General features: G+C 47.3%; 1 protein-coding gene, 1 long non-coding RNA gene and 2 pseudogenes across 2 annotated transcripts; 1 reads left to right on the plus strand and 3 right to left on the minus strand.

Annotated features, from left to right (window-relative positions):
• Window positions 1–5,795: 5,795 nt before the first annotated feature.
• Window positions 5,796–9,200, minus strand: LOC120221877 (annotated as a pseudogene).
• Window positions 9,201–9,484: 284 nt separating this feature from the next.
• LOC120221880 lies at window positions 9,485–12,794 on the plus strand. Its single transcript, XR_005525918.1, has 3 exons — window positions 9,485–9,500; window positions 11,893–12,037; window positions 12,668–12,794. It is a non-coding gene; the product is annotated as an uncharacterized LOC120221880 (long non-coding RNA).
• Window positions 12,795–30,963: 18,169 nt separating this feature from the next.
• On the minus strand, window positions 30,964–48,063 carry LOC120221908 (annotated as a pseudogene).
• A 13,739-nt stretch (window positions 48,064–61,802) lies between these two features.
• Window positions 61,803–65,258, minus strand: LOC120221878 (DLA class I histocompatibility antigen, A9/A9 alpha chain-like). Its single transcript, XM_039219501.1, has 8 exons — window positions 65,147–65,258; window positions 64,612–64,881; window positions 64,118–64,393; window positions 63,247–63,522; window positions 63,016–63,129; window positions 62,542–62,574; window positions 62,351–62,398; window positions 61,803–62,222 (listed from the first exon to the last, which is right to left on the minus strand). The coding sequence occupies exons 1-8, from the start codon at window positions 65,217–65,219 to the stop codon at window positions 62,218–62,220; spliced, it is 1,095 nt and encodes a 364-aa protein (XP_039075432.1). The 5' UTR covers window positions 65,220–65,258; the 3' UTR covers window positions 61,803–62,217.
• Window positions 65,259–71,195: the final 5,937 nt, after the last annotated feature.

The following is a 71,195-nucleotide window of genomic DNA, read 5'->3' on the forward strand; positions in this document are numbered from 1 at the left end:
ACATGGTCAAGGAGTATCTGCTCATCTCCTTTTGCATATGATCCATAAGGAAACTCCAGGAAGCATGGGAGCAGGTGAACGGAACCAGGAAGGGGTACAGGAAGGAGTGGCCCAGAGGAACAACTCAGGACACAGGTCCTGGAGGAGCAGTTGCAGGGGCTGCATAGTGGACAGAGGTGACAGACGCAGAGGGATGGGGTGGGGGGACAAGGAGGCAGAGTGGCTTTGAGTGGATTGTGACCACAAAGGTGTTTATGGTGGCCCAGTTTCCTGGGGAGGGGGAGGGAAAAGAAGAGGGAGAGGGGTAGGGGGAGGTGCGGAGATTTAATGTATGGACCTCATATCCTACAATATTGCTGAACTTATTTATTTGTTCTAATAGTTGATGCCCTAGGATTTTCTGGGTACAAGGTCATGTCATCTGTGTGGGAACAGAAATAATTTTACTTCTTTTTTTCCCAATCAGGAAGCTCTTTATCTTATTTTCTTGCTCTAGAATCTCCAGTACAGTTTGAGGAAACATGGTGAGAGTGGAAATCCTTTTTGTGTTGCTGATCCAGTCTTTCACCATTACATATGTAAGATGTTAGCTTAAGTGTTTTCATATATGCTTTTAATCAGATTGAGGAAATTCCCTTCTGTTACCAGTTTGTTGGGTTTTTATCATGTATGGGTGTCAGATTTTGTCAAATGCTTCTTGTCCGTCTGTTGAGATAAGCATGTGGCTTTTGTTTTTTATTATAGTAATATGATATATTACATTGTAGATATGGATGCTAAACCAATATTGCATTCCTAGAATAAATTTCACTTGGTCATGGGGTATAGTTTTTTTTTCTTTTGTTGCTGGATTTGATTTGCTACATTCTGTTGTTTTTCCAGGTCTACATTCATAAGACATACTAGTCTGAGTTTTCTTTTCCTGTGATATCTTTGTCTGGTTTTGGTCTCTGAATAATACTAGCTTCTAACAGGGAGTTGGGTTCCCTCCTCTCATTTTTGGAAGGTTTTGTAAAGAGCTGCTATTATTTCTTTAAGCATTTGATACAATTCACAAGTGAAGAATTTGGAACTGGGTTTTTTTGGTTTTTTGGAGTGGTTTTGACCATTGATTCAACCTTCTACCTCATTATAGGTATATTCAGGTTGTCCATTTTCTGAGACAACGTTTGTAGTTTGTGTCTTTCTATGAATTTTCCTATTTTATCTAAGTAGGTTAATTTTTTGGCATAATTGTTCATCATAATCTCATATAATTCTCTTTATATCTGTATGGTCAGTCATAAAATTCTCTCTTTCATTGTTGATCCTAGTAATTTGAGTTCTCTCTCTTTTTGGTGAGTCTAGTTGAAAATTTTTCAGTTTTTTGATCTTTCAAAGGATCACATTTGATTTAGTTTTATATACTGTTATTTTATTCTCTTTTCTGTATTTCATTAATTTCCACTCTAATCTTTTCTTTTTCCTTCCATTTACTTCCTTTTGCTTTAGTTTGCTCCTCTTTTCTCTTTGACTTAATATGGAAGTTTAGGTAATTGATTTCAGATATTTCTTTTTTAAAAAGATTATTTATTTATTTTAAGGGGGGAGTAGAAAGAGAGGGAGAGACAGAATCCCAAGCAGGCCTCATGCTCAGTGTGGAGCCCAACACAGGGCTTGATCCCATGACCTGAACCAAAATCAAGGGTAGGACACTCAACCGACTGAGCCACCCAGGCCCCCCACTCTGTCTTCATTTTTATTAATCTTAAAGTATTCTGTGAATCCCATTGTGACATCTTTCACCCTTTGATTATGTAGAAGTGTGTTGTTTAATTCTGCATATTGTGAGTTTCCCACATTTCTTGCAGTTATTGATTTTTTTCTGTTACCATGCCATTGTGATAAGAGAACATATTTTGCATTATTTATATCCTTTTAAATTCGTTGACTTTTGTTTTATGGCCTAGCATATGGTTTCTTCTCAAGAAATCTCCATGTGCATTTGAAAAGAATGTATATTCTGTTGATGGCTGGAGTGTTCAATAAATGTCAGATTTCTACTGCTGATTTATAGTATGGTTCAAGTCTTTATGTTTATTGATCTCTGCATAGATGTCCTATCCATTATTGAAAGTGATATATTGCAGTTTCTCACTATTATTGTCGTGTTGTCTGTTTCTCCACTTCTGTCTGTTTTGTTTTCATGTATTTAGCGTTGAGTTATTAGGTGAATACATATTCAGAATTGTTTCATCCTTCTGATAATTTGACCCTTTTATCATTATAAAATGTTGTTGTTTATCTTTACTAGCACTTTTAAAAAAAATTTTTTTTTTTTGAGAGAGAGAGGGAAAAAGTGTGAGCAGGGGAGGGGCAGAGAGAGAGGGGGACAGAGGATCCGAAATGGGCTCCTTTGCTGACAGCAGAGAGCCCAGTGTGGGTTTCAAACCCACGAACTGTGAGATCATGACCCGAGCTGAAGTTGGATGCTTAACTGACTGAGCCACGCAGGCACCCCTTTACTGGCATTTTATAGGTAGATAGATAGGTAGATAGAAACATATATATATAGACAGAGAGGGAGAAAGAGAGAATTATAAGTAAGTTCCATAGTGAGATCATGACCTGAGCTAAAACAGAAACCAAGAGTCTGGACACTTAACCAGCTGAGCCACCCAGGTGCCTCCTTTACTAGCATTTTAATAGTCCCTTTGTCAGGAAAGAATATCCAATGAAAAAAGAAAGCCTCTTTAACAGTTGGTGTTGGGAGAACTGGACAGCAACATGCAGAAGAATGAAACTAGATCAATTTCTCACACCATACACAAAAATAAACTCAAAATGGATAAAGGACCTGAATGTGAGACAGGAAACCATCAAAACCCTAGAGGAGAAAGCAGGAAACAACCTCTTTGACCTCCACTGCAGCAACCTCTTACTTGGCACATCCCCCAAAACAAGGGAATGAAGAGCAAAAATAAATGATTGGGACCTCATCAAGATTAAAAGCTTCTACACGGAAAAGGAAACAACCCACAAAACTAATAGGCAACCAATGGAATGGGAAAAGATAGTTGCAAATGACATATCAGATAAAGGGTTAATATCCAAAATCTATGAAGAACTCACCAAACTCCCCACCTGAGAAACAAACAACCCAGTAAAGAAATGGGCAGAAGATATGAACAGACACTTCTCCAAAGAGGACATCCAGATGGCCAACAAACACATGAAACGATGCTCAGCATCCCTCCTCATCAGGGAAATACAAATCAAAACCACACAGATACCACCTCACGCCAGTCAGAGTGGCTAAAATGAGCAAATCAGAGAAATCTAGATGCTGGCGAGGATGTGGAGAAACGGGCATCCCCTTACACTGTTGGTGGGAATGTAAACTGGTGCAGCCCCTTTGGAAAACAGTGTGGAGGTTCCTCAAAAAGTTAACACTAGAACTCTCCTATGACCCAGACTAGCACTGCTAGGAATTTACCCAAGGGATACAGGAGTGCTGATGCATAGGGGCACATGACCCCAATGTTCATAGCAGCACTCTCAACAATAGCCAAAACATGGAAAGAGCCTAAGTGTCCATCAACGGACGAATGGATCAAGAAGATGTGGTTTATCTATACCATGGAATACTACATGGCAATGAGAAACAATGAAATCTGGCCATGTGTAGCTACATGGATGGACCTAGAGGGTGTTATGCTGAGCGAAATAAGTCAGGCCGAGAAGGACAAATATATGTTTGCACGTATAGGAGGATTAGGAGGAACTTAACGAAGGACCATAGGGGAGAAGAAGAGGGGAGTGGTGGGGGAATGGGGGAGAGGCAAACCATGAGAGACTCTTGAATGCTGACAAAAACTGAGGACTGATGGGTGGGGGGGAGGGGGAGTTGGATATGGAGGGGGGCACTTGTGGGGATGAGCACTGGGTGTTATATGGAAAGCAACTTGACAATAAACAATTTGTAAAAAATAAAAAAATAAAAAATAAAAGTCCCTTTGCCTAGCGAATGAATGTATCCATTTCACCTTTTTTATGGTTATTTGCCTGAGATAACCTTTTCTATTTCTTCAAACTATTTGTAATTGAATCTCAAGTGTGTCTACTCTGGACAGTATAGTTGGATCTTATATCTTTTCAGTCCAACCATCTGCACCGATTGGCTTATTTAAGCCATTTACATGTAATGTTAATGTTGACACAGGTGGGTTTATGATGCCATTTTACTTTTTGGTGTTTGTTTTCCATGTTTCCACTCATTCCTCATTCCATTTATTGAGTATTTCATATTGTTAATTATATAATAGTTTATCTCCTTATTTTGTAGTTACTTTCTTAAGGGTGCTTTTGCTTTTGCCATTTTTTCCTACATTTTCAGTTTTGTGATTTTTTTCTTTATGTCATATACATAATGTTTATTCAAATAATATATATTTATATATTTATATCATATCCGGGTCATGTTATATTTTATGTCTTATCGGTGCAACATTGAAGTTTTATGACGTTATTTCTACTACCTATTCTTTCTAATGTTACTCAGTCACAGTCTTTTTCCCATTTGTACTTTACATCTCATGCCATGAGGTGCTGGTTTTCTTTGTGCAATTACTTGGGTTAATTTTTTTAATATAACTTACTGGACTTCTGACTGCACAATGGGATCATTGCCTTCAATCCCGACATTGTTTCAGGGTCAGGTGGAGTCTTGCCCTCACCTCTAGGACATACTCTCCACAAGACCAGCAGGTTTGTTTCTTAGAGTCACTGAGGTGTCCTTGATAAAAAAAATAGCACGTCCTGTACATGGCACACGACATTATCCGTGGAACTAGTGACCACCGGAAAGGATCTCTCTTCTGGATGAGCTTCAGGCACAGCTGGTCCATGGAAGCTCCCACACAAAGTACCCCCACCTCACCACTAGTGCCGTCTCTAGTTCCCCCTAGGCCTGCTCCCACCACTTCTTAGCTCAGCTCCCCCCCTCCACCCCACAGAGGTTCCCCTGCACAGCACAGCACACGGTTACATCCTGTCATCAGAAACACTGTACTTGGGCTCTATGGGACCCTTTTTCCAACCAAATAGAAATCTACATGAGACCCTGCTTCATAAATCCATGAATTTGTAGTCAGCACCAGCATCGCAAGAACTAGGGCAGGGAAGGGGGCAGAGAGACAGGAAAGGTAGAAACTAACTAAAGTTGAAAAAGGATGAGAAACTCTCTAGATTCCTCTTTGTCTACATCCAGAATCTAAAGAATAATCCAGAAGACAGCTCTAGAGGGAGGGGAAGAGATGGGTGACTCTGAAAATTCATCTCTCCAAACCACAGAGACTCCCATGTGCAGGGCCAACATGGGCTTGTGGGAGCAACAGCCCAAAGGACTCCTGGTGCTGTAACTGCAGGGGCACCTGGGGAGAATGGGATGGGAACTCGTACACAGGTGCAAGAACTGGCCTGATGCTCCACAGAAACAAAGAAAAAAATACACCCAAAAGATGGGGCTGATGGTACGACACAGGTAGAGCCTGGGTTGACCCAGTCACAGGAAGCTCTTGCTGCACAAGGTCTGGTGACAGATGATGTCCAAGTCCCTGTGATCACAGGTCCTGGGGAGACAAGTTTCCATAGAAGGGACAAGGACAAGGAGCAGGGACAGGACCCAGCTGAGGAGTGAGGACGTTACACCAATGATGCACTGAGCACTGACTGGGCACAGGCCCCGTCCATGCTCGGCTCCTCATAGCCTTCGCCTGTCCCCACCTGTAACAGACTTAGCACAGCAAACACGTGGGTTCTGGAAGGTTCTCAGTGCTTTCATTTATTTTCTGTCACAATTTTACAAATCTTCTCTTTCATTATTTCATCATCACCACATACCCAGAATTACAAAACACAGATTCATATCTGGATTCTCATTTTCAATAGGGAAGTAACACGTCAGGACTCTGTCCAACATGAAATAAAGACGGGGATGGAGATGGTCCAGCCCTGTCTCTGCAGGAACAGGAAGCAGATCAGAAAGGGAACAGGAATCAGTATGGGGAGGGGTCACGGTGGGCAGGGTGGGCCAGTCTCCTGCGTCTCACACTATGCTAATAGGAACACAGACACATTCTGACACCATCTACAGAAAGAAAAGTCAGGGGCTCTGCATGTCACCAAGTGGGAGTGGGAACAAATCTTGTATCGCTCAGTTCCCAGGGGCGGCTGGTGTCACACTGTGAAAAAATTAATCATGAATACATTTAGGTCAGTCACATAAGTGCCTCATCCTGAACAGTCCCCTGCATGTCAAAGTGTCCCTAGTGTCCACACTCCTCCCCACCTCAGACCCTCCGGATCTTACCTTTAGGAGCCATTAGGGATGAATCAGAGCCCTGGGTGCTGTCATCGCCTGGGGTAGAACAAACAGGACGTGATCAGAGCCACAGGAGATGTCACTGAAGGAGGGACTATGGGGGAGGTGTGATTTCCCATGGGGTCTTGTCTACACTACCCAGGGTTTCAGGGATCACCCCTCCATACTTACGTGCAGCGTGAGAGTAGCTCGGTCCTTTTCCTCCTGTGGGAAGAAAATATCATGCTAGAGACCTGGGACAGCTGGGCTATGAGGTCCTAGAGCAACACTTAGTCCTGGTCCACAATGAAGTTTCCAGAATTCTGACTGAAGACCCAGGACAGGATGGGGAAACATGAAGAGGTATGGGGTCTCTGGCCCACCTGACTTGCTGGAGGTCTGACCTCAGCAGGGACCTTCCTCTCTGTCCTGTCACTGCTGGGAATCAGGTCCCCATCACCAGAATTACCAAATGAAAATCTGTTCTTCATTTTCAGAAGTTATTTGCTACAGAGTGAACATCAGTAACGGCTCCAGAGTGGGCAGGTGCATGGTGTGGATGGGACTTCCCAGGAACAAGGCAGCACCATGTGCTACCTAGGAACCCCCCAGCGGGACAAGAGAACTCAGATCCCCCCAATCTGTTCCTACCTGAGTGCTTCTTCCTCCAGATCACAGCTCCAAGCACCACAGTGACCACAAGGACAGTGACAGCCACACCAGCAATGATGCCCGGGATGGGGATGGAGGGCTGAGGAGGCGGCTCTGGAAAGGGAAGGAAGGTGAGGGGCCCACACCTCCGGCTTCAGTCCTGACTTTGTGAACTTCTCCAGAAGGGCCCTGCTCTCCCTGACACCAGGCTCTACCCCACACCCTCCTTACCCCATCTCAGAGTGATGGGCTTGGGCAGCCCCTCGTGCTGCACGTGGCACGTGTATCTCTGCTCCTGTCCAGAAGGCACCACCACAGCCGCCCACTTCTGGAAGGTCCCATCTCCCGCAGGCCTGGTGTCCACAAGCTCCGTGTCCTGGGTGTGGTCCTCCCCATCCCGCTGCCAGGTCAGGGTGATCTCCGCAGGGTAGAAGCCCAGGGCCCAGCACCTCAGGGTCACCTCATGGTCAGAGATGGGGTGGCGGGTCACGTGTGTGCTGGGAGATTCTGAGGAAGAAGAAGCAGAAAATCCACTCTGGGGTTTACCTTTAGGGGCCACTGAGACTGCATCCATGTGAGCATCCTGAGGTGGACAGGGCTATGGGTTTGGTTGGAAGAAGCGCAAAACCCAGACACCAGTCTAGCCTATGGGATCTCCGGATCCTTGTTAGGTTCTGGAATCAGGGAGAGAGCCTGGGGAGGAGGCTGCAGGTCTAAGGTGGGGACCACATCCCTGACTGAGGTGGAGGGTGAATGACTCACAAAACCCAAAGTCAGATCTCCAAAGATGTTCTTAGATGGAGAACAGGCCTTGAGAGGGAAGGTCATGGTTCACAAGGTCAAAGGGAACTGCTGATGGGTTATTTCAGGGAAGGTCTCAGCCTGCGACCCAGGGGGAGACTGCATCCCTCACTGTCCTTTAGAGAAAAGCGCCCTCTAGGTGAGTCACCCTCTAGTAGGAATATGAACACCGAGGCGGGTCTTCCTCTTCCCACCCAGCGAGGGGCGCTTTTCTGCCGCTGAGTCCACTTTCCCTTCTTCGTGGGCAGCCAGCCCCAGGGGAGGGGAGAGCGGGGCGTCCCCGCGGCCCCTGTACCTGCGCGCAGCAGCGCCTCCTTCCCGTTCTCCAGGTACTTGCGGAGCCCCTCCAAGCACATGCCCTCTGCGTAGTTCCTGAAGTCTTCCGCCACACCGGCCACCTCCCACTTGCGGCGGGTGATCTGCGCCGCCGTGTCCGCCGCGGTCCAGGAGCGCAGGTCGTCGTTCAGGGCGATGTAGTCCGCGCCGTCGTAGGCTTCACGAAGGTCCCGTGGAAGAAGTGCCCGTCAGGCCCCAGGTTGCAGCCTATCATCCTTTGGAAGGTGTGAGACCCTGGCCCCGCCCGCCCCCAGCGCAGCAGTGATGACGGCGAAACCGAAAGTAAGACCGCCTAAAAGCTCCCGCGGGCTCTTCCCGGGTCGGGGCGGGGGTCCCGCGGCCTCGCGGCTGCGCTCACCCGGAGACCCGGGGCGACCCTGGCCGGTCCGTGGGGATGGGGGTCGTGACCCGGACCCGGGCCCGCGTCGCTCACCGGACTCGTTCTGGTTGTAGTAGCCGCGCAGGGTGTTCAGGCCCACTCGGAAATTCTGTGCGTGGCTCCCGGCGACCCGCGTCTCCCGGTCCCAATACTCCGGCCCCACCTGCTCCATCCACCGCGCCCGCGGCTCCATCCTCTGACTCGGGGCGTCGGTGTCGAACCGCACGAACTGCGTGTCGTCCACGTAGCCCACGATGATGAAGCGGGGCTCCCCGAGGCCGGGCCGGGACACCACGGTGTAGAAATACCTCATGGAGTGGGAGCCTGTGGGCGCGGAGGGGTGAGACCCCGCCCGACCCTCCTCCGGGCGCGGGGCCCGGGTCCCAGGTGGAGGCGGCCGGGAGGGCAGGAGAGGGGGGTTCTCGTGGGGGAGAGGAGGGCGGAGTCGGGGAGCGTCTGGGAATGGCCGGACTGGGCGGGTGGAGGTCTGGTCAGGGCGGCGGACAGATACCGTCCCCGCCGGGCGGTCCCCGCGCTCCTGCCCCGCAGAGTCCCTTTCCTCCCGACCCCGCACTCACCCGCCCAGGTCTGGGTCACGGCCAGGGCCCCCGCCAGCAGCAGGAGGAGGGTTCTGGACATCACGACCCGCATCCTCGGGATCTGGGGAGAATGTGAGTTACAGGGCGGGTGCGGAAAGTTTATACCCGGAACCGCGGTGCCGCTGATTGGCTTCTCAGGAAACCGGGCACTAATAGGAGTGTGAACCGAGGCTGGGTCATCAGTATCCAGGCAGAAGGACCTGACACAGGTTGTGACAGGGAGAAGTGAAACCAGGGAGGATGGGGACTCCCCAGCGCTGGGCTTCCCCGCCCCCGACACCGCCCTGAGACCCCGAGAGGCCAGCCGGGGACCTGGGACTTTGCCCGACGCCTCACCTACTGCACGGAGCGCCCTTTGTCACACTGTGTCCCTGAGTCGTGGCCCAGGAGCTGTGTGAGTCAGTGATGCTCCAACAGTTTGTTCTCAGGACAACTGTGCAGTCTTACAAATTAGTGAGGATCCCGGGGATAACTCTGTGTGTGTGAGACTATCTATCCACACTTACCGTACTAGGAATAAAACAGGTTTAAATATTTATTAATTCATTTACAGTCATATGAAAAAAGATATTGTTTTTATGAAAAATAACGATTTTCCCAAAGAAACAAGGCAGTGAGAAGAGTGGATTTTATTCATTTTCCATTTTGCAGGTCTCTTCTTGGCTGTCTCATTAGTAGACCACTGGATGTTCAGATTTGCTTCTGCATCTCTTGTGTTGTTTTGATGGAAGTATTTGAAAAAATTTATGTCCTTGACCAAGTATAGGAGAACAGTATGTGTCATATCCTTTTCAGATAAGTATGAATATGCCTCTTTGATAGTATATTAAAACTACACAAGTTGTACTTTCTCTGGGGTTCTTTGCAAACTGGATCCTGAAACAGCATCACTGACTGTCTCCTGTGTTACATTAGACCCATAGGCCCATCTGCACGTTGAATGGATGTGCTAATGCATGATTGTTTTTAAGTAACGTGCTGTGTGTTGTACTAAGTAACACCGGTGTTCTGGCATTGATTAGAGTGTAATTGAATCAAAAATCATTTGTTTTGGGGCACCTTGGTGGCTCAGTTTTTAAGCTTCTGGCTTTGGTTCAAGTCATGAGCTCATGGGTTGTGAGTTCAAGCCCTCCATGGAGCTCTGTGCTAACAGCTCAGAGCCTGGAGCCTGCTTAGGAGTCTGTGTCTCTCTTTCTCTCTGCCTTACCCTTTCTTTCACTCAGTTTCTCTCTTTCTCTGAAAAATGAATAAACTTAAAAAAATTTTTTTAAGTCATTTGTTTTAATATACCGCAAATCCCAAAAGAAAAGGTGGTCAGTGCTGAGAAGCTATGAAGCTTATGGGAGAATCACAGGGTATATGGGATGGGCTACATGGGTGATGGGTACTGAGGAGGGCACTTGTGATGAACACTGGGTGTTATATGTAAGTGATGATTCACTCAGTTCTACTCCTGAAACTAATATTACACTGTATGTTAACATACTGGAATTTAAATAAAAACTTAAGAAAAAGTAATGGTAAAGAAGCAGCCATTGCTCACATTAAGCAGCAAAGGGAGATGTTTTGTATTCTGTGGGTCATACAGTGGCTTGTTTTTGTCTGTAATTGGACAAAGTAATGTCATGGTCTCAGAGTGTCCTTGTGTGATGTTGATGTCCTGTGAGATGACTGGTCATGTCCCACAATAACAATTGGCCCAGTGGTGGCGTCAGCCAGCTTCTGACCACACTGAGGCCCAGCTGTCAGAGTCAGACCAGTTCCCAATGTGGGGGCTGCTGTATCTTCTGTCTTCAATTCCATATTTTAAAATAGCTACAACCCACGAAGAATAATTAAAGAATTTGTGTTTTAGGGAGCCTGGGAAGTTCAGTTGGTTAAGGGTCAGACTCCTGATATCATGGTTTGTGAGACAGAACCCGTGTCAGGCTCTGCACTGACAGTCTGGAGCCTGCTTGCATTTGTCTTTCTCTCTCTCTCTCTCTCTCTGTCCCTCCTCTGCTCATACTCACTCTTGTCTCTCTCTGTCTCAATATAAACTAATAAAATTTTTAAAAATCTGGAAGGACTTTTAAATTCTTAAATATCCCAATATACACTGGCCCTGTTAAGGTTCTTAAGTGCTTATTTCTTCTTGCATCCCTCCCTGAGGAGAAGCGTTCCCTCAGCTCATGCATTGTGTAACGTATTCACACAATAAATGCTCGCAGAATTAGGAAAGGTCTCAGGTTTAACGTTTCATAAGCGGGAATATTGGTCTGTTCATTCCAGAACCTAGTTCCAGTATTTAGCCCTTTTTCATGGAGTACCTCATTCCTGTCTCCTAACATGTTTGCCAGATTTGTACTGCTCTCTGTATCTTCTCAGAGGCCAATCTGCTCAGGAAAATCAGAAGCAAAGGAGAGAAAGAACAAATAAGTTCTATTGGGAGCAAAAAAGGAATCACGTAGCAGGGAAGAAGAGGGATTTAGTGGGGTTCATGCAGAGAGTGTACTTCCTGAAATCTCCCACTCTGGCACATTGTCTCTCCCCTCCACACACACACTGTGGGCCCACATCTCCCTACTCTCCACACACAGGCAGAGATCTTTGTGAAGTCTGTGCAGCGTTGCATTGCCCTGGCCCAGCTGCTGGTGGAGCAGAACTTTCCAGCCATTGCCATCCACCGTGGACACCGGGGGCAGAGGGGAGTCAGAGGTGGAAAGATAAATTTTATGTCTTGGGAGGAAATGAGACCACTGAGAGAAGGGACTGTCAATATTTTTCTAATTTCCTTTCTGACAAAGACTTTCTTGGTATCAGTAGTTTAAAGATTTTTAACAATGAACTATTGTGGCCACCAACCTATGCGGCCAAGGCATGGATATTAGGCAGGTAAACACGGCCATGTACCACCACCTGCCAGAGGATCCCCACACCTACCTGTATCGGGTAAGCTGGACAGCCACACGGGCATCCCAGTGTCCCCTCCCATCCCCCGATTTTCTGTGTCTTCATACCTTACATCCTTGTCCCTCCTTTTGGGTGTTTTCCTACTTAGGGGTCTTCCAGTGCCACCCTCTGTCTCCTTCCAGGATGCCTGAGTAGGCCACTTCCTTCTCATGCTTGGCCGTCATATTTGTGTCAAGCGAAAACCATGCCAAGATGCTCAGTGAGGTTCAGGGTCACACTGAGGTCAGTGGTAGTGAGCTGCCCGATGAGATGGACATTTCCTCCTCCAGTGAGTATTGACCTCATGAAACTGGTTCCTCCAACTCTTCAGAGTCTCTTTGTTTCTTGAGGACTTTGTCTTAAATCATGTAGTGCAGGCAATGGTGCCTGATGCTTATTGGGAGCCTGACACGTTTATGTCTCCCAATCTTATAGCCATGTTGGGCTGTTTTGTTTATTTCTATGTGGGGTCCCTTTTTTCTCTCAATTCATTATTTCTCTTTTTGCATCCCAGTCTCTCCTCTGACCCGACTCCCCACACAAACTCCTGCATGTATAGGGGTGTGTGTTTCTGCCAATCTCACTTAGCCTTTCCATGCATAATTGTAACTGTGCATCTGTTGTCTGCAGTTGCAGCCATGGGAGAGGACGCAGCCATTCGCAGAGCCTGATGCAGGTCTCCCACCCATGAACCAGGTGATCATACATGAGCTGAGCTGAAATCAAAAGTGGGAGGCCCAACCGACTAGCCCACCCAGGCACCCCTACAGTTTATTCTTCCTAATTAATTTGTTTTAAAAAATATTTTAAATTTCAATATAGTTGACACAAGATTTCTTTAGTTTCAGGTGTACAACACACTGAATCAACTTCTGTATTCATTTTTTTCTTTGAGAGAGAGACAGTGAGAGCAGAGAAGAGAGGCAGAGAGAGAGTGAGAGAGAGAGAGAGTGAGAGAATCTCAGGTAGGCTCAATCCCTGCAGGGCTCGATCCCATGACCCTGGGATCATGACCTGAGAACCTACTAAAGCCCCCCCAGGGGCCCTTCACCTCCTATCTACACCATGCTGTGCTCACCACGGTGTAGCCGCCATCTGTCACCGCACAGTGATGTTACAGTGTCACTGACGATATCCCCTGTGCTGCACCTTTTATTCCTATGAGCTGTTCCTTCCATTACTGGAGCCTGTGTCTCCCACTCCCCTTGCCCATTGTGCCCATCCTCCCAACCCCCTCCCCACCTGCCAGCATCAGTGAGTTCACTGTATTTATAATTCTGATTCAGCTGTTTGTTTCTTTCTTTGTTTTGTTTTTTTAGATTCCACATATGAGTGAAATCATATGGTACTTTTCTTCCTCAGTTTGATTTATTTCACTTAGCAGACATACTGCCCTGTTTGTCCATCCATATTGTCACAAGTGTCAACACATATTTATATGTATGTGTATGTATCACACATCTTCCTTAGCCATTTGTGGATGGATACAAGTTGTATCATTGTAGCTCTTGAATAAAACCTTCACACTCTGAACATCATCTGGGATGAGGGCGCCCCCTGGTGTCCAAGCCCATGTCCAGGAACTGGGAGCTGAAGGAGACCCTAGGGAGGGCCTCCCTGAAGAGAAGAAAGACGCTGGGTCTTCTCTCCTTAGTCCTGTGGCCGCACGTGGGGTGAAAGGTCAGGGGACACCCCCACTGCTCTGCTCTCAGGTGGATTCTGGCTGAGGAGCCTGAGTGGGGCCTGGACTGGAAGTCAGGTAGAGATGTTTGAGCAGAAGCCTGGGCGTCAGTGGGCAGAGGAAGAAGTTTCTGAGCAGCGCTGGACTCCACAGGGGTCGGGCTCAGGGGTGAGGCAGGACTGCAGGAGAGGAGCGCTCAGGAGCCGGTGCGCCATCGCTGAGGTTTCTGTGTCCCTGTGCACCTCCTCCTCCAGCCCCTTGATGGTAATACAGGGAAAACCAAAAAGTAGAAACACTTTCTTGAACTCTTATTTCTATATGGTTCAAAATTCAGTTAAATGAAAATAATTTCTGGTTTGGAAATAGCATCTCAATGTCTACACAATGCTCCATAGTGTGGACGCGCACACTCACGTTTTGTGAGTTGAAGCCCTGCATCAGGCTCTGGGCTGACAGCACTGAGTCTGCTTGGCATTCTCTCTCTCTCTCCCTTTCCCCCTCTCTTTGCCCCTCCCCCTCTTGCTTACTCTCTCTCTGCCTCTCACTGTAAATTAGTTTTTAAAAATTGGTGTTTTCATTTTCTTTGGGTAAAAACCCAAGAGTTCAATTATTGGATGAAATCACAAATCAATATGTTACAAACCTGAAAGGAGTGGAACCATGTGTGTAAACTGCACTCAGATAATAAGAAAAGAAAAAGGAAAAAGATAATTTAGAAATATTAGAGAACACTTTGGACGTAAGACACGAAATGTCAGACACATATATTGGTCATGAATAAACATAAACAATAAATGAGAATGTGGAATAAAAAATGTGAATAAAACTTCGTATCTTCAACTTGGCAAAGATGAGAGTAGGTGATGAGAGTGTCCAACAGAGGTGGGAGTGAGGACGGGTGTAAAATGTGTAAAGGGTTCTTCTGAACTGTGTCTCCACAATTTAAATGTGCTTAAACTGTGACATAGACGTTCTCTTTTAGGAGTTTATCCTTTTAAAAAAAAGTGCTTATTTATTTATTTTGAGAAACGTGAGAGAGAGCGCACGCAGGAGCGGTGAGAGGGGCAGAGAGAGAGGAAAGAGAGAATCCCACACAGCCCGACACCAGGCTGGATCGCAGGAACCCAGAGATCAGGAATTGAGTTGAAATCACGAGGCTCATACTTAACCGACTGAGCCACCAGGTGCCCCTCCTTCAGGAGTTTATTTTAAGGAATTAATCATATATATTTTCAAAAATATTTTTTCAGGAGGATGCCTAGTGGCTCAGTTGGTTAAGTGTCCGACCACGGCTCAGATCATGATCTCAAGGATTGTGAGTTCAAGCCCTGTGTCAGGCTCTTTGCTGACAGCCCGGAACCCAAGTTAGATTTTGTTTTCCCCTCTCTTTCAGCCCCTCCCCTTTTTGTGCTCTCTTTGTCTCTCAAAAATAAATAGACCTTAAAAGCTTCAAAAGTATTTATTCAGGGATGTTTCTTGAATTGTGGTTTATAAAGTCAAAGAATAGAACCCTATCTAAGTGGTATAATCAATATGATAATGATAAGTATAAATAGTGGAATATGTGTCAGGTATTATCACCATGTGATGTACACAGAGGGTCAAAGTTAATCATGAAGGCAAAGCCATGAGGTGCCCCACAGGGAAAGGGAGACTCAGGGGGGATAAGAAGGGAGTGGAACCAGGGTTCAGCCCAGAACGTTTGCACTCAGAGCCTTGTTGACTTGTCTTTCTTTGGTCCCCTGTCCATCAGGATTCGGGTATGACTCTGCACTCCTCGCAAGTGAACTGTTGCAATCTTCTGGAATGTTCTGCGATGGGATGCTGGGAGGCTGAGAGCCTAGGAGGACATTAAGAGGCAGTGTGACTTACCTGCTCAAATCAAACTAAAACCCATGTACATCTCCGGTGGTTCAGGGTCAGCTGACTCCAGATGTAAAATGAAGAACAAGAGTGAGCCCCTGGTGACACAACACTGGCACTGTCCTGTGGGAGGTGAGCATTAGCAGAAGTGACAGAGACCATCGTAAGTCACTCCTGAGATGAGTATGTGTGGAGACAGTTGTGGAGAAAGGTCAGGATATCACGAAAGCGGATGACAGGAGACCTAACAGGTCCCCTACCACGGGAGTCCATCACATGTACAGTGTGTGAGAGGCATATGGCATATGGACCAGAATCTGAACCACACACAGTGGTGATAAATCATAGAACAAGAAAGTGCTCTCGGGAATTAAAACTATGACCCTAGAAATGGATAATTTAGTCCATAAAGTGGATGACTACAGTTGTACTTCCCCAAAGTGGTACCGTCAGGAGGTGAGGCAAGCAGGAGAGAAGACCTGTTTGGTTCCTAAAATTTGTTTCCATAAATGTCAAGACTATTTCTCAGAGGTGACAGGGAAAACACTTATGTTGAAATTCCTCCCCAAGTTCTTAATTAGAGTGGATTACAAGAGACCCACATGAAGACACATCATGATGAAATGTCAGGAAGAGGGGGGAGGAGCAGACACCTTGAAAACTCCAAGACGCAACAACACAGGCCTGGAGGCTGGAAGACATGACACATGGTCCCCAAATTGAGGACAACGGTGTCCAGCACAGTTTCCGTCCTGTCACCGCGTGAATCAGGGTGAGAGCAGCCTAAAGGCTCGTCAGAGGTTTACAGTGTCGGTGTCTACTTACCACACTCCCATCCACAGGTTACCACGAGGCAAAGGGGAAAATGATGGAGAAAACCACAGAGGGGAGCACGTGGGATCCAGGCAACAGGGAGCCAGAAGGAGAGAGGCAGAGGGCACCTGGGATGAGCTGAAGGGGGTCCAGGTCTCGTCCCTGCCCCAGGTGTACAGGCATACTGTCCACATGGGCCAGGCATCTGCACAGACACGAGGGTGGTGGAATCACGGATGGGTTCGATGCATTCATGAAGATTTACCCTGGGGGAGCTTGGGAAGCAGAAGAGAACAACAGAAACTAAGCAAACGGAGGAAGAGATATGTATTTACTAAGGAAAATAATAAGTTAAATTAAGAAAGGCAAAGTAATCACAGTCTACTAAATACTAGGTTGTGACCAGCATTTCATGGTCATAAAAATGCAAACAGTGCACTCTGAGATAATCAAAGTCATAAAATAATTTGGGGCAGTTGGGAGAGTGTGAAAGAAGATCCAGTTCAGTAAAGAGGATGCATAAACCTGAAAACCAGAGAATGAGTGACGGAAGCAGGTTATTTAGATGCATAGAAGTAATAATAAGAGGAATCAGCTAAAAGAACTAGTGCAGGGGATGTTTGAGATTCAGAAAAGGGGGATGGAAGACTGGGGACATCTGACTTGATATCAATACTGCAGAAGTATTTGAGTTTTAAAAACTCTGCCTCCATCCATTTGCTAAAGATAACATGGCGAGTGAGAAATGGAGTCAGGGATGTTCTGCACGGAGGCCACAGAGATGGGGTAGGAGTTGGCGGAGTTATGGGAACAGGTGTTGGATTTCGATGGGAGGATTTGTTGTGGTTTATTTAGTGTTATTTCACGTTGTTGCATGGGAGTCAGGACAGCATGTTTGTATGGGGACTGGCTGAGCGGGCAGAGAGGGGGAAATGGATGATGCAGGTGCCCAAATGGAGGGGCAGCCTGAGACAGGAGGGGCGCCTCCACCATGGCCGCTTAGAAGGTGAGGACACAGGTGCAGCTGTGGGGGAGGGGCAGGGAGGAGTGTGCACTTCTCACCTGAGTGCTTCTTTCTGAGTGAGAGACACAGGAGCTCATCACCTCAGAGGGGGGAGCTGGGAGGGGGTCCAGGAGACTGAGGCGGGGGGAGGAATTGAGAAGCTCTCTCAGGAGGGGGGACGGTGAGGTGACTGGGGAAATGGCATCTGGAGAGAGCAGGGCTGGGGCCCCTGAGCTCTGTGGTCATCGTCTTAGAGAGAGAGAGAGAGAGTTCCAGCAGTTGGAGCGCCTATAATAGACTAGGAGAAAATACAACAAAATAGCTCAGGTGTGAGAATAACCATCCTTTTTACTTTGTCATCATTTGCTTTTCTCATTTTATAACTTTTCTGCAGGGAACATACATTACATCATATACATTGTACAACATACATACACATCCTAACCAGTTTATACATGTTCCTTTACACTTTAAAAATGAAGGAGATGGTCGGAAAGTCAGCAGCTCAGGCCACAGAGCTGGAAGGGCTGGGCCTCTGTCTGTGCCCTGGGCAGGGGACTCACAGAGACTGTGCTGCATTTCTCAGGACCCTGTTCTCCGGGTGGTAGAGGGTGGGGGCAAGCAGGATAGTTCTCTTTCTCTGGGGTGTGCTCCTTTATTCATTTATTGCAGTCTTGTCAGGTTTTTTTTAAAATGCTTTTTTCATTTTTCAGAGAGAGAGAGACAGAACATGGGGAGAGGAGCAGAGAGAGAGAGAGAGAGAGAGACCTGACGCAGGCTTTAAACTCCAAGCTGTCAGTACAGAGCCTGAGGTGGGGCTCACACTCACAAACCATGAGATCATGACCTCAGCTGAGTCAGATGCTCAACCCACAAGGCCACCCAGGAGCCACATCTTGTCAGTTTTAATGCTTTCTAGATGACGGTTTTTGTATGTTACATGGCATTGTAAGGTACTCTCGTAGGAATACTTGTGTATACAATCTGGCCCACCTGCTTCAGAAATGGAAATTCAAAGGCAAAATAGTTCAGTGAAAAGATGACTGCTCCTAACATGGAAGAGCAGAACTGGAATCTGAATTAATAGCCTGAGATTGATTTGTCAAGTGTAGGGATTTTATAATAGTTTATTTTCTGAAAACATCACTCCGGCACATATGAGAAAATCCAGTAAATAATCACAAATATCCAAAAATAAAGAAGTCACATGGTAACCCATCTTCTCACAGTGACCCAATTGCTCTCCCCAAAATCTATCACAGTAGGCCATTTCTCCTTTCTCCTTCCCAAAATATACATCTGTGCATATGTGTCTATTGTTATATCCATAAAGCTCAGGCCAGAGACTGGGAGAAAATATTTGCAAATCACATGTCTGATAAAGGACTTGTTTTATAACATCCATAAAATCCTTAAATGACAATAAGAAAACAAATCATTAAAAAAATGAGCAAAAGTCTGAGCACACAGCTCACTCAGAAGATATACTCATGGGGAATAAGCACATGAGAAGGCGCTCAACAGCAGACGTCATTAGGGAAATGCAAAGGGAAACAACAGTGATCTCCCATCACACTCCTGTCAGAATGGCGGGAATCCAAACACCGATAATGTTAAGAGCTGACCAGGACATGGAGCAAATGAAAGCATCAGTCACTAGTGGCAGGAATACAAAATAGCACAGTCACTGAGGAAGTCAGTCAGCAGTTTCTTATAAAGCCAAACACAGACTAAGCATACAAGCTGCCGATCCCTCTCTGAGGTGTTTACACAACTCATCAGAGAACCCCTGTTTGCACAACAAGCTGCAGGCACATTTTCATAGTGGGACAGCCCTTAGCTGTGGGCTGCACACGGTGACTTCCTTCCAAAGACCTCTTTATAGAAAGGAACAAAGCATGAAAAGGAACTTCACAGGGAGAATCTGGGCAAGACGACCTTCGTCAGGCGGTGAAGGGTAACTTCATTAGTGATGACCAAGTGATCACTATGCTCTTGAAATGTTGTGTTGAGAATGGACCATCCAGTTGCAGTTCCCAAACCCCATAGCCTCAGTCAGCCTAATTCACAGTGAGAGATGGTCTACAATATACTGAGAGTTCTCCTCAAACATTTGGAAGGAAGGAAGGAAGGAAGGAAGGAAGGAAGGAAGGAAGGAAGGAAGGAAGGAAGGAAGGAAGGAAGGAAAGCCTGAGAAATGGTCACATGCAGAAGAGCCTGAAGGAGACATGATTGGGACTTAACCCAGTGTGGTATCTTGGATGGGATCGTGGAAGAGAAAACAAAACCTAGAGAAGCAAATCCCGAGTGGAGTTCAGTAGAATGTACGAGTGCTGTGTCACTGTCTGTGGTAAATGCATGAGGGTGAGGGCGGTGTTAACAACAGGGGCAACCAGTGTGGGGCACACAGGGACCCTGCACTCACTTTGTAATTCTCTGTAAATCTCACACTATTCTAGAATAAAAGAGTTTCTTTTTCAAAATAGCCCTCAGAGAAGTAATAGGTCCACAAATTAAAAATACCAACTTTTCACTTTTCCTGGGGTTGTTCAAGGGCCTGGAGACAGGGGGTGTGGGGAGGACAGATGGAAACTGCACACACAGGGCAGGGCTCCAGAGTCTCCTCCTCTCCGCTGATCCCTGCCCCACCCCTGCACCTGCCCCCAGGGCTGCTCAGAAGGCACCTTCATCCCCCTCCACGCTCAGCCTGCAGGTCAGCCATCTGGGCCTGACTCAGCTCAGCCCAGTCCTCTCCCCTGGCCGTGCAGAACCGGAGGGCGGCAGCGCCCCCGTGTGGCCATAGGGAGGACGACAGGAAACCTGAGTGCCCTTTGAGCTTCTCTCCAGGGGCCTAATGGAACCTTGACCCTGGAGTCTCTGTCAGGTGTTCCTGCTGCTGCTTCCAGGGCTACCGGGTCCTCCTCCAGGGAACCAAGTCTGGGTTCTCCACTCCTAACATGTGGGGGAAGAAGGGGAGGCGGAGGGGGCGGAGCTCCCCCGGGTGATGACCTGGACCCTGGGGAAGCTCCTGCAGAAGTGAACAGAGGTAGGAAATAGTGACCTTAGGGGATGGAGGCCAGCAGGAGTACAGGCGGAGGAACCAGGGACCAGGGGTCAGGGGAAGGGTCAGCACTGGGGACCCTTGTGGGGGAGGAGGGGCTCTTTGTGGAGGAGGCTCCGGGGCACCTGGCTGGGGCCCTAGTAGGTGTCTTTGTTTTGCACCTGATGGTCATTGACAGGGGTTAGCTCTGTAATTGGTCAGGAAATATACTTAAGTTTATGGGGGGAAGCGCCTGTGAGGTTGGTTGGGTGAGACCCCCACAGATGGAACCTGGAGAGTGGCTTGACTCCCACCTGGCGAGCCCAGGACCCTGGCGTGCTGCCTCTTCTAACCCTTGGTGCACCCTTGAAACAGGGACTGGCTGCCTGCGTCCCTCAGGCCTCATACTTATTGTCCTTGCAAACGGTGAAATCACAACTTCTGCTTGTGTTGCATCTACAGACCTCACATTGTCATTTCTGTACTTTGTCATCCAGGTACAGAGAATTCTGACATTCCTTGTGATTGCTTCTCTAAGGGATGATGACCCAGGGGTTTGACCTGTGGACTAATTTCCAAATATTTGGGATTTTCCAGAGATATTCATGTTATGATTTCTAAATTAGTGTCACCGTGGTTACAGAGTGTAGTCTATCATTTCACTGCCTTCACATTTATTTAGGGCCAGTCTATGGTCTTTTCTTTTCCCTTCTTCCACTTTATGTGTCACCTGTTTTAGAGCTCTGCACTGAGGGTCTTCTCCATTCATTACCTTGTCTGGCTGTGGTGCTGACCTTTTTTACCTTATAGAAAGTCCTTCTTTGTCTCTAGGATGCTCCTTGTGTGACAGCTGTCTTACTTCAGATGAATGCAGCGTTCCAGACTCCCTATGCCTCTCATTCCCATGGGACATTAATTACCTCACCCTTTAAGTTTTAACTTCTTTTTGCTTTTATAGTACAAGTGTTTCTATTCTACATAGTATATAGTCCATCTTGATATTTATAGAGGCTGATAAAGTCACCCTTTGAGTGGAATTTTAGTTGGTTTATATTGAATAGGATTCCTGACACGGTACAATTTGGGTCTATCATTTTGCTCTTTGTTGAAGTGTCTCATGTCTTTTCCATTCTTGTACCTCCATCTCTACCTTCCTTTCTTTCAAACAAATAGTTTTTGTTTGTGAGTTGATTCTTCTAGTGGCTCTTTAGCTGTATTTATTTCTGTTAATTTTTACGGAAGTTGTGGAATTGAAATCTGCATCTTTAACTTTTCACAATCTACTGAAGGTAACACTGAATTCCATCCATTAAATACAGGAATAGTTTCATTTAGCCCCCTCTGTGCTGGTATTGTTACACGTGTCACAGCATACATTGTAAGCCAGATTTTATCATGAACTACTTAGTGTTTGGAAGAGTCATATGTCTTTTAAAGAAGTGAAGAAAAAATGTATGCATACAGAATAACATCATTTCTGCTGCTAATTACTCCCTTCTCTATATGAGTTACCATCCAGTATCATTTCTTTTTGGCCTGAAGGACTTCCTTTAAAATTAGCTAAGGGTGGGGGAGCTCACAATGATTTCTCTTAGCTTATATTTATCTATAATACAGTTATCTAAAATTTACCTCCTCATCTTTCCTGTGCCATTTACTCCCTACTTTTGTTTTATTTCATAAGGTTTTCAGATGACATAAAATTCCCCAGCTGTGAATGCACAGGAAGAGGAATGTCAGTAATGGATTAGACGCATGGAACTAGTCAGACGAGGAGCATAGTAAACAGGTCCCTTATCCGAAAGTTTCCTGATGTCCCTTTGCATCTGGTCCTCTCCCAAGCCCTCAGCCCTGGGCGACCACTGGTCTCCTTTCCATCTGCACTCATGACATTTCTCATTTTATTAGATTTATCACGAGGGGGCTCTTCTTAGCTCCAGCAATGTGTTCTCTTTTCGACTCTCTTTTGTTCCTGATACTAATATATCAGCCTCCTCATGTTACAGTTTGCCTGGCACAGCTGTTCCACATGTGTGTTCAAAGTGAAAGTGCACACCTTTTAAAAAATATTTTTAGGAGTGCCTGGGTGGCTCAGCTGGTTGAGTGTCTGACTCAGGTCATGATCTAACAGTTCGTGGGTTCGAGCCCCACATGGGGCTCTGTGCTGACAGCTAGCTCAGAGCCTGGAGCCTGTTTTGGATTCTGTATCTCCCTCTCTCTCTGACCCTCCCTGCTCATGCTGTCTCTCTCTCAGAAATAAATAAAACATTTTTAAATTTTAGGAAAAAAAATAAAATAAAAAATATTTTTAAATTTATTTTTGAGAGTGGGTAGGGGGCATAGAGGGAGGGAGACAGAATCCAAAAAGACTCCGTAGTGTCAGCACAGAGACCGACGTGAGGCTCAAACTCATAAATCATGAGGTCGTTATCTGACCTGAATTCGGATGCTTAACCAGCCTAGCCACCCAGGTTCCCTGAAAGTGCACGTCTTGTAAGCAGCAGGCAGGCGGCTCGTGTCTCAGCGTCCCTGCACCCTGGTGACCCATCTTTCCGGGACAGGTGGCTGTGTCTGCAGTGGCGTCACGTCTTCAGCCTGCTTCTCCCCGTAGATCGTGGGGCTCCAGAGGCTTCTTTTCCTTTTCTCCGTCTCTGCCCTTTTCCTTGACAATTTCCAGCCTTCCTGCTCTTCTCTTCCTCCTAAAGTCTCACCTCGCAGTCCTTCCGACTCCACCCCTGCCCCGCTCCTCAGCCCCTGCCTCGTGTAAAGTGTCTGTGATGCCAACACCCATGTCCAGTCTCCAACGTCTGTTATCGTTACCCATTGCGGTGTCACAGAGTATAACACAATTCTGCGTCTTCGTATGACATTATTATGGCAAACAATTCCTGCGGATCCGAAGTGTGGACAGGGAAGTGGGGCAGCTCCAGCTAGGGTTTCTCCAGCTAGGCTTCGGTTGCAGCCAAGATGAGACTAGAGTCACAGTGATGGGAAGGTGTGACATGGGCTGGGGGATCAAGTTCACGCTCCCACGTGTGGCTACTGGCAGGGAGCCTCTGTGTCGGCGGGCTCTCAGGGGGAAGACTCAGCTCCTCACTCGTGGGCTTCTCTGCAAGTGAGGATCCTTCTGACAGGGCACCTGGCTTCTTCCAAATCCAGGGAAAGAAATAGAAGAGAGAGAGAAAAAACCACAGTCCCTCTGAGACCTGATCTTTGAAGTCACACACCATCACACCCCTTATTCTGTCCATTAGAGGTGATCACTGGGTCCAGTCCACACACAAGAGGAGAATTAGTCCTACCTCCTCATGATGGGGAGATTCCGTGAGTCTGTGAACACTTTAAAACCACCACATCCTGTGTGGAAGGTGCTGTCGACTTTGAAGATTTTGGGTTGTTTTTTTCTTTCGTTTTGTTTTTTTTGGCTGTTTTTGCTTTTGTTTTTAAATATATATATATTATCGAGAGAGATGGAGAGAGAGAGCGCGCGCACATCAGCAGTGGAGGTGCAAAGAGAGAGGGAGAGAATCCCAAGTAGGCTCCACACTCAGCATGGAGATCAACTGGGGCTCCATCTCACGACTGTGCGATCATGACCTGAGCCGAAATCAAGAGTCAGACGCTTAACCCACTGAGCCACCCAGGCGCCCTGTCTTCTCTTTGATTCTCCTCACGTGGACATGGAAGCGCCTCAGTGTGCTTTTCTTTTCCTTCTCTTGTATGGTGAGTGACGAACTTCTCAGATCTATGTGCTCAAGGCTTTTGCACTAAATTAGAGGAGTTTTCAAACATGATTTCCTCAAATATTTTTCTGCCCTTTAACCTCCTTCCCATTTTTGGACTCTGAACATCTGCTTACCTTTTTTATTCTCAGTGGATTTCTGAAGTTTTGTGAGTTCCTCATCAATCTTTTTCTCTGATTTTTTGGATTTGGCATTTGTATGATTTATATATAACCTCATTGATTTTCATTCTGCCTTCCCAGGCCTTCCGTGGAGTTTACCCATTGAACTTTCATTATGTTTCTCCCCCTTCCTGTTCTAGAATGTTTATTTGGTCTTCTTTGCACAATCCACTTCTCCATTCAGATTTACTTGTTTTTACTCTTTTTAAAAAAAGTTTTTATTTATTTTTGAGAGACAGAGAGAGAGCTAGAGCATGGGTGGGGGAGGGGCAGAGAGAGAGGGAGACACAGAATCCGAGGCAATCTCCAGGGTCTGAGGTGTAAGCACAGTACCTGAAGTGGGGCTCAAACCCACGAACCGTGAGATCATGACTGAGCCGAAGTCGGACACTTAACTGAGCCACCCAGGTGTCTCACCTTGTGTTCACTCTTTAATAACGTGATTTCCTTAAATTCTTTCAACACATAGTTATTCATTCTTTGAAGCTCGTGGAAGCTTTGGTGCTGATTCCCATATCTGAGAATTGGCATTCTGGGAAAATGTTTGTGTTACCTTTCTCATAGTCACACACTTCTGTTTCCTTGCATGTCCTTTAAAATATGTCCTTTAAAAGTGGACTGTGCATTTTATGTTTTAGCAAATCTGGAATGCATTTTATTTATTTTGTTGAAGACTGTTTTTATCCTAAGGGTCTATGTGTCATGCAAGTGTCTAACTTACACGGACCCCACTATGACCTGAATCCCCCCATTGCTGACAGCTGCTGTCTATGCCCTGCTTTCCTGCATCCAGAAGCTGCATTTTATGCTGGGTCTTGAGTGAGCCCCCCTTCAATTGTGTGGGTTGGTGGACAGCCAAGGGTTTGTCCAGCTTCTCCTCAGAGTTTGGCCCTCATTTTCTTTCTCTGTGGTTGCATTGTGTGTGGTACTTCCCCGAAATTTCCAAATATTCTGCCAACCATAAAATCTGAAGTTCATCCAGTATTTTATGTTTTAAGTAAACTTTGCACCTAATGTGTGGCTTGAAGTCATGGTCCCAAGACCAATAGTAACAAGGTCTACCTACTGAACCAGCCAGGTGCCTCCTATATGCTTTTTCGTGCTGCTGCCTAAGCCTTGAGCTGATTGGAAACTCATAAGTCAACGGCACATCTCACAGGTTGGGTCAGGACAGGGGTGTCTTTAAAGCTAGACCTCCCTCTGGTTCCTTCTGCTTTATCAACAGTGTCTCCTGAGTGTCCCACAGCCATTCAGAGTGTGGTGCTCATCCAGGGATTTTGACTGAGATTCTATTCAGATGTCAGGTCTCACCCCTCTGCTGCTCCCTCATTTTGAAATTTCTCCTTTAAAAGTAAAACTCCTTGGCACTGTGACTGCTGTCATCTGCACCAGGAGCCACTGGGCTGTAGTTACACCGTAGGAGGGGAGCGCCCAGAGGGGAGAAGACTCCAAGCTTGCAGTTCTTGCCCATTGTAGTGGTGGTTATTCAAGATTGAAGTTCTCATGTTCCTGCCTGACTTCATTTACTTTTCAGTGACTTCAAATGTTTGTTTTTTTCCTAAGATTTTATTTTTATTTATGTATTTATTTTTATAAATAGTTTATCATCAAGTTGGTTTCCAACAACACCCAGTGGTCATCCCAACAAGTGCCCGCCTCCATGTCCATCATCCTCCCTGGCCCCCACACCCTTCAGTCCTCAGTTTGTTTTCAGCATTCAAGAGTCTCTCATGGTTTGCCTCTCTCCCTCTCCCCCACTATTTCCCCCCTTCTTCTCCTCCATGGTCCTCCGTTAAGTTCCTCCTAATCCTCCTCTACGTGCAAACATATGGTAGCTGTCCTTCTCTGCCTCACTTATTTCACTCAGAATACCACCCTAAATTTCCATCCATGTTGCTACATATGGTCAGATTTCATTCTTTCTCATTGCCATGTAGTATTCCATCGTATAGATAAACCACATCTTCTGGATCCATTCGTCCGTTGATGGAAACTTAGGCTCTTTCCCTGTTTTGGCTATTGTTGAGAGTGCTGCTATGAACATTGGGGTACATGTGCCCCTATGCATCAGCACTCATGTATCCCTTGGGGAAATTCCTAGCAGTGCTATTGCTGGGTCATAGGGGAGTTCTACTGTTACTTTTTTGAGGAACCTCCACACTGTTTTTCAGAAAGGCTGCACCAGTTTACATTCCCACCAACAGTATAGGAGGGTTCCCGTTTCTCCACATCCTCGCCAGCATCTAGAGTCCTCTGATTTGCTCATTTTAGCCACTCTGACTGGCATGAGAAGGTATCTCAGTGTGGTTTTGATTTTTATTTCCCTGATGAAGAGGGATGCTGAGCATCGTTTCATGTATCTGTTGGCCATCTGGATGTCCTCTTTGGAGAAGTGTCTGTTCATATCTTCTGCCTATTTCTTCACTGGATTGTTTGTTTTTTGCGTGTAGAGTTTGGTGAGTTCTTCATAGATTTTGGATATTAACCCTTTATCTGATATCTCATTTGCCACTATCTTTTCCCATTCCGTCGGTTGCCTATTTGTTTTATGGATTGTTTCCTTTCCGTGCAGAAGCTTTTTATCTTGATGAGGTCCCAATAGTTCATTTTTGCCCTTGTTCTTTTGCTTTTGGGGATATGTCAAGTAAGAAATTGCTGCGGTGGAGGTCAAAGAGGTTGTTTCCTGCTTTCTCCTCTAGGGTTTTGATGGTTTCCTGTCTCACATTCAGGTCCTTTATCCATTTTGAGTTTATTTTTGTGTATGCTGTGAGAAAATGATCTAGTTTCATTCTTCTGCATGTTGTGTCCAGTTCTCCCAACACCATCTGATAAAGAGGCTGTCTTTTTTTCCATTGAATACTCTTTCCTGCTTAGTCAAAGATTAGTTGGCTGTATACTTTCGGGACCAATTCTGAGTTCTCAGTTTTGTTCCATTGGTCTGTGTGTCTGTTTTTGTGTCAATACCATACTGTCTTGATGATGACAGCTTTGTAGTAGAAGCTAAAGTCTGGGATGGTGATGCCTCCCGTGTTGGTTTTCTTCTTCAATATTACTTTGGCTATTCGGGGTCTTTTGTGGTTCCATACAAATTTTCGGATACTTTGTTCTAGTTTTGAGAAGAATGCTGGCGCAATTTTGATTGGGATTGAATTGAATGTGTAGATTGCTTTGGGTAGTAATGACATTTTAACTATATTTATTCTTCCAATCCATGAGCATGGAATGTTTTTCCATTTATTTGTGTCTTCTTCAATTTCCTTCATAAGATTTCTATAGTTTTCATCATACAGATCTCTTATATCCTTGGTTAGGTACTTTATAGTTTTTTTGTGCAATTGTGAATGGGATCAGTTTCTTGATTTCTCTTTCTGTTGCTTCATTGTTGGTGTATAAAATACAACTGATTTCTGTACGTTGATTTTGTACCCTGCAACTTTTCTGAATTCTTGGATCAGTTCTAGTAGGCTTCTTTTGGAGTCTGTCGAGTTTTCTATGTAGAGTATCATGTCGTGTGCAAAAAGTGAAAGTTTGACTTCTTCTTTGCCAATTCTGATGCCTTTTATTTCCTTTCGTTGTCTGATGGCTGATGCTATGACTTCCAGCACTATGTTAAACAACAGTGGTGAGGGTAGACATCCCTGAAGTGTTCCTGATCTCAGGGGGAAAACTCTCAGTTTTTCCCCACTGAGGATGATGTTAGCTGAAGGCTTCTCATAGATGGGTTTTATGATGTTTAAGTAAGTTTCTTCTATCCCGACTTTCTCGAGGGTCTTTATTAAGAAGGGATGCTGTATTTTGTCAAATGCTTTTTCTGCATCTATAAACAGGATCATATGGTTTTTATCTTTTCTTTTGTTGATGTGATGGATCACATTGATTGATTTGCGAATATTGAACCAGCCCTGTAACCCAGGAATGAATCCCACTTGATCTTGGTGGATAATTCTTTTTATGTGCTGTTGGATTCTATTTGCAAGTATCTTGTTGAGGATTTTTGCAACCGTATTCATCAAGGATATTGGCCTGTAGTTCTTCTTTTTTTCTGGGTCTCTGTCTGGTTTGGGAACCAAAGTGATGCTGGCTTCATAAAATGAGTCTGGAAGTTTTCCTTCGATTTCTATTTTTTGGAATAGTTTGAGAATAATGGGTATTAATTCTGTTTTAAATTTCTGGTAGAATTCCGTAGGGAAGCCATCTGGCCTAGGGCTCTTATTTGTTGGGAGATTTTTGATAGCTGATTCGATTTCCTCCCTGGTTATGGTTCTGTTCAGGTTTTCTATGTCTTCCAGTGTGAATTTTGGTAGTGAGTGTGTGTTTAGGAATTTGTCCATTTTTTCTAAGTTGTCCAGTTTGTTGGCATATAGTTTTTCATAGTATTCCCTGATATTGCTCGTATTTCTGAGGGGTTGGTTGTAATCAGTCCATTTTCATTCATGATTTTGTCTATTTGAGTGCTCTCTCTTTTCTTTTTGAGAAGCCAGTCTATAGGTTTGTCAATTTTGTTTATTTTTCCAACAATCCAGCTCTTGGTTTCATTGATCTCTTCAACTGTTTCTTTGGTTTCTATACTGTTTATTTCTTCCCTGATTTGTATTATTTCTCTTCTTCTACTGGGTTTGGGGTGCTCTTGTTGCTCTCTCTCTAGTAGCTTTAGCTGCGCTGTTAGATTTTGCACTTGTGCTTTTTCTAATTTCTTGAAATAGGTCTGGAGTACAATGTACTTTCGTCTTAAGACTGCTTTCACTGCATTCCATTTGAGTTTGGATTGTTGTATTTTCATTTTCATTTGTTTCTATATATTTTTAAATTTCTTCTCTAATTGCCTGATTGGCCCATTTGTTCTTTAGTAGGGTGTTCTTTAACCTCCCTGTTTTTGGGGGTTTTCCAGACTTTTTTCTGTGATTGATTTCAAGTTTCATAGCATTGTAATCTGAAAGTGTGAATGGTATGATCTCTATTCTTTTATATTTATGGAGGGCTGCTTTATGTCCCAGTATGTGATCTATCTTGGAGAATGTGCCATGCGCACTTGAGAAGAATGTGAATTCCATAGCCCCAGGATGTAGAGTTCTAAATATATCTGTCAGATCCATCTGGTCCAATGTGCCGTTTAAGTCCATTGTGTCTTTATTAATTTTCTGTCTAGTTGATCTGTCCATTGCAGTAAGTGGAGTATTAAAGTCCCCTGTTATTAGCACATTCTTATCGATAAGACTGTTTCTGTTTGTGATTAATTTTTTCATGTATTTAGGTGCTCCCATATTTGGTGCGTAGACATTTATGATTGTTAGCTCTTCCTGTTGGATAGACCCTTTAATTATTATATAAGCCCTTCTTCATCCCTTGTTACTGTCTTTACTTTAAAGTCCAGTTTGTCTGATATAAGTATAGTTACTCCAGCTTTTTCTTACTTCCTGTAGCATGATAGATATTTCTCCATCCCCTTACTTTCAATCTAAGGGTGTCCTCCTGTCTCAAACGAGTTTCTTTTTTTTTTTCTTTTTTTTTCTATCTTCTGGAACTCACTTCCTAAATTTTATTTTATTTTTTTATTTTTATTTTTTATTTTTTTTACATTATTTTTTACAAATAGTTTGTCAAGTTCGTTTCCATATAACACCCAGTGCTCATCCCCACAAGTGCCCTCCTCCATGCCCACCCCCCATCCCCCCACACCCATGAGTCCTCAGTTTGTTCTCAGCTAAAATGAGTTTCTTGTAGACAGAAAATAGATGGATTTTGTTTTTTTATCCATTCTGCTACCCTATGCCTTTTGATTGGGACATTTATTCCATTTCCATTCAGTGTTATTATTGAAATATATGGGTTTAGAGTCATTGTGTCTTTTGTGGGATTCATGTGTGTGGTGTGTCTCTAGCATCTTGTGTTCCTTTCAACATTTCCCTCAGAGAGTCCCCCTCAGAACTTCTTGTAGGGCTGGTTTAGTGGTGACAAATTCTTTTAATTTTTGTTTATTTGGAAAGACTTTTATCTCTCCTTTTTGAATGACAGGCTTGCTGGATAGAGGATTCTTGGCTGCATATTTTTTCTGTTCATCACATTGAAGATCTCTTGCCATTCCTTTCTGTCCTGCCAAGTTTCAGTAGATAGGTCTGTCACCATACTGATAGGTTTCCCTTTGTATGTTAGGGCCCTTTTCTCCCTAGCTGCTTTCAGAATTCTCTCTTTGTCCTTATATTTTGCCATTTTCACTATGATATGTCGTGCAGAAGATCGATTCAAATTACATCTGAGTGGAGTTCTCTGTGCCTCTTGAATTTCAACATCTACTTCCCTCCCCAGGTTGGGGAAGTACTCTGCTATAATATGTTCCAGGACTCCTTCAGCACCTTTTCCTCTCTCTTCCTCTTCTGGGATCCTATGATACAGATATTGTTCCCTTTGATTGTATCACTGAGCTCTTGAACTCTTCTTTCTTGTTCCTGGATCAGTTTGTCTCTTTTTTTCTCAGTTTATTCTAATTCTATAATTGTGTCTTCTAAATCATTTATTCTCCTTTCTGCCTCTTTAATCCGTGCATGGGACATAGAGGGGCTGAGAGCCTGATGTGGGTCTCGAACTCACAAACTGTGAGATCATGACCCAAGCTGAAGTTGGATGCTTAACCTACTGAGCCACCAGCCACCTGAAGTTCTCAGCTTTAGAAGCCTTGAGAAACATATCAGAGTCCTGGGCACGGTCACAGCCACAGAACCAACAGGACATGGCCAGAGCCCCAGGAGAGGAGACTAAAGGAGGAGCCATGGGGTGGGTGAGCTCCTAATGGCATCTCCTCTACACTAGGGTCTCAGGGATCACCTCTCCATACTTACTTGCAGACTGAGTGTACCTCCATCTTTTTCCCCCTGTAGTAGAAAACATCATGTCAGAGGCCAGGGAGAAGGCTGGGCCGTGAGGTCCTAAAGGGACCCCCGAAATTCTGGACTGCAAAGACATTTCCAGAACTTTAGCTACAAACCCAGGGCAATATTACATAATGTGAAGTAAGAGGACATGTAGAAACTAGATCCAACCCTCCTGGAGGGCTGCGTGCAGCAGGGCCTCCCCTCTGTGCATGACCTCTGGGTATCAGGTCCCATCACCAGGGGCATCAAGGTGAACATTTTCTCTCTTTTTCAGGTGTGATTTTCCAAAGAGTGTTAGAAGACAGGGTCCCGACTGGGTAAGCACATGTATGTGGATGTTGCCTCCCAGGACTGAGGCAAGACATTGGAACATTACATATGGCTTGATACTCCCCTTACCCCCACCTCCCTCCCCTCACCTCGTGCAAGAAAACTCAGACCTCACCCCTTTCCCTGCCGGGGCTCTTCCTCCTCCAGGTCACAGGTCCACTGACCACAGCTCCAAGGACAGCCAGACCAGCAATGATTCCAATGCTGGGGAGGCTGGAGTGAGGCAGGGTTCAGGGAGGGAAAGGGAAGGTGAGAGTTCTGACTCCCGGGCCTCACTTCTGTTCCCGCTGAAGGTCTACAGAGGGCGTCGTGTGTTCCGTTGTCTGAGAACAGAACCCACCCCTTCACCCCCCTTTGTACTCCATCTCAGGGTGACACGCTCCTGCAGCTCCTCGTACCACACAGGCACGTGTATCTCTGCTCCTCTCCAGTTGGCACCACCGCAGTTGCCCACTTCTGGAAGGTCCCGTCCCCTGAAGGCCTGGTGTCCACAAGGCCCGTGTCCTGGGTCAGGTCCTCCCCATCACTGCCAGGTCACAGTAATCTCAGTCAGGTAGAAGCCCAAAGCTAGCACCTCAGGGTCCCCAATGGTCAGAGATGGGGTGGTGGGTCCCATGTGTCTGTGGAGGATCTGAGGAGAAGGGTCACAAACTCTTGTGCCCTTGCTGAGAGTGGAGAGGACAGTGGGGGTGGGCAGAGGGAGTGCAAGACTCACACCCCAGACTGAACTCCAGGATCTCAGGTAACTTTCCATCCCTCGGGAAGGTCCGGAGGCAGGGTAAGTAAGACAGCCTAGGGAAGGAGGCTCAGGGTCTCTGAGTGGGTCAACAGAGACTTCTAGTCCTGACGGTAGAGGAGGCCCAGTGGCTCATAACACCTGGAGTCAGCCCTCCAACGAAGATGGGCATGGGACGGAGAGCAAGGCCTGGGGGAGGAAGTCACCCAGCGGTGCCCAAGGTGAATACCAGGGTCAGAGAAACTGCTATGAAATTCTTTCGGAGATAACCGACTCTACTTCCTTAGAGACTGGATCCCCTCAGTGTCCTGAGAGAAGGGTGGGTCCTCTGAGCCGTCTCTCTCTGGGACAAGATCTGAAAACCCAGGGTAACCTCTCACCTTCAGGATCCAAGGAGGGGGGCAGGGAAGAATTCTGGTGTCAATCCCGTTTTCCTCCCTTTTTAGTGGGGCCAGCAGGAGGTACAGCCCCAGCCTTAGGAGAGATCCAGAGGCCTAGGGGCCCCACATTCTTCTTCCCTCAAGGTTTTTATTCCTTTCTCCAGGTACCTGAGGAGCCACAGCATGCCCTCCTTCTGCAGGTAACACCCTGTAGTGCTCGGCCGCTCTGGCCTCTCCCACTGGCGCCTAAGACCTGAGCCACCTCCTCAGCTGCCCTCCAGGAACTCAGGTCCTCCCTCAGGGCGCTGTACCAGGCGCCCTCAGAGGCGAATGCTCAAACCCTTGGTGGAGGCTCCCATCGGACCCCAAGTTGCAGCCGGAAGTCCCTTGGAAGGTTTGAGACCCTGGCCCCCTCGGTAGCCAGCCCCTCCCACTATCTCTTCCCCGGCGGGCGGGCAGCCCCGCCCACTATCCCGGCCCCCGCAGTCGCCGCCTCACCCCCACCTCACCCTGCAGGACTGCTACCGCGGTGATTGGTCAAAGACCTCAGAAACTATACAAAATCCGATTGAATCCCCGAGAGCTCATCCGGGGTTGGGGGGCCGGAGGGTCTCCTGGCTTTGCGGTGAATCTCAGACTTAGGGACTTGAGGAGACCCCAGCCGGTCCAGGGGGGATTCAGGGTCTCGTGACATGGACCCGGGCCCCAGTCACTCACCAGACTCGCTCTGGTCATAGTCGTGGAGGGCGGAGTGCAAGGTCAGCAGGAAGGTCTGTCCGTGCACCTCGGCGATCTCGGTCTGCTCCTCCCAAACTGTGGTCCCTCCTGCTCCACCCACGGTGCCCACGGCTCCACCCTCAGACTCTCAGCGTCGCTGGGAATCACAGAACTATGTCTCGTCCATGTGGCCACCGAGACGTGCAGCGCCTCCTGAGGCCATGCTGGGACACCGCGTTATGGAAACACCTCAGTGAGTGGGAGCCTGCGGACATAGAGGGGCTGAGACCCCGGCCAACTCTCCTCCGGACGCAGGGCCCCGGTCCCCGGTGGAAGAGGCCTGAAAAGCAGGGGGAGGGGTACCCGAGTGGGGAAGAGCAGGGCGGAGTCGGGGAGGCACCTGGGAAGACAGGCCAGGGTGGGGCTTGGGACCGGTGGGGGTTTGGGGTGTGGACAGAAGCCCCCTTCCCAGGTGGTTAGCGTCCCCGCTAGACAGTCCTCTTGCTAACTACTCATAAGAGTCCTTTTCCTTCTGACCTCACACTCACTGTCCCAGGTCAGGGTCTTGGCCAGGCCTCTGAAAGCACCAGGAGGAGGGTTCAAGGTCCCAGGATCCCCATTCTCTGGAGGATCTAAGTCTCAGCGTGTTGGTGGCCAGAACAGGTCAGGGACCACAGTGAAGCTGATAGTCTTCTCTAGAAACCAGACAGACAAACGAGTGTGAACAGCAGCCTCTTCATGAGTCCCAGGCAGGGGGGCCTGAACGGGCTGTGACAGGGAGAAATGAAACCAGGGGAGATAGGGACTCCCCAACACCTGGCTTCCCTTCATTTGTGTCCTTGTGCCTTGGACCCTAAGAGCCACGCCCCCCAGGGGACCAGGGACTGTGCCCAGCCCTCTCCTCTTGCAGGGAGCTCTCTCTGTCACACTGTTTCCCGGAGTTCCAGTGGAGGGCCTTTCTGGAGAAACCAGGTAGAGACACCAGACTGGACTCAGCCCTTTCTCCTGTCTTCCTTCCTGGAAACCCCTCCCCGACCTGGACTCTCCGCCTCTTACCCCTTTACCTCTAAAACAATTTAGAGGCTACTATGCACCAGGAATGTCTTTTTATGCTGTGTTGACAGCTTTCACCAAAATAGCCCAAAGCCCCTGTGTTCATGTGCTCTACATTCTAGAGGCTTCCCAAGAGTGAGACGGAGCCACTGGAGCATTTTCAGTGAGGAAATGACACCTTCTGACTCACATTAGCAGGATCACTGACCCCTGTGGGGAAAACGGCCCCAGGTGGCAGGTGATGGGGTGGCACCAGTGCCCCAATCCAGGAGGGAGAGGGTGGTGGAGACTGAGGGGAGGAGAGGCTCTGAGGGATGAGAGAGACAGAGAGAAAGGCTGCAGACCCAGAGTGTCATGAAGAGTGAGGCAATGGGAGCCTGGCTGCAGGGCAGGGACTGACTGCGGGGGTTGGGGGTGGGGGGGCTAGTGGGAGGGGCAGCCCTGGGTGGGCGGGGAATATAGTGGTAGGGGGTGGCTACAGGGTAGAACCAAGGTCTCACACCTTCCATGGGACTTCCAGCTGCAACTAGGGTTTGATGCCATCTTCCTCAGCTGGTTTGAGCAATTTGCTAAGGAGGAGGCTCAGATCATTGGCACAAGTGGGAGGCGACCATAGCACTGGAGTGTTACCTGTGGTGGCTCTGCAGGCACCTGGAGAAAGGGAAAGAGACCTTGCAGGAAGCAGGTATGTGGGGCCTCCAAGCTTCCTGACCTCCCCTGGGGTTGGGGCTGTACCTCTTGCTGGCTCCACAAAAAAGGAGGAAAATGGGATTGACACTAGAATTCTTCCCTGCCCCCCTCCTTGGATCCTGAAGGTGAGGAGTTCCGTGTACAACAAAGTGATTCACCAATTCCATACATCACCAGGAGCTCTCATCAGGGAACAATATGCAAAAATAAGAGTAAGACCACTTCTCACACCATTCACGAAAATAAATTAAGATAGGGTAAAGATCTAAATGTGAGACCTGAAACCATAAAAATCTGAGAAGAGAGCACACGCAGTAATTTCTTTGACATGGGCGGTGACACCTTCTTTCTAGATGTGTCTCCTGAGGCAAGGGAAACCACAGCACAAATAAACCACTGGGACTGCACCCAAATAAAAAGCTTCTCTACAGCCAAGGAAATAACCTCCTGGATGTTTTAGAAGGAGACGTACTCCCAGGGAATTTGAGGTCAGAGAGAGAGCTGGCTTTAGGGTAGTTGGTACAGAAACAACGGTTTCCTCTCTAAACCTAGGGCACCTGTGCCTGGGACACCAGCTAAATCCTCACAGAAGCCAGTTTGCTTTTTGTTTACTAACCATAATCTAGATCACCACTGAATGATCAGGACTCTAATGTGTCAGAATACTGATTTTGCCATTCCTAGATACATTTGTCTAAACAGCCTTAGGCTTGCAATAACCAAAGCTGTAATTTTCACTTTCCCAAACCATGACTGAGGGTTTTTGTATTTTAAAATGATCTTCATTCCATAGCTCTGTCTGGGAGTCCCAGATAATCCTCAACACAAAGCAGCACATAGAAGGACAGTTTATTACTGTATGTGATCTGTGCCTGGGCCTTGATTTATCAAGTGACAGCTGGAGAGGCTGATGCCATTGAGGGAAAATTTCTTACCTATATTTTGTGAGAGGAGGGGCATGGCTCAGCACACAGGGCCACATGGGAAACACCTAAGAGAGCCAGGGGGCAGAAGGAGAGGAAGAAAGCATGGCTCAGAGCCTTGTTGTGTTTTCCTTGAGAAAGGGAAGGAGGGCTGGGGAAACATTTTAGAATTGACTCATCTGAATAATGGTATCAGTGGGCTCTGGGTGACAGGAGTTGTCTCTAGAAGTCTGCTAGCTGGCCCTGCGTCACCGGAGCAGAGAGATACTGCATCCTGGAGTGTATGCACCTGACTGAGAGATAGTTCAGAAGAGGGGATCTGAATTGTTTAGTTAGAGAAGGAAAGGCGTGCTCCTGGGCAAGCACTTAGCTGTCTCTAAGAATTGTCCAGCCCGGTGAGGGAGAGTTCGCCCCAGTTACGGAGGCCACATATACCAGAGCATCAAGAATACAGAAAATATCCATTATACAGTATATTTCAACCAGAGTGTGCAACCATGAGTCCCTTCAAAGTTGCAAGTATTTAGTGCAGTGAAAACGCCCTTCACCAGTGTTCGTGCACTGCCTCTGTTTGTGAATGAAAACCTAAGGAATATTGTATTGGGTTATTATTGGCACCATTTTCTCCACCCTGCTGAACGTAAGGAAGTCATTGGTTTTCAGGTAGCCCCCCTAGAGTCTAGTAAATACTGGATGTAATGAATATGTTGCTAAGCTCTGTCTATATAGATTTATTAAAAATCTGTATAACAACATATTTAAATCTGAGAATTCCAGTGCTTAGAATTCCTTATCTCTCTATTTCCTCATCAGGTAAAGAGCCTAAGTAACATCATTTTGAGATTAAGGCCTCCACTAAGAGCAACCTTGGGCTGCACGTAGCCCCAGTTACAGAAAAAGCCTCAGATTGCTCAAGGCTGAAGCCACCCTCGGACCGCTCTCAGATCAGCTAAACAAAAGAAGTTAAAAACATTCCTATGGTCTGAGTCAGGGCTAGGAACTGCAGATAGTTACTCTGTACAAACCAGCCAATCACTCACTGCTTGCCTGAACCCCACCTGGGCCCTTTGAACTCACCTCATAATTGGTCATTTTCAAAGGATTCTCAAAAATCATGATTGGGTCCCACCAAAAGTAACGAACACCTCACAGATACTGAATGGTCAAAGCTGTTACCATGGGTACTGTACAATCGTAATTGGTGCTTATGTGATGATGCCATAAGTACAACGTGTGCACTGTAACACCCCCATCCCTTACCCCTTAAAAATCCTGCTCGCTATTGTTCGGGGCTTCACTCTGCTGCCTCTACACTGGTACATGGGTGAGTCCCTGCTTGAGCTTGTAATAAAGACCCTTTTGTACTTACATCGGTGTCAGCTCCTTGGTGGTCTCTGAGGACTCGCGAATCGGGCATAACACAGGCATCTGCAGCCCTTCTCTCTGTCTCTCTCATCTCACAGGCCCTCTCCTCCCCTTAGTCTCCACCACCCTCTCACTCCTGGATTGGGGCACTGGTGCCACCCAATACCTGCCACCCAGGGCTCTTTTCCCCACAGGGGTCAGCGATCCTGCTTATGTGAGTCAGAAGGTGTCATTTCCCCACTGAAAGTGCTCAAGTGGCTCCATCTCACTCTTGGGAAGCCTCTAGAATGTGGGGCCCATGAGTAAAGGGGCTTTAGGCTATTTTGGTGAAAGCTGTCTCTGCAGCATAGAAAGCCTTCCTATGCATACTAGGCACTAAATTAATTGTTTTTAAATGAATGAATGAATGAATGAATGAATGAATGAATGAATGAAGCTATTATAATTTAATTCCATGAGCACCTACGTAGCTCAGTCCATTAAGCTTTTGACTTTGGCTCAAGTCATGATCTCACAGTTTGTGAGTTTGAGCCCCATGTTGGGCTCTATGCTGACAGTTAAAATGTGGAGTCTGCTTCAGATTCTGTATCTCCCCCTCCCTCTCTGTCTCTCTCTGACTCATGCTCTGTCCTTCTCTCTCAAAAAATAAATGTTTAAAAATTTTTTCAAGGAAATGGGGAGCCTGGGAGGCTCAGTCGGCTAGCTCATCGGACTATGGGCTGATAGCTCAGAGCCTGGAGCCTGCTTTGGGTTCTGTGTCTCCCTCTTGCTCTGCCCCCATCTCATTCATGCTATCTTTATCTTTCATAAATAAATAAACCTAAAAAATTTTTAATTAAAAAATATTTTTCAAAGAATTTAATTCCATCATACAAAATCATAAAATGAAAAATATATAAGCAAAAATGAGGAAAGATTTTATTTCACACCACTAGTGTACCTGAGGGCTCATAAATTCATTCCAGGAGCAAGACCTCTGTGCTATGGACACTGAGGCTGTGCAGTGGTTTTCTATTGCCACAGAACAAATTCCCACAACCATAGTGACTTACCTCAGCACCCGTCCATGTGTCCCAGTTCCGCAGGTCAGCAGTCCGGCGTGACGCTGAGAGTTCTCTCTTGGGTGTCACAGGCAGTGTTTGCACCTCAGCTCAAAGTCCCCTCCAAGCTTGCACAGAGCTGCTGGCAGAATTCTCTTTTCTGGAGCTGGAGGAGTGTGGTCCCCACTTCCTTACACGAAGTCAGTGGGATGCTGCTCTCAGCTCCTGCAGCCACCAGCACTGCTTGCCTGGTGCCCTCTTCCATTGTCAAGGCCTCCCTCACACTGAGTCCTGCTCACTCTACCCCATCAGGAAGAACCCCATCCTATTAAGGGCTCACTTGATGAAGAGAGGATTACTCACAATAACCATACAGTTTTAATTCAGCTGATATTGTGGTAGGAACCCCTCCCTAAGGAGAGAGAAAAAAAAATGAAGAGAGGAGAGAAGACTTCAAGGTCACCTAGATATGCATCCAGGTGCCTACATCCCCCATGTTCTTGTAAACAGACAACTTAATCAGACTGCATGTTTATGTGTGTTACCATATATGGGAGACAAAGAAATAGAAAATGTATTAAAATAAAAAACTATGCCACGTGATGTGGGCCGCTCAGTTCTTTGGGTATGAACCCAACTGAGCAGTGCCGGCACGAATAAAATTGCTTCCTGGAAAGAAAAGCCTCGGTGTCACGACTCTCTGTGCGAGAATCCTGCAACAATATGACCCTTAACTGCACATGCAAAGTCCCTTCACACTAGCGCCTGGATTATGTTTGATCCAACAACTGGGAGAATATGAACAACCTGAGGTTGGTTAGGGCAGCCATCTTGCAATCTTCCCCAGGACAGCCCGATTCTTCCTCTTTGTCTAATGGATCACAGTCAGAGATCAAAGTTAAAATAAATAGATTGTCTGAATAATAATATGTATTCTGAACCCTTAGATATAGATATTCTTCTTAAATCTTAAAACCAACTGATGGGGCACCTGGGTGGCTCAGTCAGTTGAGCATCCAACTTCGGCTCAGGTAGTGATCTCAACAGTTTGTGGGTTCTAGCCCCACGTCGGGCTCTGTGCTGACAGCTAACTCAGAGCCTGTTGCCTGTTTCAGACAGGATCTGTTTCTCCCTCTCTCTCTGACACTCCCCTGTTCACGCTGTCTCTCTTTCTCTCTCTCAGAAATAAATAAAATTATTTAAAAAATTAAAAAAAAACAATTGATGATGTTTAACACCTCGTAGTTAAGGTAGAGCCAATAGAAAGAAAAGTGGGATAGTTCGTTCTGTTCTTTGGACCCTGCAGCAGTTATGTGTGGCTGCATCACAAGTTACCCGAGACTCAGCAGCTCAGAACAACACGTGTTCAGTGTCTCCCACAGATACCCAGGGTCAGGAAACCAGGAGAGAGTCACCTGGGCGCTGCTGGCTCAGGGCCTCTCTCAAGGTCACAGTCAAGTTGTCTGCCAGGACTGCACCATCTGATCGCCTAAGTGGGGCTGGAGGATTCACAGGAAACAAGGCTTCCTCACGAGGCTGTTGGAAGAGGCCTCCTTTCCTTCCTAGATGGTCCTAAGAGGCCTCAGGTCCTTGTGGACTTTTACCTTAAATGGCTAAAGACAACTAGTTGTCTTCTCCTACCAAAGCAAGTAATCAGAGAGAGAAAGACAGAGAGAGAGAGAGAGAGAGAGAGAGAGAAACCCATCTGGAAGCTGCCATGTGTTTTATGTCCTGGGGCCCAGGGTCACACACCATTACCTCAGCCTCTTCTGCCTGTTAGAAGTGAATCAGTCAGTGCAGCCCACACCCAAGAGAAGGGCATTCAAATCCACCTCTGGAAGGAGGATGTCAAAGGATTTAGGTACACGTTAAAACCAAAATTAAAATTAAATATTGGTTTTGGATTTTATAAGTCAAACGATTCTTTCACTCATTATTTTTATTGAATGCTTGAAGCTTTTCATTGAAAAGTAGTAATGAGAAGGTTATATAAATTGAATATCCGTGATAAATTTAACATCTCTCACAATGGTGTTCAATGAGATTTAGTAGAAGAGATTTAGGTGTCAACAAATTCTAAAAAAATTGTTGCTATGTACTAAAATTTTTTAGACAGTTCTATTTGTTGTCATTTGCATTCAAAATTTGCTGTTTCATCAGTGGTTATTCCTTTGTATGATTTCCACCTTAAATTACATGGAACAATAATGTCCTTTTTCATTCTGTGAATGTATTGAATCCAGTTGAATGTGAGGTTAATGTGACCCATCAAATGCTTCCCAGGATACAATTGCCTGCACACCATATGCAACATTGTATGCCTGAAATCAATAGAGAGGCCAGTGAGCAAAAGGTCAAATGACCTATGTGTATCACTTTATGTATCCTTTCTCTAACATGGTTCAGAATAATTGGCTGTGGTTTTGTTCCAATGAAAATAGTTCTTACAAAGCATCCTTGGTATGAATTTCTTTTAAAATATTAACCTGGAATTGTTAGTAAACTCCAGTTTGAAAAATGCCAGTTGAAGGAGTTCTGATACAGTCAACCTCTGGGCACCCGCACTGGGACAAGAAACAGAAGGAATGAAGCCCCCTGGACCATCCCCAGTCCCCCCAAGCCCCGTGTAACCTCTGTTCTAAGACTCCTGGTTACAATTCCTTTGACTTGCTCTAAAGATATACTAAGTGTATATATTTCCCCACCACCACCAAATATTGTTGCTTTTTTGCCTGTACCTTCCTGTAAGTGAACATATGTTGCAGATATTTTTCGGTGACTCAGTGTCAGGTTGTGTTCCCGAATTGTGAGTCCCAGAGACCTCCAAGGAGCCGGCACCGATGCAAATACAAAAGGGTCTTTATTACAAGCTCAAGCAGGGGCTCACCCACCTACCGGTGTAGTGGCAGCAAGGTGAAGTGAAGAACAATAGCGAACAGGGTTTTTAAGGAGTAAGGGATGGGGGTGTTACAGTATGTATAGCATCATCATCTAAGCACCAATTATAATTGTACAGCACCCATGGTAACAGCTTTGACCATTCAGTATCTGTGAGGTTAGATACATTACTTTTGGTGGGACCCAATCATAACTTTTGAGAATCCTTTGAAAATGACCAGTTATGAGGTGAGTTCAAAGGGCCCACGTGGGGTTCAGGCAAGCGGTGAGAAATTGGCTAGTTTGTATAAAATAATTGTTTGCAGTTCCCAGCCTTGAGTCAGACCATAGGAATGTTTTTTTAATTACCTGACCTGAGGGCGGTCCGAGGATGGCTTTAGCCTTGAACAATCGGAGGCTTTTCCTGGAACTGGGACTGGGGCTACGTGCAGCCCGAGGTTGCTCTTAATGGAGGACTTAATTTTAGGTTCTTCAAGGCCTAGTTGACGTTTTAAAAAATTTTTTATGTTCATTTATTTTTGAGAGAGAGAGAGCGCAAGAGGGAGGGGCAGAAAGAGAGAGTGAGACACAGGATCTGAATCAGGCTCCAGGCTCTGAGCCATCAGTACAGAGCCTGACATAGGGCTTGAACTTACGAAACGCTTGAACCAGAAGACAGTCACCTGCCAAAGTCGAGCACTTAGCCAACTGAGGTACCCAGGTGCCCCTAGTTGATTTACCTCTGATGGGGGAGGTGTAGTTCACTCATTTTTACTGCTGTAAAGTTTTACATTTTGTGAGCCACACTATTTTGCTATTTTCCCATTTATGTTTTATGTGATCATTCCAGTTGTTTCTGTAAACGTTAGTGCACGTGTCTTCTGCAACACACGGGCCAAAGATCCTCCAGAGTGTACAATCAGGAGCAGGATGGCTGGACTGTACACAGGATGTGCAGTAACCAGACCAGTGCATGCGAACCTGATTTCCAAATGTTGCTGTTTCCATTGCTCTGATAGTGAAAACTAATAGGGAACTCTTTACCCTAAAGGGCGGGAAGTAAGTGTGACCATCACTACCCGGTTGCAGGACTGCTCAGGTGTGACCCTATTCATAACTTTATTGTCTTTACTTGTATTCCCTGTACCTTGTTATTTACTTGCAGGCTCTAAGTCCAGATATGCTTCTTTTCTGCATCACAATTATGGTTAGAATTGTTGCACATGAATTTAGCCTCAGTCCTTCCATCTTGACCCAGAGTTTACCTTCTGAGCCTGCAGTCGGAGGGCTACGTGACTATCCTCAGGTGTATGGAAAAACAAATGAGAAAACAAGGGTTAATGTTACCTGTTAATGGTTATTTATGACACAGTTTGCATACTTTGTCCTCGAGATTATAACTATTCCTTTGAAACCCCCCACGACCCAAAACGCTGCCTTCAAAATAACGAAAGTTTTCTTACACACCAGGGTAAGGGCCGCTCTTTATCACTTTGTAGCCTTTTTACAATAACCACTCAATTCTGCTTCTGTACTGTTCGCTTGCCTGCTTGCTTATTATAAAAACCCCTCAGTCCCTGGACTCAGGGCTACACATTTACAGTTCTGTGTTAACTCTGTGCAGTCCTAGCCGGTAATAAAGACTCCCTTAATTCGTATCCCTGCTGCCAGTTGGAGGGCTCGGGTTAAAGCAATTAGCTCTGCCTTTTGTGCCGAAGTCCCCTTCGGCAGGGCCTCTGCTTCAATGACAGAGTTTAGAGTCACCACGGAATATCCTGCAAGACGTTCCCTCCTTTCTATAAAACTGCTACCGTCAGTGAAATATTCAGCATCAGGGTCTTTGAGAGGCTGGTCCCGCAAGTCTGGTCTGCTGGAGAACACCGCATCCATGACTTCAATGCAGTCATGGTCTGGCTGGCCTGGCCCAACAGGCAATAGGGTTGCAGGGTTCAGGGTCTGCACTACTTCTAGGTGAATGCGGGGATTCTCACATAGCATTCCCTGATATCTGACCATCCTGGCGTTGGTGAGCCAGTATTGTCCTTTGTATTCCATTAATGTTAATACTGAATGTGGCACTCAAACTGTTAATTCCTGTCTCATAGTTAACTTGTCAGCCTCAGACACTAAAAGTGCTGTGGCTACTAGTGCCTGTAGGCAGGGGGCCAGCCTTGGGCCACAGAGTCAAGTTGCCTGGAGAGAGATGCCACCGGGCGATGCCATGATCCCAACATCTGAGTCAGTACTCCCACTGCAATACCAGTGCGCTCATGGACATACAGAAAAAAGGGCTTGGTCATGTCTGGGAGCCCTAAACCAGGCGCATTAGTAAGTGCACGCTTTATTTCCTCGAAAGCCTTTTGCTGTACTGACTCCCACATCAGGGGTTCCCTTTCTCCCCGCTTTGTAGCCTCATAGAGGGGTTTTGCCAAGACTGAAAAGTTAGGTATCCAGATCCTACAGAAACTTGCAGCCCCGAGAAACTCTCAAACCCGCCATCGGGTTGTGGGAGTCGGGATAGAGCAAATGGCCTGCTTTCTCTCTGGGCCGAGCTGACGCTGCCCCTGAGATAAGTGGAAGCCAAGATATTTAACCCTTTCTTGACAGATCTGGGCCTTTTTTCTCGAGACCTTGTAGCCGGCTTTCCATAGGAGGGTAAGGAGCTGCTGAGTCCCTTCCATGCAACCCTCCCGGGACTTCCTAGCTAATAACAAGTCATCCACATACTGAAGCAGGACACAGTCATATTGATCTGCTGGGAAAGCTTCTAAGTCAGAGGCTAATGCAGTGCCAAAATTGGTTGGGGAGTTTTTGAACCCTTGAGGTAACCTAGTCCAGGTTAATTGGCCCCTGTCACCATTTTTAGGGTCCTCCCATTGGAAGGCAAAAATCAATTGTCTCTGAGGGGCCAGGCGGATGCAGAAAAAGGCATCCTTAAGGTGTCACAAGTGAAGAAAGTGGCTTCAGCAGGAATGAGCCCCAAAAGTGTATAGGGGTTAGGGACCACTGGGTGTATGGTGACAGTCACCTGGTTTACTGCTCTCAGGTCCTGAACTGGCCGATAATCATCTGTGCCTGGTTTTTGAACAGGCAAGAGGGGTGTGTTCCAGGGCGACTGACACGGCCTGAGGATCCCATACTTAAAAGTCTTTCCAGGTGCTTTTGGATCCCGACCTGTGCCTTGCGAGGGATGAAGTACTGTCTCTGGTGGGCGGGCTCTGCCCCAGGCTTTAGTTCAACAACCACAGGGGGTATGTTTTGCGCCAGTCCTGGTGGGTTATCTTCAGCCCATACCCCTGGGACCTTAAAAGGAAGCTCAGGCATCAATTACGGTTTTTCCTTGAGGCTATAGAGACGCCATTCCTCCCCCTGGGGAATGGTGAGAGTCATAATTTTTGCCTCTGGTTTTCGGAGGGTCGGAGCAGCCCGTCCCTGGGAATTGAAAGTGATCTGGGCCTGTAGTTTTCCTAGTAGGTCACGGCCCATTAGAGCCACAGGGCAGTCAAGGAGGTACAGAAATTCATGGCTGACTTCGTGGCCACCTAAACTGCATCGTCGAGGTAACAGGAAGGGACGACGTATCTGATCGCCTGTGGCCCCCACAATGGTGGCTTGTCTCCGTGAGAGGTGGCCCACGGGTTGGGTCACTGCTGAGTGTTGTGCTCCAGTATCTACCATAAAGTCAATGGGTCGGCCCCCCACCTTCATTCTGACCAGGGGCTCCCGGGGGCCTAGCAAAATAGAGCCCGGTCTGTCCTAGTCCTTCTCATAGTCCTCCATGGCGTCTAGCCCCAGAAAATCATTCTTGGGGGCCCCATGAGGCTGCGGGGCAAGTCGGTACTGGCCCTGGACCACATGGCCCCTTTTTTTCTGCTTAGGACCTTGCTGAGAATCATCTGGTCGCTGGGGGCACTCACTTTTCCAGTGGCCCTCCTGACGGCACAAAGCACGCTGATTCCAGCCTAGTTTCGATCTAGGGCGAGACCCCCCTCCCCGCTGCTCTCCTTTCTGGATTTGGCCCTTTCCCTGCGGGGCTTTCTTCTGGGGGTGTCTTGATTGCTCCGCCAAAGCGGCAGCTAATAAATCTGCCTATTTTTGCATCTTTCGGCGTTCTTCCGTGCTGCCTGGTCACGGTTAACGAACACCTGGGTTGCTACTTCTAGCAACTGACTGATACTCATGCCAGTGAAACCTTCTAGTTTTTGCAGCTTGTGCCGAATGTCTCCCTGGGCCTGGCCTACGAAAGCCACATTAATCATCCTCTGGTTGGCGGGCGCTTCTGGATCAAAGGGAGTATAAAGACGGAATGCCTCACATAATCTCTCATAGAATTGGCTTCGACTTTCCTCCGGCCCTTGGAGCACTTCTGATGTTTTACTCATATTTATGGCCTTTTTCCCCCCTCTCTTTACACCATTTAGAAGAGCTTCTTGATATCGTTCAATCCTTGTAAGCCCTCTATCTATACTTAAGTCATTTGGGTCCCATTTGGGGTCCTCCCCCCGGGAAGTGAGCCCATGCATAGGCTTGGGGGTCTAGTGTCCCAGATGGAGCATTTTCCTCTAACCATTTTGTAGCTGCCTGAATAATTAGGCAAAGCTCATCTGTATTGAAGAAAGTTAAAAGAAGTTGGCGGAAGTCTGTCCAGGTGGGTTTGTGGGTATGAATTATGGAATGCATTAAGTCAATCATAGCTTGGGGCTTCTCCGTATAGGAGGGGGTATGGTGCCTCCAATTCAGGAGATCCGTAGTGGTAAAGGGGTGGTACATGTAAATACGCTGGCCTCCTTGGATCTGGCCTTCCTGATCATAATAGATAGGACCCCTAATTTCCCTCAACGCCATCTGTTGGGCTCCTCGGTGCGTCTGTAGGGAAGGGCTGCCTTTATTGGTCTGATTCTCTGGTTGCCGCCATTCAGGAGGGGTATGGGGGGTTAAGACTGGTGGTTTGGGTGAGTCAGTCACACTTGGGGAGGTCGTTGGTGCGAGGGGTGGTAAGGCTTTGGGGCTGGGGGAGACTCCGATGAGGCTTCTGCCGTTAGGGCTGCTGGAGGCACAGGCGGCAGGGAGGGGTACAGTGGGACATATGGTGGCGGGGTTTCTTCAGGTTCTCCTGATTGTATGGGCTTTTTAACCTCTGGCCAGTATTTGGAGGAAGCCGTGAGGTGAGCCAGGATTACTTTACAGCTCTCTTCAATACAGACTATAAGCCAAGAAGGCCGGGACAGGACCAGGTCTTGCCAACAGTCAATATAAGGAAATTGGTCAGGGTGGCCTGGGTCCCCTGCAATGACTCTGAACACTCGGCCAACTAGTTCCTTATCAAGTGAGCCCTCAGAGGGCCAGCCCACCCCAAACGATGGCCAGTCAATTTCACAGAATGTCCGGAGCTTTTCAGGAGTTAATTTTACACCATAATTTCCTGAATATCCCTTTTTGAAATTCCTCAACATACACTCTAGGGGAGTCAGTTTACTCTGCTTTCCACCCATTCCCTCCCCCTAACAGACGACTTTCACTCACAAGAAGGGGAAGACCAGGGAAGGAAGGCGACCAGTTTGGAAAGGACGCACACCCGCTTTGTCCGTTTCCGGCCGCTCTCCTCTCGGAGATATTTCAGGCTCCTCTTAGCATTGGCGGGTTCAGTTTCAATCCCTGACCCGGATCAGACTCCCGAGGAAGTCTGACGCCGCCTTAAGCAGTATGAGGTCGCCACGGAACCGCGGATCGGGACTCAACACTCACTGCGGCCCTTGGTCAGGTCGGAACTTTCCCGTTGTCTGTCTCAGTCACACACACTCACACAACGACTCCAGCCCATTGCCCTCCATCCAGCGCCTTAGAGTTGCAGCTTCGTTCCTCTTCCCTTGTGGACTTACTAGTGCAACTCTGGGAGGTGATCAGGCTCCCCTTCTGCCTCTTAGGGGCAGGTCCACCAAAACGAACCCGGGTTCTTACCAGTCAGATGGGCGGCGCTCCTTAAGCTGGTTCCTGGGCCTCGGGTTCCGTTAGCGCACACAGGGCCCTCTCCCCTGCCCGCCGGGATAGGCTAGTCCCCTATGGATTAAGAGGTCCGCTGGCGACAGGTGAGGTCGCTTCTCCCGGTGCTCCGAGGCTCGTACCCTGGTGGCAAGGGAGGTGGCAATGCAGCGTCTCCGAATCCCGGACAAGCCCCCATGCAATGTTGCAGGATTCTCGCTCAGAGAGTCGTGACACCGAGACTTTTCTTTCCAGGAAGCAACTTTATTCATGCTGGCACCGCTCAGTTGGGTTCGTACCCAAAAGAACTGAGTGGCCCACCTCATATGGCATAGGTTTTTTATACATTTTCTATTTCTTTGTCTCCCATATATGGTAACACACATAAACATGCAGTCTAATTAAGTTGTTTCAGTTTACAGGAACATGGGGGATGTAGGCAGCTGAACCCATATCTAGGTGACCTTGAAGTCTTCTCTTCTCTCCATTGTTTTTCTTTCTCCTTAGGGAGGGGTTCCTACCAGAAACCTTACACAAGAAAAAGGTCTCTAGACCATTAAAGTTGGCTCCCAGATCTGTAGCCAGACCCACAATCATTATGGATACTCCAATACACACTGTCACTTTCCACGGAGAGGACCTTGGATTTAGCAGTCCCTGTCACTTGTTCCTGCTGCTGGCTCTGATGCTGGAGGCTGGGACACTGGCTCTTTCCTGCAGTGATGTAAATTCCATTGTCTTCTCTCCTGACCACTTCAGGTCCCATTGTCTGCTACTCATAACACTTGACTCAGGAGCTCTGTTACCCAAGCTCAAATCTATTTTCTACCCTGATGGCTGACCAAGGGATTTGAGGATGGCCAGCCAGGAGCTCCCAAGGGCCTCAATCCCTGTAGCTGGGTCATTGACCTACAACAGGAAACCCCCCTTACTGAGTCCAAGGCATCTCAGAGCCATCTGGTGGTTAAGAACTACCTGTCTATAGTTCCCAATGTGATTGAAATGTGAGTGCAGGAGGCCCTGTGCATAGTCCTGCTTGCTTCCCAGGCAACCAAAACCATCAGGCAGACACTACTCACATAGGAGCACGTGCAGATGCAGACACATGTGTGCAGGACCCGCTACATGGAACACCCATGAACTTTCCTCTTTCCAACCTCCAACTAAACCTTAAGGAATTCTGGTCACAGCATTCATTCCCTCATTCCTTCATTCCTTCCTCCTTTCCTTCCTTCCTTCGTATTTCCAAGTATATTAAGTGAATGCCTCTGTGCCAATCTCTGTGTCAGGGCTGGTAATCAATTAATGAAACAGAACATATATTCTCCTAATGCTTACACTCTGATAAGACAAACAGACAATAAGTAAAACATAATAATAGTAGTACCTTGTATGGTACATATTCCTGTGACCTATTGCTGGGTAACAAACAATCTCCAAATAAAACAACAACCTTTTGGGGCACCTGAGTGGCTCGATTGGTTGGTTGACTCTTGATTTCAGCTCTGGTCATGACTGAGGGCTATAGGATGGAGCCCCACATCAGACTCCCTGTTGAGTGTGGCGCCTGCTTAAGATTCTCTCCCTCTCTCCCTTTGCCCCTCTCCTTCACTCTTTCTCTCTCCCTCTCTCTCTCAAATTAAAAAAAAAAAAAACCACCAACAGCCACATTTTAATTCTCTCTCATTCTGTAGGTCAGCTTGGCTCTATGACAGCTTTTCTGCTTCATGTGACATGGGCTGGGACTACCTTCATCTGGAGATCTGAATGGTCCAAAATATACCAGAAGGCCTCCTCACAGGGCTGCTGGCTCTCAGAGGTGCTGGCTCTCGATGGGGAGTACACTGAGGCTGTTAAATGCCCTGTGCTGCCATCCGGTGTTGATCCAGGTCTTGAAAGTCACAGCTTTGGGGGAGAAAAGAAACCAGTAGAAGCCTAACAGGTGCAGAATATTGCTTTGTGTGATCTCAGGACTTCTCCTTCAGCTGCTCCAAGCTTGGCTCTGCCTTTATCTGAAAGAGGAGGATAACACCCTCACTTTTTTTTATACAATATTTTTTTCTTATTTAAGAAAGAGAGAATGAGTGGGGTGGAGCAGAGAGAGAGAGGGAGACAGAGGATCTGAAGCAGGCTCTGTGCTGACAGCAGAGAGCCTAACTCTAGGCTCAAACCCACCAAATGTGAGATCATGACCTACGCCGAAATCAGATGCTTAACCTACTGAGCCACCCAATACCCTCACTTTTTTTCTCTCTCATCCCTTTTGTAGGCTTGCATGTTTCCACTCATGATCCTTTAGCATCCCTCTGCTTCCACCACCAACCAGACAGGAGCGGGAAAGGGCCCCAGGATCAAGGACAACACCCTGCAGCAGAAACTCAATGACTTCCTTACTCTCAAGGCTCGACTCATCCTCCAGCAGAGTACAGGATGTCCCTGAAAGACATGTGTGTTGATCTAGATCAGGCATTGGTCAAAAACACAGCTCCATCTCTCCCTAGCTCTCAGGCTCCCCACCTGCATAAGCATCATGTGCAGGAGTCTGTTTCCTGGCCCCTCTAAACCACAGGCAACAACTTCACCTACAGCTCAGCCCCCTCCCTCCCCTAGCCCTGAGTCAGTAGCTTCTAACTGGAAGGCACATCAGAAATCTCAGGTGACCAGCAGGCTAGAAACAGCGGGCTGCAGCGGGGTCTGTACTTGACCTGACTCAGGAGCACTCCATCCTCATTGAGGCCTGATCTTGCCCTCCACCTCTGGCCCAGGCCGCAGACTGCACTTGGCTTTCCCTCCTACTTCCTGGACCACATGCACCTAGAATCACAGCTTCTCCCCAAGTGCTGCTTAGCTGAGGCTGCCAGGACCTTCCTGCCCCGATCCTAACACAGACTGGACCAGGTAATGCAGGCAGTGCTTTAGCAATGTTCTTCTAAATTAAGGTCTAGGGGATTATTGAGACTCCCTGCGTGAGGCTGTCTGTCTATCGTCAGCACCCTGAGACTACCACTGTCATCATCTCCTCTCCACCTCCCACATGGAACTCCACCCAGACAGGGGCCCTCCCTTTGAATTCCTGTTCCATATTATATGTCTGGGAAGCTCACTGTTTGATGGTGACGGTGATACTAACATTAATTAGCTGAGATCACTTGTTTGGACACCAACATTTAAAGTAGGTCTTTGAGGGGCGCCTGGGTGGCTTAGTCGGTTAAGCGCCCGACTTTCGCTTAGGTCATGATCTCGCGGTTCGTGGGTTCGAGACCCGCGTCGGGCTCTGTGCTGACTGCCAGCTCAGAGTCTGGAGCCTGTTTCAGTCTGTGAGTCCCTCTCTCTCTGACCCTCCCCTGCCCATGCTGTCTCTCTCTCTCTCTCTCCTAGAAATAAATTTAAAAAAATAAAAAAAAAAAAAAAAGTAGGTCTTTGAGAAAATAGCACATGACTTTCATACTCTTTCTCTGGCAAAAGCACCAGTGGTATATGAAGCAACTATTTTGACCTGAAGGAATTGTAACTGATGTTCCTTCTGGGAGGACCACCCCAGGAGACAGCAGCAACAACCGAGCACCTGCATGGCCCTTACACTGGTTGTGACATGGTCACAGCCCCTTAGTGTGGGGCAGCATGACTAACTATCCCAGACTGCCCCAGACCGAGGACCAATGTATAAACAGATTAGGTTTAAGAGTGAGAAAGCAGCTGCCCTGCATGATGGTCACACAGAGGTGGTAGAATCCACAGAAAGTCCCCAGGCCCTGCCCTCCCCACCCTTTCTCTGCTTCACACGTCATCTGTTCTTTGCCCAAACACAAAACCTATTTCCCTATTTGCCTCCCCTGAAGCAGCCTGATTATAAGGAAATCACGTTGACCATCCCTTCCTCTAAATCTACAAGGCAATGGCCACCACGAGGAAGGGAGCTGGCTCAAAGAGGGCAGTGTGAGGACACAGGGCACAGTCCACATGCTCTGCTCTAGATGGTCTTTGGGCTGTGCCCTGAGAGGCTGGACAGGGCAAATTCGGGAGGCAGGATCAAACCAGTGGGCACCGCTACCCTGAGAATGACCTGCCCTCCTTTCCCTATATGATCAAGGGGTATCTGCTCATCTCTTCTTGCATATGATCTGCAAGGAAAATCCAGGAAGCATGGGGGCAGATGAAGGCAAGCAGGAAAGGGTACAGGTGGGTGTGACCCAGAGGAACAACTGGGGACATAGGTCCTGGAGGAGCAGTTTCAGGGGCTCAATAGCAGACAGCTGTGACCGTCTGTGCTTAGGACGCATCCATCTGCTGTAAGTAGGTCCTATAAGGATGTGGATGCAGATGTGGCTCCCAGGCACCTCAGCACTCAAACTTCCCACTCCTGTTACAGATGCTTATTGTACCCTCCGATCTGTGCAGAGAGAGACATCAGGGGCCCCACATCCCAGTAGAGCCCCTCCATCCTACCCCCTGCCCAGGTTCTCACAGGGGCTTCCCACAGCTGCTGGTGACTTCTTGTTGTACATAAGGACTCACGTGACATTGGCAATAACATAAACAGCAGCAGCTGCAGCCTGATGGTCGACCATCCACTCTGGTACAGCAGGGACTTTCCTGGAAAAGGGCCTCACATTAACCTGGGCTTCCCAGGACCATGGACCTGCTCTCCTCTCCCCACCCTGGCTCCTGACCTGATCAGGACCAGAGCACCATCCATGATTACCCCAAGGCTCACCCAAGAGTACAGGGTGTGCACTGTGGTTCTAGTGGCTCCCATGTAGCAAGTGAACCTCTGTCCCTTCCCTGGGGAATATTTATGGCCACACACGTTTGGTAAGTCCCCTTCCCACCAGGAAAGACTCCTTAAACTGCTAGGCATCCTGGCTGAGGAGTTCTTCATCCTGAAGCAGGTCAGGGAGATATTCCTGGGAGAGAAACCGAAAGCCCAGCACATCACGGTGACCATGACCTCCAGTACCTTGCTACAGGTGACTTTCATGTTGGGGACACAGGGGAAGAAAGCACAGAGCCACCCATGCACATGTCAGAGCCCTGCTCCCCTCTAAGGGAGACAGAGAGGAGAGGCCTTTTTCTCCCACTTTCCCAGCTCTGGCTGAAGCCCTCATTGGCCCCAGACCTTCCCCAAGTCTGTTCTGCCCCCTCAGACCCAATTCCTTTGTGTTGACAAGAGGTAGTACCTGGGATCCAAGCCTCACTCTCCTGGATCCTCGTGTTGATGAGGAGGAGGGGGTGTGAGGGGTGGGCTCCTGAGCTGAGGGGACTATCAGGGAACTATCTGTGGCAGGGAGGATGGGGGCTTCCTCTCCTGCGTGACACCCACCTTCCTGGTTCAGTTTTCTGTCAGAAGGTCCACGACTTCCCTGGACTATTGATTGACACTGGGAGGGTGCATTTCCACCCCCAGCTGCTTGGTGTCTCTATCTGGAGGCTGTAACAGCACAAGTGGGTCACAGTACAAGAGCCAACAGAACATACATGCATCCCATAGGACAGGGAAGGTTTCCTTGCACAGGGTTGCTGGGGGGAGGTCAATGGGTTTGTGGGAGGAGAAGGCTCCATACCAGGATTGAACCTGCCTTCCCCAGAAGTCCATCCAGGATTTCAGATATTTCTGCAGGCTTCCACAAAGCTCTCCCTGCACATAGGCTGAGGAATCCTGGTTGGAAAGTCATCCTGCATCTTGATTTCCTTAGACAAGGTCTGAGGTAAGGACCAAGGAACTGTCTACTCATGGGTCTTCAAGTCACAGGGGAGGAAGAGCTCCTGTCACAGCGGAAATGTCCGAATCCCTGGTGCTGTTGTCCTCTTGGGTCCTCCAGCCCCAGATCTCCTGCAGGGGATGCGAGCCTCCTGCCATCCAGCCATCCTGTGTCACTCTGCCCTCCCCACATTGGTGGCAGACTCCCGCCAGAGGGGCCCGTCCCTGCTCTCCTCTTCATCTTCCCTGTGCTGGCTGAGTGACGACCACCCCCGGGCTGAGGTCCAGAGACCCTCAGTCCTCACCCCCACTCCCTGGCAAATTCAGTGGGAAGAGACAGGTCCCTGCTCTTGGCCCCGAACTTCCCTGGGAAAGGCCTCCCCTCACTCCTCCCCCACCCCGCCTCACCTCCTTTCTGGGCCTGCAGGGCCACGGCATCTGCCAGAGGCTTTCTTTTGATTTCCAGTAGCATAATATATATTTCTCCATCCCCTTACTTTTAATCTGAAGGTATCTACCAGTCTAAAATGAGTTTCTTGTAGACAGCATATAGATGGATTTTGTTTTTTTATCCACTCTGCTACCCTATGTCTTTTGATTGGAGCATTTAGCCCATTTACATTCAGTGTTATTATTGAAATATGTGGGTTTAGAGTCTTTGTGTCCTTTGTGGGGTTCATGCTTGTCGTGGTGTCTCTGGAATCTTTGTTCCTTGCAACATTTCCTTCAGAGTGCCCCCCCCTCAGGATTTCTTGTGGGGCTGGCTTAGTGGTGACAAATTCTTTCAATTTCTGTTTATTTGGAAAGACTTTTATCTCTCCTTCTATTTTGAATGACAGGCTTGCTGGATAGAAGATTCTTGGCTGCATATTTTTTCTGTTCATCACATTGAAGATCTCCTGCCATTCCTTTCTGGTCTGCCAAGTTTCAGTAGATAGGTCTGTCACTACTCTGATAGATTTCCCTTTGTATGTTAGGGCCCTTTTCTCCCTAGCTGCTTTCAAAATTCTCTTTGTCCTTATATTTTGCCAGTTTCACTATGATATGTCGTGCAGAAGATCGATTCAAATTATGTCTGAGGGGAGTCCTCTGTGCCTCTTGCATTTCAGCGTTTACTTCCTTCCCTAGGTTGGGAAAGTTCTCTGCTATAATTTTTTCCAGGACTCCTTCAGCACCTTTCCCTCTCCCTTCCTCTTCTGGGATTACTATGATATGGATATTGTTGCATCTGACTGTATCACTGAGCTCTTGAACTCTTCTTTCATGTTCCTGGATCAGTTTGTCTCTTTTTTTGTCAGCTTCTTGTTTTTCTATAATGGTGTCTTCTAAATCACTTATTCTCCTTTCTGCCTCTTCAATCCGTGCATTGGATGCCTCCAATTTATTACGTATCTCATTTATTGCATTTATAAATTCATCATGCCTATTTTTATTCTCCATGTAGTTTGTAGCCATAGTTTCTTTGATGTCTTCTATGTTTTTTGCAAGCCCAGGGATTAATTTTAAGATTATTGTTCTAAAATCTTGTTCAGTTATGCTGCTTATATCTGTTTTGAGCAGTTCATTAGCTGTCAATTCTTCTTGGAGTTTCTTTGGAGGAGAGCTCTTTCGTTTCATCAATTTGGTTAGCTTTCTGACTCTTGTTAGTTTTAAAGACTTGTTATGATCTCTGCACCTGTGAGCACTGCTGTAACCAAGAAGACTCTTTGACTGTCTAGGGCCTATCCTTTCAGAGAGTGTTTTTTGAATGGTATCTCTTGGTCTCTCTTGTTGAGACCTTGGTTATTTTATTTTCCTATTCTTAGTGATATTTGGGACTCTCCACCATGTGTACTTTGGCTTGTTTCTCGAGGTAGCCCTTGAGAAGGAAACAGACTGACAAACACACAGGGTGCAGAGGCACACAAACACACAGACAAATCCAACAAACATGGAAACTGAGAGGGAAAAAGAAAAAGTTAAGAGATAAGACGGAGGAGGGAAGGCGAATAATAGAAAATTTAAAAATACATAAAAAGGTCAAAAAGAAGAAAAGAAAAGGAAAAAAGAAAACCGATGGACAAAGAATGGCTTAAAGCATATAACCGGATTTCCCAGCTACAATTAAATAGCAGCGTGTATGCAATGCTGGTTGAAGAGCACAGAGAAAGAAAGAGAAGACAGGGCGGGGATGAGGCAAAATTGGAAATAGAATGAACAGGCAGAAGGAATAAGAAGCTTTTTTCAAAGAGCTAAAGGGTGGAATATGGTTGGAGAGGTGAGAGAAGGACGCTGGTGTCATCCAGAGAAACTATATAGTCTAGTTACTCCTGAGAGAAAGAAATGAAAAGGTAGGTAGGTGTAGAATTTACATCTACGGAATGGACTAAATGTGACTGTTTAAGCAAGCCGGAGACCAGAGTTAATCAGGTCAGTGTTCCGGAAAAAAAAAGAAAAGGGGGAGGGCAGCTCTCTAGCAGGGATGGGCGTGGTGTGATTCAATGTGTCAGGCAGGAGTTCTGCCTTGGAGGTTGTGGGGAGGAGAGTGGCGGCGCTCCAGTCCCTTCTTGAACCAAGCGCTACACCTCGGTTTTTTGGATGTGTAAACTCCCCGTGCCAGGAGTGTAGCCAAAGTGGGTCGTGCTCTTTAACCAAGGCCAAGCCTAGTTTCCAAATCCCAGTCTGCGCACCCCATTGAAATTTCCGTAGACACAACCTGGCAGGTGATCCCCTTGGGGCAATTCCAAGCCTCTTGCCTAGCCCTGGGGATGGAGCCAGAATGGCCACTCCCTTCTCCTCCAGGTCGGGTTGGTGAGCATGGGCGGGGGTTTGCCTGGGGGGGTGCCTCGGGTCCACTGGAGAGGTGGAAACTGGGTCCCTCTGTGTCTCGTCACCCAAAACAAGAACACGCGGGCAAATCTCCCAGTTTTAAGCCCTTCGCCTTCCCTCTAAGTGTCCAGCGAAGCCAGGAGCACCGACGGCCAGTACGCGCGCGGCTCCTCCAGGGGTCCAGCCAGCCAGGAGCACAAAAGAGCTGTCGGCCCACGTCCCCTCCAGGACGAGTTGGCGCGTGGGGACCTGGTGCACGGGGATTTGGTGCGCATGGTCCTTCTGTGCCTCGAGTGGAGGTTTTTCTGTTCCCCGGCGGCAGGGACCATGTCTTGAGTAGTTTCGGCCTCACTCTTTACCCTCTCACTCCCCGCAGAGGGGGATCGCCCCCGTCCCTTTGAGTCTCCGATCCCGGCCCGATTTTATCTTCCCCGGTTCACACTCACGTTAGAAGGCTTTCTCAGTAGATTCTGGGTCCTTTTTCTCCCAGTCTCTTGGGTTCTATAAGGTTTCCTATGTCTTCAGATCTTTTCCATGTGAGGTATGGGGGTGAGTGCAATGTATGGAGCTCCCTACTTCTCCGCCATCTTGCCCCTCTGCCAGAGTCTTTCTGAGGCTCTTCCCGCTCTCTCTCAAGTCCTTGGACTCTATGTTCCATGTCCTACATTCCAGGACTGCCCTGCCCACAATCCCTGAGCCTCTGCCATGTCTATGTCACTGTCGTCATGCAGGAAAGCCTGGCCATCCGCACGCCCCTCTGTGAAAAATCTCTGGTGCACCGATCCATCGTGGGACAGCACCTGAAAATATAACAAAGACCATGGGATCCTGGCAAGGAGGAGGCTATAAAGGAAACTGCCTCCTGGAAGTAACTGCTCATCAAGTAGATCTCAGAGAAGCTCTGCTGTCCTGAGCTGCTTGAAGTCTTGAGGAAGCAGAAAATGCACACGTACAAGGGACAGGAAGGGGCTTTCCTATACAGGAAGATAGGCAAGAGGCCTGAAGGGGAGGAGAGATGGAATGGCAGTGTAGGCTGGGGGTGGACACGGGCAAACACCAGGACAGGAGCCAGGAGAGGGAGGCAGGGGCTCCTGGAGGTGGTGTGGGTAGGAGGTCAAGGGCAGACACTGGCCTGCAGGGGGCAAGCGAGGGGCAAGAAGGCCACGCTGAAGGAGAGGTCTTGTCAGCACGGAGGTTGGACAGTGGGGGGCGCTCAAGTTTGAAGGATCAGTGGTCAGAGCAACCATGGTAGCACTGGCGGTTTAGGGTGATTTCCAGGGTCAGGAGCTGCTGCCTGTGGTGAAGACTCATCAGGTATGAGGGGGAGAACAGGTGCGGGATGGGGGAGGAGGGGGCACAGCGAGGCAGAGGGGCTGTGGGGTGGTTGTGATCACAGAGAGTTTCAAATCACTGCTCCAAATGTTGCAATTTGTCATTCTTTTCCATTCCTGGCCCCCAATTTCCATGGCCAGAACTTGTACCCTCTTCCCACTTAAAAGATTTCCACATTTAAAAATCTTGATGGAGGGCAGAGACCCTAGAGAGGAGAACCAGCTTTGCCAAACAGTCTTGCATTGGACATGGCATGAAACTTCAGTCACGTGACCACCTGCCGGACTCTGCCTCAGGACATGTGACAGGTAGGCTGGGACAGTACTCCATGGCATTTGGCACTGGTGTTTGAGTGACAGTGATGTCATGCAGTTACAAGGGGCAGCAGCAATAGCAGTCCTAGCCTTAGGGTCCACTGTCCTACATCAGGGGACTCTGGTGTGACCAGTGGCATCTATACCCAGCAGCAGGGCCCTGGTTATATGTGAATTTCCACCTAGGGTCCATTGTGGATTCTCTTCCTGTCTGTGTAGACTCAAGCCTCTTTTGTGATTTTCCTTGAAATAGAACTAGCCCCACACACTCTCTCTCATTCCAAGTCTCTGTAACTGTATATATGTATCACAAAGAGTCAGATCGATATAGGGAATAGCTTCAGAGAGCATGATTTCAGACATGTTTTTCCAGCTTTACTGAGATATAACGACATACACCATTGTGTAAGTTTAAGGGTACAACCTCATGATTTGATACGTTTCTATACTGCAAAATGTTTACAACCATAGCATTAGCTAAGACCTGCATTGTGTCACAGAGTTACCATTTCTTTTTGTGTGGTGTAAACATTTAATATCTACACTCTTTTTATCTCAGAGATTTTATGTTGAGCTAATAACTACTTCCTCTATCTGCTGCCTGGCTGTGCCCCATGGAGAGAAAATGTGCAACTCCCAGCAGGTCTTGCATTTTTCTTCCTACAAAAAAAATTTTTTTAATGTGATGTAAGACCCCCTCCCACAATGAGGTCTCTTACCAATGACTTCACGGCTTCTCTATCTGGTGGAACCCCAGGATTGCTTATGGATTTCTTACAAAATACTCAGGCCTCTCCACACCTACCATGTTAGAGAGCTGGGTATGGACCCAGGAATCACTTACGTAATAAGACCCACAGGACAGGCTGAGGCACAGCCACGTGGGACTCCTGCTTTATGTGCTTGCTGCTCCGTGTGTGCTCTGAAGACCAGCAACAGCACCAACCTTGTTATCAACCACGAACCTCACACTCTACTCCAGACTGTCTAGATGTTCCTAATTCCAGAAATTTCGTGCACACTGAAGGTTGGATCTCCCTGGTCTGTGTGCCTTCTAGGTGCAGAACCGAAGTGTGCAGTACGCTCTGGGTGTGCTCCAATTAGCTTGCTTAGCACTGAGGAGTCCATAGTTTGGTCCTGTTCCTTTCTCTTCCATGGCCATCACCCCCATCATGACCTTATCTATGCTAAAGGCTTTTAACATCACTTCTATGGTGTCATTTTCCATATATATATTTCTCCAACCTAGATATTTCTCCCACCCAGCACTCTATATCCAGCTGCCAACCTTGCTTGCATTTCTAATAATTTCAGATTCTACATTCCTAAATTGGGTGCTTGTGATACCGTTTCCCCAAATGTCCTACTTCCAGAGTCTTCCCTGTTTCCATGGAAGGCTCTCCTCATTTCTACTTACAGTCTGAAGTATTGGATGTCATCTTTGATGCTTCCCTCCCTCAACCCAGAATTAATACACTAAGAAATGCTGCAATGTCCATCTTTACATGTATCCAGGACATACACGCACACACAAAATAACCAGAGCACAGTCACTTCCTATTATTTTCTCTTCTCAAACCCCAACATACATCCAACACCCCCTCCTGGAACACTGCACTCGTTTTCTACAGATTTCCCACAGGTGCTCGTCCTTCACCTCTCGGTTCTGCACACAGCAAGTGCATGCTTCTAAGAGAAGTAGTACCAGGTGGATCATCTGTTCTACACCATCTGGTGACTCCACATGTCACTCAGAGAAAACTCAAACCCTGCCAATCCCAAGGCCTAGACATCTGACCTCATTTCACATGCTCTCTGCTCCGGCCACAGTGGCCTCTCACCCTTCTTGAACACAGGACACACTCCTGCCCTAGTGCATGTCCCCTGGAGGTTCCCCTGCCTGGAAAGAACTCCCTGAGACACGCTCTTCATCGATTCTTCGTGTCCTTCATGTCTCTCAGAGGTCAGCTCCCCAGTGAGGCTCACACTTACCACAGTAAAGTAGCCACCTTCCCTGTCCCTGCACAGGCAACTCTCTCTCTGGTTCACCTTCCTCAAAGCACCTGCCAACTTCCTATTTAAACACATCCCTTATTTACCATGTTTATACAATATACAGTTGACTCTGAATTATACTGGTTTCAACTGTGCAAATCCACCAATATGTGGACTTTTTTATAGTAAGTACTGTTAATGCAGTTTCTCTGATGTTTTCTTACTATTTTCTCCAGCTTAAATTATTGTAAGAATATATATGTGTGTGTGTGTGTGTGTGTGTGTGTGTGTGTGTGTGTGTGTGTGTGTAACATACAAAATATGTTGTTAAGTGACTGTGTTTTCAGTAAGGCTTCCTATCAACAGTAGGTTATTATTAGTAGTATTTACATTTCAGGGGAGTCAAAAGTTATAATTGGACTTCCGACTACATAATGGGGTCATTGCCCTCAATCCCCACTTTGTTCCAGGGTAAGTGGAGTGTGGCCCTCACCACTAGGACATATCCTCCACAAGACCAGCAGGTTTGCCTCTTTTTAGAGTCACTGAGGTGTCCTAGGTGAAAACATAGCAGGTCCTGCACGTGGCACACGACATTATCCGTGGAACGAGGATCTCTCTTCTGAATGAGCCTCAGGCACAGCTGGTCCATGGCAGCTCCCACACAAAGTGCCCCCACCTCACCACCAGTGCTGCCTCTACTTCCCCCTAGGGCTGCTCCCCACCTCCCTCTCCCAGCTCAGCTCCCCCCTCCCACAGCGGTTCCCCTGCACAGCACAGCACAAGGTTACAGTCCTGTCTTCAGAAACACTGGACTTAGGCTCAGTGGGGCCCTTTCTCCTACCAAATAGAAATCTCAGTGAGACTCTGCTTTATAAATCCATGAATTAGGATGGGACCCAGCACCAGCATCACTAGAACTAGGGCAGGGAGAGGGGGCAGAGAGGCAGGGAAGGTAGAAACTAACTGAGGTTGAAAAAGGATGAGAAACTCTTGGATTCCTCTCTGTCTACATCAGTAATGTAAAGAATAATCCAGAAGACAGCTCTAGAGGGAGGGGAAGAGGTGGATGACTGAAAATTCATTTTCCCAAATCACAGGCACTCCTGTGTGCAGGGGCCACCTAGGCCTGTGGGAATGACAGCCTGAAGGACTCCTGGTGCTGTAACTGCAGGGTCACCAGGGGAGAATGGGACGGGAACTTGTACACAGGTGCAAGAACAGGCCTGGTGCTCCAGAGAAACAAAGAAAAAATACCCCCAAAAGATGTGGGCTGAGGCACGCAGGATGGAGCCTGGGCTGAGCCAGGCGTAGGAAGCTCTTGCTGCACAGGGTCCTGTGCTGGAGTCCTGCTCTGGCCGGTCCAGGGTCCCTGAAGGATGGACGGTGTCAGCAAGGGAGGCACGAGATTCTTTCTGGTCACCAGCCCGGCCTCTCCTCACTGTCTGAGACTCAACTTTATTTTATGATTTAGTGTTTGGGGGACAGCAGAGAAGTGGCATTCTGATGATACATTCTTTCTTCAGTAAAAATTCTCCAGGGGCGCCTGGGTGGCTTAGTCAGTTAAGCGTCCGACTTTCGCTTAGGTCATGATCTCGCGGTTCGTGGGTTCGAGCCCCGCGTCGGGCTCTGTGCTGACTGGCAGCTCAGAGCCTGGAGCCTGCTTCAGTCTGTGACTCCCTCTCTCTCTGACCCTCCCCTGCTCATGCTGTCTCTCTCTCTCTCTCTCTCCTAGAAATAAATAAAACATTAAAAAATTAAAAAAATAATTCTCCAGAACGTTGATATGCATAAGCATATGGGAAAAGCCCAGAAGGGGCATTAGTATATTAAAGGCAAAAGTTAGTTCTTTGCGAGCAGGGGTCAATAGCCTGTTTATCGCTTAATGGGAGGTATTAAGAAAAACAGGTGTTTCAGGAGAGCAAAGTTGCTCCCATAACCACAAAATAAGAAGTTCCTATAGTAAGTTCCATTAGAAGGTGCAATCAGCATATCAAGGCCAGAATGCCTTGGGGGTCAGTGCTCAAGCAGAAACAATTGGGTGGGGGAGGATATCGGTTGCCACCTGATGGTAAGAGTCCCTTCAACTTACCTTAGCCTCACAAGGAGTTTTTTCTCAACTTATGAGTTCAGAAATGGCTCCCAACATTTCTTGTAACAGATGAAGTCCAAGTCCCTGTGGTCACAGGTCCTGGGGAGACAAGGTTCCTCAGAAGGGGCAGGGACAAGGAGCAGGTCACACCAATGTTACACTGAGCACTGACTGGGCACAGGCCCCATCCACGCTCGCCCCCTCACAGCCCTCTTCTGTCCATACCTGCAACAGAGTTAGCACAGCAAACACACAGGTTCTGGAAGGTTCTCAGTGCTTTAATTTTTTTTCTGTCTCAACTTTATAAATCTTTTCTTTCATTATTTCATCATCACCACATACCCAGAATTACAAAACACAGATTCATATCTGGATTCTCATTTTTAATAGGGAAGTGACACGTCAGGACTCTGACCAACATGAAATAAAGACGGGGATGGAGACAGTCCAGCCCTGTCTCTTCAGGAACAGGAAAGCAGATCAGAAAGGGAACAGTAATCAGTATCGGGAGGGGTCACGGTGGGCAGTGTGGGCCAGTCTCCTGTGTCCTCACACCATGCTAACAGGAACACAGATACATTCTGACACCAACTGCAGACAGAGAAGTCAGGGGCTCTTGATGTCACCAAGTGGGAGTGTGGACAAATCTTGCATCGCTCAGTTCCCCAGGGGCAGCTGGGGTCACACTGTGAAAAAATTAATCATGAACACATTCAGGTCAATCACATAAGTGCCTCATCCTCAACAGTCCCCTGCATGTCAAAGTGTCCCTAGCGCCCCCACTCCTCCCCACTTCAGGCCCTCCAGATCTTACCTTTAGGAGCCATTAGGGATGAATCAGAGCCCTGGGTGCTGTCATCGCCTGGGGTAGAACAAACAGGACGTGATCAGAGCCACAGGAGATGCGACTGAAGGAGCAGCTATTCGGGGGCGGGGGGGTGAGCTCCCCATGGGGTCCTGTCTACACTACCTCAGAGTTTTAGGGATCACCCCCTCCATACTTACGTGCAGCGTGAGAGTAGCTTGGTCCTTTTCCTCCTGTGGGAAGAAAACATCACGTTAGAGACCTGGGACAGCTGGGCCATGAGGTCCTACAGCAACCTCCTAGTCCTGGTCCACAATGAAGTTTCCAGAATTCTGACTAGAGACCCAGGACAGGATTGGGAAACAGGAAGAAGGGGGGGCGGGGGCAGGGAGCGGTGCACAGGACCACCTGACTTGCTGGAGGTCTGATCTCACCAGGACCTTCCTCTCCGTCCTGTAACTGCTGGGAATCAGATCCCCATCACCAAAATTACCAAGTGAAAACTGTCCTTCATTTTCACAAGTGCTTTGCTGCAGAGTGAAGGTCAGTAACGGCTCCAGAGTGGGCAGGTGCATGGTGTGGATGGGACTTCCCAGGAACAAGGCAGCACCATGTGCTACCTAGGAAACCCCCAGCGGGACAAGAGAACTCAGATCCCCCCAATCTGTTCCTACCTGAGAGCTTCTTCCTCCAGATCACAGCTCCAAGCACCACAGTGACCACAAGGACAGTGACAGCCACACCAGCAATGATGCCCGGGATGGGGATGGAGGGCTGAGGAGGAGGCTCTGGAAAGGGAAGGAAGGTGAGGGGCCCACACCTCCGGCTTCAGTCCTGACTTTGTGAACTTCTCCGGAAGGGCACTGCTCTCCCTGACACCAGGCTCTACCCCACACCCTCCTTACCCCATCTCAGGGTGATGGGCGCGGGCAGCCCCTCGTGCTGCACGTGGCACGTGTATCTCTGCTCCTGTCCAGAAGGCACCACCACAGCCGCCCACTTCTGGAAGGTCCCATCTCCCGCAGGCCTGGTGTCCACAAGCTCAGTGTCCTGGGTGTGGTCCTCCCCATCCCGCTGCCAGGTCAAGGTGATCTCCGCAGGGTAGAAGCCCAGGGCCCAGCACCTCAGGGTCACCTCATGGTCAGAGATGGGGTGGCGGGTCACGTGTGTGCTGGGAGATTCTGAGGAAGAAGAAGCAGAAAATCCACACTGGGGTTTACCTTTAGGGGCCACTGAGACTGCATCCATGTGAGCATCCTGAGGTGGACAGGGCAACGGGTTTGGATGGAAGTAGCGCAAAACCCAGACACCAGTCTAGCCTATGGGATCTCCTGATCCTTGTTAAGTCCTGGAATCAGGGAGAGAGCCCGGGTAGGAGGCTGCAGTTCTAAACTGGGCACCACACCATGGTCCTGACTCTGGTAAAGGGTGAATGACTCAGAAAACCCGGAGTCAGATCTCCAAAGATGTTCTCAGGGAGAACAAGGCCTTGAGAGGGAAGGTCATGGTTCACAAGGTCAAAGGGAACTGCTGATGGGTTATGTCAGGGATGGTCTCAGCCTGTGTCCCAGGGGGAGACTGCGTCCCTCAGTGTCCTTTAGAGAAAAGCGCCCTCTAGGTGGTGAGTCACCCTCTGGTAGGAATATGAACACCGAGGCGGGTCTCCCTCTTCCCACCCAGCGAGGGCGCTGTTCTGCCGCTGAGTCCACATTCCCTTCTTCGTGGGCAGCCAGCCCCAGGGGAGGGGAGATGGGGGCGTCCCCGCGGCCCCTGTACCTGCGCGCAGCAGCGTCTCATTCCCCATCTCCAGGTACTTGCGGAGCCACCACAAGCACGTGCCCTCCAGGTAGTTCCTCTCATGCTCCGCCACATCGGCCACCTCCCACTTGCGACGGGTGATCTGCGCCGCCGTGTCCGCCGCGGTCCAGGAGCGCAGGTCCTGGTTCAGGGCGATGTAGTCCGCGCCGTCGTAGGCGTCCTGACTGTACCCGCGGAGGAGGCCTTGGTCTGTCTCCAAGTCACAGCCAAACATCCACTGGAAGGTGTGAGACCCTGGCCCCGTCCACCGAGGTCAGTCCTCAGACCTTCCCCGCCCTGACAAGCAAGCAATTAAGCCCAAACAGAAAGTAAAACCGCCTAAAAGCTCCCGCGGGTTCTTCCAGGGTCGGGGATGGAGGGTTCCGGGACTCGCGGCTGCGCTCCCCCGGGGCTACCCCGGCCGGTCCGTAGGGACCGGCATCTTGTCCTGGACCCGGGCCCGCCTTGCTCACCGGACTCGCTCTGGTTGTAGTAGCCGCGCAGGGTTTCCAGGTTCAGTCGGAAAGTCCGTGCTGTCTCTTTTACCCTCAGGGTCTCCCGGTCCCAATACTCCGGCCCCACCTGCTCCATCCACCACGCACGCGGCTCCATCTTCCGACTTGGGGCGTCACTGTCGAACCGCACGAACTGCGTGTCGTCTACGTAGCCCACGGAGATGAAGCGGGGCTCCTCGAGGCCGGGCCGGGACACCGCGGTGTAGAAATACCTCAGCGAGTGGGAGCCTGCAGGCGCGGAGGGCCTGAGACCCGGCCCGAGCCTCCTCCCGGCGACGGGCCCGGGTCCCTGGTGGAGGTGGCCGCGAGGGCAGGGGGAGGGGGACCCCGTGGAGGAGAGCAAGGAGGAGTCGTGGAGGGTCTGGGGAGGGCAGACCGGTGTGGGACGAGGGACGGGGCAGCGGACAAGTGTCTCTCCCCGGGGTCCTGCGTCCCTTCCGGACGGTCCCCGCACTCCTTCCCCGCAGAGTCCCTTTCCGGACCCCTAACTCACCCGCCCAGGTCTGGGTCACAGCCAGGGCCCCCGACAGTAGCAGGAAGAGGGTTCGGGTCATTACGAGCCGCATCTTTGGGGTTTGGGCAAAAATGTGAGTCGCAGCTGATACTGGAGGGCGGATGCGGAAACTTTACACCCCGGGACCGCGGCGCCGCTGATTGGCTTCTCCGGAAACGCGACACCAATAGGAGTGTGAATCCAGCCGCATCATCAGTATCCAGGCGGAGGACCTGACACAGGTTGTGACAGGAAGAAGTGAAACCAGGGCAGATGGGGACTCCCCAACACTGGGCTTCCCCGCCCCCCCCCGACACCCTGGGGCCTGGGACCCTGAGGGGCAGGCCCATGAACCTGGGTCTTTGTCCCGGCGCCTCACCTAGTGCACAAAGGGCTCTTTGTCACACTGTCTCCCTGACTCGTGGCCTAGGAGCTGTGTGAATCATTGATTCTCCAACAGTTTGTTGTCAGGATATCTACACAGTATTACAAATTAGTGAGGATCCCAAGGATAATTTTTGTGTCTGTCCTACATATTTACCATAGTAGGAATAAAATAGGTTTAAATATTTATCAATTCATTTAGAAAAATTTTAATAACCTGTGGCATGAAAACAGAAATGCTGTTTTTATGAAAAATAGCAATTTTCCCAAATAAATGGGGCAGTAAGAACAGTGGATTTCACCTCATTTTACATTTTTCAGGTCTCTTATCTGTCTCCCTAGAAGACCATGAGATATTCGGATTTGCTCTGCATCTATTGTGTTATTTTGGTTGAAAAAATTACATCCTTGACCAAACATAGAAGAATAGTATGTGTCATAACCTTTTCAGATAATTATGGATATTACTTCTCGGTATTATATTAAAACTATACAAGTTGTACTTTTTCTGAGGTTATTTGCAAACTGTAACCTGAAACAACTTTGTTGACTGTCTCATTCTCTGTTACATTAAATCCATAAGTGGATCTTGTACTAATGCATGATTGTTTTTAAGTAATGTGTTGTGTGTTGTTTCACTAAGTAATAGAAGTGTTCCAGCATTGATTACAGTGGAATGGAATTACCAGAAAGTCATGTTTTAATACTACCACAAATCCCAACAGAAAAGTTTGTCAGTGTGAGAAGCTGTCGGGCTTATTGGTGGATCACAGGTTTTCCAAGTCCTGATTTTCCCTTGAGAGCTTACTTTTTATCAAGGCAACAAGTACTGCCACCTGTCTCATGTGAGCTGATTTTTGTGAAGGGAAAAGTTCATGTCTTTTTTCAAGAAACCGTCTGCCAAATATTCTAGCCTAAATAATCCAGGTTTCTGTGTCATTCATTCCTTCAAGTGAAAAATGGCATTCTGTAAAATAAAACAGAACAAACCCGCTATAGTTAAGTTCATACAAATTAATTTCCTTGGAGCTTAGGGATGTAGCAGAAGTGCTGCACATCCCATGTCTCGTATAACATATATAAATGTGGATTTGAGATTTAGTAAAGATAATAATTTTAATGCTTCAAATGGGACATTATACTATTTTGTTATGTTTTGTTTGTCTGTTTGCTTTTCCATTTAGGCATTTTATTTGCATGTATATATTACATCCCTAGAAAAAGAATCACAGGATTATTGCTCCTGTGTTTCCATGTTGCTTATTCATGGTCCATGATGCCAGCTGAGATGTTAGTACAAGGGAATCCAACTGGAGGGATGGGAGCAGATTATTCTGCCATTTTTCTAAGTCTTTGAGTTGTACATCAAATCTGGGGCTCATCACTCCACTGGAGTTTAACCTTCCCAGGAGGTTCAAAACAGTTCTGTGATTATCAGTGATTTCAGAGTCACCAATGTAACCATGCTCCATCATCACAGTTAAAACTGGACAATGACTTGAGGCATGACTTTAGAAGGCCTGGCATTTGCCTCACTTTTTGGCATTGTTAATGCCCTTAGAGCATCTGCCAGGACACTTATGCACAGAAAGAAGGAGGAGAGAATGTTTTTTGTTTTTTTATGGAAGTAAGTAGTGGTGAAGAATAACAACCTATTGCAGTTTGGACCCATAACCTCCATTCTGACTAAGTTTAGCCTCAGTGGGAATGTTAACATGATGAAAGGCAAATATTAAGTAATATTATGAAAATAGTTTTGACTTCATGGATTTTGTGAAACGACCTCAATGACTTCTGGTGTTCCACAGGTTGAGAACTGCTGCTCTAAATAAACCTGGGAGCATCTCCCAGCTAATCCCTGCCCTGACCTCCTCTTTACTTAGCAGAATCCTTTTCTCAGAGCTGGAGTTCTGACCTCTGATAACTTAGCTCTGAGTTTAGCCCCTGAGGGCACCTGGAACAGAACCCACCTCCTGGAAGTTTGTGGCCAGAGAGTGTCCTCAGTCTGGGAAGGGAGGTGGAGGGGCAGATATTTCCCTCTTGTAATTGGGAACAGTTTGTGCCTGAAGGCACCGGACCCATGCATGACCGACTTTGATTTTGTGATACACAACCTTACTATGTATTGACATCCCAGACAGAGATTTCCTGTGTCTGTAAGAGAAATAATATTGGTCTTTACATTTTACATGTGTCTAATGCATCTGACTTGAGGCCCACAAAGCATGCAGTGCAGTACCATCCAATATAACATTCTGTGATGAAGGAATTGTTCTATATCTGCTCTGTCCAGCATGGTGGCCACGAGCTGCATGTGACTGTTGAGATACAGGTGGCACTTGAAATGGGGCTAGTGTGCTGAGCAGTTGCATTTTTAATTGTTTCAAAGGAATTTGAATATAAGTAGCCATATGTGGCTCATAGCTACCATTCTGACAGTATATATCTAGAACATTCTTAGTTTTCATGATCTTCCTCAAAAAAGATACTATATGACTCATAAGTATATGTATATCAAATTTATCTTCATATGGAAGTCATGGATTTGTGTATGTGGGTCCGAGACATATCCTCTGTGTCTCATATGTTTCATGCTGTATTTTAAAACACAGCATGAGGGGCACCTGGGTGGCTGAGTCAGTTACATGTCCAACTTCAGCCCAGGTCATGATCTTGCTGTTCCTGAGTTCAAGCCCTGCATCAGGCTCTATGCTGACAGCTCAGAGCCTGGATCTTGTTTCGGAATCTGTCTCTCTCTCTGCCCTCTCCTATTCACGCTCTCTCTCTCAAAAATAAATAAACATTAAAACTTTTAAAAATAAAATAAATAAATAAAATACAGCACTAAAGCTTACTATGCATTTTAAGAGCTAAAGTGTACAGACATTACCCAAAACATGATGTATCACATAAAGGTCTTAAGTCTTCAAAAATGCCCATCACCGGAGCTAACTGATGTCTCTATTACTTTGGGTGTCTTGGTGTTGTTGCATTCACCTGGTAAACATAAGGAGGCACATAAGTCTTCACCCAGTCTAAGTGAGGGGATTCACTGAATACAGCATATAAGAGATACCTTGTAGGCCCTGTACATGCCTGTAAAAGTCATAAAGCAGAAGATGTACATCTTAGATTCCAATACCTTAGAATCTTTTACCTGTTGCTCCTTCTGATAATTTTGCTCAAATTCTGACAGTTCTCTGTGTTTCCCTTTACCCTTGAAATTCTCTACTCTCCATTGCTACCAAGGTGAAAATATAATGAAATGTTTATAACTGTGGGATGAAGAATTCTCTAAGCATGGCCCAATGATAAAAACTCATAAAGGAAAACATAAAATTTCTGCATGTCAGCCACACACAAAGATACAAATACTTGTCATAATCAAACTGGAAGACACAAAAACAATTTTGACAGACAAAAGGGTAATGTGTTTCAATGTTCTCCAGCCAAAGACCACCAGGAGCAGCTGTAGGCATTCAAGCTGGATCTATTACTTGTTGCAGTGAGAGAGAACACACTCCTTTGGGGCAATGAATCATCTTAATATGAAGGTGTTGGACCTATAAGAATGTGAGCTTTGGATGGGTGTTTTGGGGAGGGTCTGTGGAACCTGGGGCACACTCCTGATTCTGTGTTGTCTGGAGATGTGGGCAATTCTATGCTTGAGAGTGAATGTCATCTCTCAGCAGGACAGACCAGAGTGATGATAAAGCAGTAAGGATAAAGAAGCAGCGATTGCTCACATCAACTGGCACAGGGAGATGTTTGGTATTTTGTGCATTGTATAGTGACCTGTTTATGTCTGCAATTACATAGTGATGCCATGGTTTCAGAGTGTCCTATGAGATGACTGGATCATGTCCCAGGAGAATAATATGGCCCAGCGATGGCATCAGCCAGCTTCTGACCACACTGAGGCCCAGCTGTGGTCAGTGTCAGACCAGTTTCCAAGGGGGGAGAGGGAGCTGCTAATTCTTTACTGTTAAATTCCATATTTAAAAACAGCTACTATCAATTCAAAAATAACTATAATAATTGGATATTTTTCATTTTCTTTGGGTAAATACTCAAGAATGGAATTATTGGATGAAATGGCAAATCACTATGTTGTACACCTGAAAGGAATTTAACGGTGTGTGAACTGTACTCAAATAACAGAAAGAAAAAGACATAAAAAAAGAATTTAAAATGTAAAAAAAACAATTTGGAAAGGAAGAAATGGAATATCAAACAAATATATTGTTGATAAGTAAACATAAAAATGAGAATGTAGATAAGAAATGGGAGTAAAACTTAGAATTTATGAATTTGGCAAAGATGAAAGTAGGTGATGACAGTGTCCAGCAGAGGGTCAGGAAAATATACCATCATAATGGGTGAAGGGAATGAAAACTGGTATGTGATATTTAAAGGGCTCTTCTGAAAAAATGTCTCCACAATTTATTTTTTTAAGTTTATTCATTTATTATTTCTGAAAGACAAAGAGAGAGAGGGAGACAGAGAGAGAGAGAACAAGTTGGGGATTATCAGAGAGAGAGAGAGAGACATACAGAATCCAAAGCAGGCTCCAGGATTTGAGCTGTCAGCACAAAGCTCGATGCGGGGCTCAAATTCATGAACCATGAGATCATGACCTCAGCTAAAGTCAGACACTTAACCAACTGAGCCACCCAGGTGCCCCTGTCTCCACAATTTAAATGTGCTTATATTGTGACACAGACATTTTCTTTTAGGAGTTTATCCTAAGGAAATTATCACTCATGTTTTCAAAAGTATATTTTCAGGGATGTTTCTTGAATTGTGGTTTATAAAAACAAAGAAAGGAACTTATTTAAGTATTATAATCAATATGATGATGGTAAGTATAAATGGTGGGACATTCAATATGCCTCAGACATTATCACCATATGATGTACACAGAGGGTCAAAGATAATCATCAAAGCAACCCATGAGGCACCCCAAAGGGGATCCTTTTGTACAGACAGGGAAGTAGAGGCTCAGAGAGGATAAGGAAGTGGTGGGGTCAGGGTTCAACCCAGAAGGTTTGCTCTCTGAGGCATGTTGACTTTACTTGTCTTTCCTTGGTTCCCTGTCCATCAGAGGTAGGTATGACTGTGCACTCCATGCAAGTGGACTGTTGCAATGTTCTTGAATGTTCTACGATGGGAGGCTGGTAGGCTCAGAGCCTAGGGGGACATTAAGAGGCTGTGTGACTTACTGCTCAAATCAAACTAAAGCCCATCATCCTGTGTACATCTCGAGGCCTCCAGTGGCTCAGGATCAGCTGATTCCAGAGGTAAGATAAAGAACAAGCGTGAGCTCCTGATGACACAACATTGGTACTGTCCTTAGGAGGTGGGCATTAGCAGAAATGACAGAGACAAATGTAAGTCACTCCTGAGACAAGTGTGTGTGGAGAAAGTTGTGGAGAAAGGTCAGGATATCCCGAGGACAGATGACAGGAGACCTAACAGGTGCCCTACCACTAGAATCAATCACATCTACAATGTGTGAGAGGCATATGGCATATGGACCAGAATCTGAACCATACACAGTGGTAAACAATCCTAGAACAAGAAGGAGCTCTTGGAAGTTAAGATTATGACCATATAAATAAATAATTTAGTCAATAAAGTGGATGATTACAGTGTACTTCCCCGA

The sequence above is a fragment of the Hyaena hyaena genome, unplaced genomic scaffold, assembly GCF_003009895.1.
Source record: "Hyaena hyaena isolate Hyena2069 unplaced genomic scaffold, ASM300989v1 scaffold_830, whole genome shotgun sequence".
Lineage (NCBI taxonomy): Eukaryota > Metazoa > Chordata > Mammalia > Carnivora > Hyaenidae > Hyaena > Hyaena hyaena.

What these genes read in the sequence shown, in the direction of transcription:
- LOC120221878 (XM_039219501.1), bottom strand. Translation starts at nt 65,219, where the DNA reads ATGCGGCTCGTAATGACCCGAACCCTCTTCCTGCTACTGTCGGGGGCC. An exon ending in CTACAACCAGAGCGAGTCCG is followed by an intron (nt 64,394 to 64,611) that starts GTGAGCAAGGCG and finishes GGACGGGGCCAG; the next exon opens with GGTCTCACACCTTCCAGTGG. An exon ending in AAGCTACTCTCACGCTGCAC is followed by an intron (nt 62,399 to 62,541) that starts GTAAGTATGGAG and finishes GTTCTACCCCAG; the next exon opens with GCGATGACAGCACCCAGGGC.